The sequence below is a fragment of the Caretta caretta genome, chromosome 21 (assembly GCF_965140235.1).
Source record: "Caretta caretta isolate rCarCar2 chromosome 21, rCarCar1.hap1, whole genome shotgun sequence".
In the NCBI taxonomy this organism is placed as follows: domain Eukaryota; kingdom Metazoa; phylum Chordata; order Testudines; family Cheloniidae; genus Caretta; species Caretta caretta.
In genome coordinates, this window is record NC_134226.1 from 12181130 (window position 1) to 12252650 (window position 71521).

The 71521-nt window shown below is 47.1% G+C and overlaps 1 protein-coding gene across 5 annotated transcripts; it reads left to right on the forward strand.

The window, feature by feature from the left end:
• Positions 1-6450: 6450 nt before the first annotated feature.
• BRPF3 (bromodomain and PHD finger containing 3) lies at positions 6451-55651 on the forward strand. Of its 5 annotated transcripts, none has more exons than XM_075122106.1 (13): positions 6451-6542; positions 17786-19187; positions 22015-22171; positions 24025-24156; positions 27646-27774; positions 28169-28481; positions 30237-30506; positions 32009-32533; positions 36236-36332; positions 44819-44916; positions 48856-48953; positions 51495-51649; positions 53286-55651. In XM_075122106.1, exons 2-13 carry the CDS (start codon positions 17803-17805, stop codon positions 53467-53469), a joined length of 3543 nt encoding a protein of 1180 aa, XP_074978207.1. In that variant the 5' UTR covers positions 6451-6542; positions 17786-17802; the 3' UTR covers positions 53470-55651. The 5 variants fall into 5 exon arrangements, with proteins under 5 accessions (XP_074978207.1, XP_074978208.1, XP_048682448.1 ...); XM_075122107.1 differs by having other exon boundaries at positions 36239-36332; XM_048826491.2 differs by having other exon boundaries at positions 32030-32533.
• The last annotated feature ends 15870 nt before the right edge of the window (positions 55652-71521 follow it).

Consider the following 71521-nt stretch of genomic DNA (forward strand, 5'->3'; position numbering starts at 1 on the left):
TGGATACAATTAACTTAGACTTGAATAGAGACTGGGAGTGGATGGGTTATTACACAAAGTAAAACTATTTCCCCATGTTTATTCCCCCCCCCCTCTAACCCCCACTATTCCTCAGACGTTCTTGTCAACTGCTGGAAATGGCCCACCTTGATTATCACTCCAAAAGGTTCCCCCACTCTCCTGCTGGTAATAGTTCACCTTAAGTGATCACTCTCGTTACAGTATGTATGGTAACACCCATTGTTTCCTGTTCTCTGTGTATATAAATCTCCCCACTGTATTTTCCACTGAACGCATCCGATGAAGTGAGCTGTAGCTCAGGAAAGCTTATGCTCTTTCCTCAAAACTTTCTTCACTCCCTGCAGGTGATTTATGATTCTGCTGTGCAGTTACAAATAAGGAAAACTGTGTCATGCATACAGAAAACTCCCAACCGTGGTTTGTGAGTGCCATTTGCAATAATAAAAAGCTTTCTTGTGAACTGGATAAGGTATTATTGGATTTCCTGGAAGTTTCACAGCTGCAGTTTAAGCTGTGTTATATCATTTGTTTTCTTAAGTTTTCTCTAGCAGCAGTGATGTGATGTACATACATCTAAATGCAAAACTGGATGTTCCAAATTTCTTAATACTTTTTGTTGCTGGCCTATTTTAACAGTAAAGAATCTTTAGAATAAATTAAAAGCCTATTCACAAAAGTTGTACAGATTTTCACACAGACCCCACACCCTACATCTGTACATCAGCCTTGAAGTCCTGAGATACTGAGTGTGGACTTGTTGGGTAGTTGCTCCTGCATTTATTATTAGGGCTAGAAAGCACTTTTTTAAAAAAAATTGAAAAGTGAAGCCTTTATGTTGAAAGAATGAGGCATACTTGTGGCACCTTAGAGACTCCCCAAATAAATTTAAGTCTCTAAGGTGCCACAAGTACTCCTTGTTCTTTTTGCTGAAACAGACTAACACGGCTACCACTCTGAAATCTTTATCTTGATCTACCTTGATCTTTCTGCAGATATTTTCCTTACTGCAAATCAGCAACACAACCTTGTGCTCCAGATGATCCTAAACCTCCAACTTGCCAGAAGCTGCAATTGGATCACTTGAAATTGCCCTGTTCCGTTCATTCCCTCTGAAACATCTGCCACAGGCCACTGTCAGAACACAGGATACCAGGCCAGATGGACCTCTGGTCTGACCCACTATGCCCATTCTTATCTTCTAAATCAGATCTGTGAATAGTTACTTTGTTACTCTGTTAGAAATATCAGTAGGAAAAGAAGAGGATGAAGCCAAATCTTTTCTTCTTCAAAAGGACCTGCTATATTGTGGAATTCTCTAACAGGAACTCAACACTTTGGAAACCAACTAGAAGGCATTCAATTTCCTTTTCATGTGGATCTTTGGAAAGCACCTATAGTTGCCTGGAAAACAGGTGGTTTTATTTTGTCCCATAGGATAAAAAATAAAACCTGATTTCACATTTAAACTGTAAACATTCTAAGGAATAGACTGGGCAGGCAAGTCACTTTCAAGTGTTAGACTGATAATTTGATGTAGAAAAAACTGAAGGGAAATGATAATCTCTGAAGAAGTTTGTTCACATTAATGAGATAATGGAAGAATGATGATTTTGGGTTCTCATATTGTATTGGCTGACTCCTACCTAAACTTGTGATGTGAATGGTCTGTGGAGGTTTGGCTTGTCCCTGGATACGGACTCTTCTTGTTTCTACCCCAGAGAAACAAAACTGGTGGAAGGGGACGATTGAAAAACAAACAAACAAAAGCAAAACAGTGTGCTTTTTTCCTCCTCCCATAAAAGAAACACTTATTGCAGTAGTGATAGGTAAAAATACACAAATACTTTCCTAATATTTTTCCATGTAATCAAGGCTTTCCCTAGGGATGTCATGCAACAGTAAATGGCACATGAGGTGGTGTCTTTGAGACCTCTCTGTTAAGATGCAGTCCACATTTGAGAACCCATTCAATCAAACAAATGAGCTTATCCTAGGACGGGGCACCGTTACTAGAGGTTATGTCTATGCCATATGTGTAACATGTCTAAGCACACTGTATTTAGAAGGATTTGTCCATCAGCATCGTTTCAGGATAGGAGTTTCAGTATATACAGGTGAACATTGTACATGTATTGTAGTATTTTATCAGAATCCTTGCCCAAAGAGACATTTTCTGAGCATGCCAAGTTTGCACGCTTCTAATACTGTGGCATAGCCAGTGCCGCTTCACATTTAATTCCATCAACGTTTCTGTTGATTGATGACTGCTTTTTTTTGAAAGGTCATATTTCTGACCCTTTATATCATATTGCAAGCTTAGCATACTTGTCTTCAGCCCTATTGTAATTTTGATTTCATAAAAGTGACTTAAATCCTTCAAACTCTTTTTCTAAATAAAGAATTTAAAAAATGGAAACCACTCCAATTTCAGTCATTGGCATCGTGGTTTCAGACTTTTTTGCAGATAAGTTCAAGCTCAAAACAAACAAATGGGTTTGTTTTAAAACAAAAGTTTGCCTATTAATGTCAAAAAGATTTATCCACATCACAGATATATAAATGGATCAGTTAGGCCCCAGTCCTGTAAGCTGTTCCATCTGGGTGGATCCTGATGTATATGCAAAGCCCTGCTGAAGCGAGTGGGACTCCAGATGGGCATGGGTTCTCAGGTATCACATGCAAGATCAGTGCCTTAGAATGCCATTTTAAAAGTAAAAACAACAAGGAGTCCTTGTGGCACCTTAGAGACTAACAAATTTATTTGGGCACAAGCTTTTGTGGGCTAGAACCCACTTCATCAGATGCATGAATGCCCAAATAAATTTGTTAGTCTCTAGGTTCCACAAGGACTCCTCGTTTTTGCTGATACAGACTAACACAGCTACCACTCTGAAACCTGTCACCATTTTAAAAATGTAACTGAGCACTTGCAACTCCATCTGGAAATAAATGGGAGCTGAGAATGTTAGTTGCCTCTAAGTATCAAGCTTTAATCTTTAATGTGCCTTTTAGCAATGGTATTTTTAAGAACATTTTTAAAAATGACACAATATATTTAAGTTGAACAAATAGCTAAAATGTATTAATATTTCAGATTTACAAATGCAACTGCACACCTTCAACTCCAAATTGTAAATTTCCTCATGTTTAAATACAAATGTACAAGAATGAAGCTGAAGAAATTTATGATTTGGAACCGAAGGCACACAGGTCTGTTTAAGCTTCATTGCCTGTCATTTTCCTTTGAAGGAGCAGCATTAATTTTGAACTTGCACCCTTTAAAAACGGGTAGAGAGAATAAATTGAATTAAGGTGTCCCTCTGAGACATTAAGATAAGTTTGAATGTTTTTTCAAATAACACATTAGTTCCACAGATACATTGTAAAATTAAATGATGGAGAACCTGTTATAACGCAAGGCCCTCAATCTTGCAAAGGTTTATGTGTGTGCTTACCTTTATGCCTATGAGTAGTCTTATTGAACTCAGTGGAATTATTCACAAACTTGACGTTAAACATGTGTAAATCTTTACAAGACTGGGGTCTAATCTCATAAAGATAGCAATTTCAGTGCAAGCCTAAGGGTAAATCTGCACTGTGAGGTAGGGGTGTGATTCTTATCTCCCATACACCTACTTGCGGTAACTTTCATCTGAGCTAGCACACTAAGAACAGTGTAGCTGTGACAGCATGGGCAGTAGTGAGCAGCACTACATGGTACCCTGAGTACAAACCTGCCTGCACCCCAGGGGTATGTACTTGGAGCAGCTATGGCCCCATGATACCACGCCTACACTTCTATTTTTAGCGTGCTAGCTCACATGAGAGCTAGTGCTTGAGCAAGCTGGGAATCATACCCCTAGCTCATGAGGTAGACGTAGCCTAAAGGGTTAAAGAGACCCCCAGATGAAGCCAAAGTAAAGCAGTTGGTACAAGTTACATCACTCTATGTGCCAAAACTATGTAAACACACAAAAAACCGCCTCTGTTTGAAATGAAAATGAAGTTTAACATATAAACAAGGGAAATGAGTTAATTATTGAAATTATTCTTTTAGGAATAAGGAGAAGGGTCTTCCCCACCAACATTCCTGCTTCAGATATTTGGAATATCTATTTTGTAAAGAATATTATGCTTCATTAATAAGATTGGGCCACAGTAATTGTTAATTTCTGGCCAGTTGCCATCCCACTAAAACTGATGAGAGTTTTGTAATAGTACCAGTTCTTGTCCCTTTGTTTCCAAAACTCCCACTGATGCATTTATCAAGCGCAGCATATAAGCCAGTATGCGTTACTGAAGAGTTCAGAGTTCTGGCATATGGGCGTTACCCGTTTTTTAAAGAAAAGAATGCATTGACGCATGGTTTGGAAAAGAAAGGTGGCTTAAATTTTGCAGCTGATATGGTCCTAAATTATGCATGTCCTTCTCTACAATATTCAGCACAAGTTTCCCAGTGTTATTAAACAGTTAGTTTCCCCAAACTGGGGTCCTTGGACCATGGGTGAGTTGCAAAGCTGAATGTCAGATACTGCTGGCTCACATTCTACTGCTAAATTACATCAAAAGTTAAAACTCAGGTCAGTAAATGAGAGAAAAATCATTAAAGTTTTCATTTCCATTTTTTGTTGAGCTTTAATCAGAATTTTCCACCTAATTCTATACAGGGATTTTATGCCTGATCATGACTGGGAGGTGGGGTGTCCATGAGACCTTTTTATAGGGCGACCACATATAATGTTTGGGAACCCTGGTTCCACCTCACTGATTTCCCAGCTCAAAACCTAGTTTCTTCCTTGCCCAAACCTTAATTACTCTTCCCCTCAGTTGCTGTTCTATTGTGTAACTCCCCAATACTTTAGGTGACTGTTTGCATGAATGCTGCCCTACAAAATAAATGTGGATTGTATTGTTCTGGCCATTTGTTTAATCTTGGTCATTCAGGTGAACAGCAATAGAGACAAGGTTCTGGGCTGCCTTTGAGGTGGGGTTGGAAAGGGGTGCAATATGACGCAGAGCAGTCAGCACACAGAGTGCATTCACAGTGTGAGAGGTGGCACTCAGGCTGACCCTTCAGCATATTTTGGGGGAATGAGAAGGGAGAAAATCCCAAGTTGCTGGGTGTGTGTGGGGGAAGGAAAACTCACCCGTCTTCTCAGAACACTGTAGAGGTGGGCACACCCTAAGCCTGCCCATCAGTATACTGGGATGCAATGACATCCCCAGGGTGGGCCCCCCACTTCAGCACAGTGGGGGTAGGTATGAGGGGATACCCCCAAACTACCCCCAGTCCATCAGATGAGGGTGGGGGTCACCCCCAAGGCTGTACCCCAACTTCAGCACACTGGGGGCAGGAGGACAGCCCCCAGCTTAATATATGAGGGTGGCGGTCACCACCCCAGGCTGCCCTTCACTTCAGTGTACTGGGAGGGGGCACACCCCAGGTTGCCCCTTCAGCACCCTGGAAGCAAGGGGACACCCCCTAGTTCAGCCCAGTGGGGGTCACCTCCCAGGCTGTGTCCCCCCCCTTTAGCAGACTGGAGGCAGTTCAGCCCAGTGGGGGTACCCCCAGGCTGCCCTTCACTTCAGCACACTGGAGGCAGGGGGACACGCCCTAGTTCAGCCCAGTGGGGGTCACCTACCAGGCTGCCCCCCCCCCTTTAGTAGACTGGAGGCAGGGGGGTACCCCCAGGCTGCCCTTCACTTCAGCACACTGGAAGAGGGAGGGCACACCCAAGGCTACCCCCTTCAGCACACTGGAGGCAGGGGGCCACCCCCACAGCTTAACATATGGGGTGGAGGTCACCCCCCCAGTACACTTGAGGCAAGGGGACAGCCCCCCAGCTTAACATATGGGGTGGAGGTCACCCCCCCAGCCTGCCCGCCCCCTTCAGCACACTGGAGGCACGGGGCCACCCCCCAGCTTAACATATGGGGTGGAGGTCACCCCCCCCAGCGCACTGGAGGCAGGGGGACAGCCCCCCCCCAGCGGGGGTGGGGGCGCTCCAGCCGGGCCGTCCCCGCTCCCCTCCCCCCCAGAGGCCGCTGCCCCCGGGCCTCCCGCTCTGTGGTGTCCGGGGAGGGGGGAGCGAGGGGGGGCGGTCCCTGCCTGTGGGGGGGAGCGAAGCTGCTGCAGCCCCCTCCCCCGCCCGCTCTCTCGCTGCCTCCTTCCCTCTCCGCTCGGCCGGGCTGCGCTGCCGCCGCCGCCGCCTCCATCTTGTCCCCCCCCGCCGCCGCCTCCCTGCTTCCCCCCCGCAGCAGCAGCCGCCGGAGCCGGAGCCGCGGCGGCGGAGCGAGGGGGCCCCGGGGGGCGCGGCGCGGGGAGCAGCGGGGCCGGGCTCGGAGCCGCCGCGGCGGTGGCATGCGGGGGCGGCGCTGAGGCGACAGCCGCGGAGGCGGCGGAGCGGACCCGACCCAGCCGACATCTTGTCCCCCCGACCTCCCCCCCCCGCGAGCCCGCCCCGCGCCGGAGCCGCCGCGGCGGCGGAGGAGGGAGGAGCAGGCGGCGGCAGCGCGGCCAGGTAAAGCGGAGCCCGCGGGGCCGGCACCCCCCACCCCGGGGGGTCGCGGGAAGGTGACCCGGGGGGGGGCGGGCGGGGCGGCGGCCGTCCCCGGGCCGGGCGCGGCTGGGGCGGGGGGCGGGGAGCGCGGCCGCCGCTGCGGCGCCTTATAGCGGGGGCAGCTGAAAGGGGTGGCGGCCGGTGAGGTGAGGTTGGGGGGGGGGAAAGCTGGGGTAAGAACCCCCCCCGCCATCTTGTCCCCCCGAACGGGGGTAGCCCCGCCCACCTTCTCCCACCCCATTGGCCGAGGCGGGACCGAGGCCCACCCCCTCCCCGCGCTCGACCACAGACCCTGTGCTAGCGTTGGTCACCGTGGTCGGATGGACGGCGACGGCAGCCAATGGCAGCGGAGATCTGGCTCCCCTCCCCGTGCGCTCCCGCCGCCTGTGTAAGCGGAGGAGGGATTTTCCCCGCTGAAGGTCTCGGGAATGCTGGAGAAGCTACAGGCCCCGCCCATCCCCTGCTGAGACCCGGCACCGCTCACTGCATGCACCACCCCCCTCCCGGGGGCTGACCCACCTCAGCCTTGGGGGGGGGAGCGCCCTGCTGAGACCCGGCACCGCTCACTGCATGCACCACCCCCCTCCCGGGGGCTGACCCACCTCAGCCTTGGGGGGGGGAGCGCCCTGCTGAGACCCGGCACCGCTCACTGCATGCACCACCCCCCTCCCGGGGGCTGACCCACCTCAGCCTTGGGGGGGGGAGCGCCCTGCTGAGACCCGGCACCGCTCACTGCATGCACCACCCCCCTGCCGTGGGCTGACCCACCTCAGCCTTGGGGGGGTGGGGGGGAAGCGCCCTGCTGAGACCCGGCACCGCTCACTGCATGCACCACCCCCCTGCCGTGGGCTGACCCACCTCAGCCTTGAGGGGGGAGCGCCCTGCTGAGACCTGGCACAGCTCACTGCATGCACCACCCCCCTGCCGTGGGCTGACCCACCTCAGCCTTGAGGGGGGAGCGCCCTGCTGAGACCTGGCACCGCTCACTGCATGCACTATCCCCCCTGCCGTGGGCTGACCCACCTCAGCCTTGGGGGGGGGGGGGGAAGCGCCCTGCTGAGACCCGGCACCGCTCCCTGCATGCACCACCCCCCTGCCGTGGGCTGACCCACCTCAGCCTTGGGGGGGGAGCGCCCTGCTGAGACCTGGCACAGCTCACTGCATGCACCACCCCCCTGCCGTGGGCTGACCCACCTCAGCCTTGAGGGGGGAGCGCCCTGCTGAGACCTGGCACCGCTCACTGCATGCACTATCCCCCCTGCCGTGGGCTGACCCACCTCAGCCTTGGGGGGGGGGGGGGGGGAAGCGCCCTGCTGAGACCCGGCACCGCTCCCTGCATGCACCACCCCCCTGCCGTGGGCTGACCCACCTCAGCCTTGGGGGGGGAGCGCCCTGCTGAGACCCGGCACCGCTCACTGCATGCACTATCCCCCCTGCCGTGGGCTGACCCACCTCAGCCTTGGGGGAGGCCCCCTGCTGAGACCTGGTTGAGCTCACTGCATGCACTATCCCCTGGCCATGAGCTGACCCACCTCAGCCTTGGGGGAGGCCCCCTGCTGAGACCTGGCACAGTTCACTGCATGCATCATACCTCTGAAAGGAGCTCTCGCCTAAGTCCTTACACATCTTATTGTGTGCATCATCCCGAGACTGAATCTTGGGAGCTCATTGCATGCATCATCTGTTGCCTGACAAAGTTCACTGCTTGCATCATCCTCCCTGAGAAAGTCGTCTCTGCTGATACCTGGCATAGCTCATTGCATGCAACATTCCCGGCTTAGTGGGGTCATTACTGAGGCCTGACTCAGGTCACTGCCTACACTATCCCCTCCATGAGAGAAGAGATTCTCCTGGTGGGGCCCGACATGACTCACTGTATGCACACTGTCCCTGGTTTGGGAACCTAGAGGACCCCCATACTGAGGCCTGCCACTCTTCTCTACATGCACCAAACCCATCCTGAAACCAAGGCTTTCCTACAGAGACCTGATACTACCCATGGCATGCTCCATTCTCACAATAGGCGGAGATCACTCCTGCTAACACCTGGTGCAGCTCATTGCACGTGCTTTCCAGTGGCTTGGCCTAACATCCCGCTTGCACCATCTCCTCCTGAAAAGTGACAGAGTTCAATGTAATCACTATCCTCACCATGATATTGTACCATCTTCACAATTACCGGCATAGATCTTAATCCCCCTGACTTGAGGCCTGACTCAACTCTCTGCATGCACTGTCACTGGCGTGGTGGTTACCTGTGCTGGGCATTTGATGAGACTTGATAAAACTCACTGTGTGCACTGACACAAATGTAGGGCATGCAGCTGTACTGAGCCTCTGCTGAGCCCAAACACAATTCCTCATATGTTTCAGTACAGGCATGAGGGCAGAAGAGTCCAAGCCATCTGCAAATATCTGTGTTCTGTCCCTGGGAAAGAGTGGGCCTTGGGGGACATGGGTCTGGTAGGCATGTAAAAACCGTGGGTTCATGGGCATTGTGGAAGGAGTGTGATTAGGTGGTCAGGGGCATGACTGGTGTTCAGTCTGGCTGGCATGAGAAACGAATGCAGTCTGGTGGCAAGATGAAGCGTAAGTGAAGTGTGACTTGAAGACATTGAGGATTGTTTCTTTGTGGCATTTATTGGTTTATTTATAGGTGCCCGTCGAGTGCTCTGGAATATTAAATTAAAAATCACAACAGAGACCAACATAAACAAGGTACTTCCCATAACTGTATCTATGTCAGCCCGTGTCTTTCTAAACTGCGTTAGAGAAGAGTGAAAAAAGCTTGGCTTTTCAGTGTGCCCAGAAGGTTAAGAAATCTGGGCCCTCGTGAACCACGGTTGGGACTGAGTTCTAAAACTGAGGACCTTTCACAGAGAATGCCCTGCCAGCTGCTTCTTTTTCTTTATATCAAAGGAACGGCTCTTCGAGCATCTCTGCAGATCTCAGTTGCAACGGCATGTCATGGAGAGAGAGGCAGTCCCTCAGGTAACCAGGTTCCAAACCATTTAGGGCATTGTAGGCAAAACCAACCCCTTGAATTCCACCTGGAAGCTTATTGGAAGTCAGTTCAGATCATGCGGCACTGATTGGATATGTTCCCATCGTGCAACTCCATTTAATAAATGGGCTGCAGGATTCTGTACCAGCTTCAGCTTCTGAATGGTCCTGGCACTCAGCTCCACGGAGAGCACGTTACAGCAATCTTATCTTCATGGCATGGAAAACTGTGGCAAACTCCATTTTGGAGAGAAAACATCGCACTTGTCTTGCCAGTGTAGATGGGGAAAAGTGCCCTCTTGGCCACATCTGTTACCTGGGCAGTCCAGAGCAGCCCAGGATATAACAACAGCTTCAAGTGGTTCACCTGTTTGCAAATGGCAATTGCACTCTGTGAATGAGGGGTGCTAAAATAAGATCCCCCAATAAGATCCAGCTGCTTTCTCCAGCCCACCAACATTTTCTCAGTCTTGTCTGGATTGGGTTGTATCCAGCTAACTCTCATTCAAGTCTCAAGTTCATCTAGGCACTTGATAATTTGTTTTGCTGCTCTCTCTGGGTCATACTGATGAAGATGTAGGACTGGATGTCATCAGTGTACTGAAAAGAGTGCAGCCCATGTCACCTCCCTTACTCTCTTTGAGGAGTGTCTTATACACATTGAACAAAAGAGTTGATTCTGTTGACCCATGTGGCACCCTGCAAACGAGATCCATTGTGACATGGGACAGTTGCCCACAGCTATCTTTTGGGTTCTGTCAGAAAGATGGGAATGGAGCTGCCCAGGAGTAGCTACATCCATCCCTGCTAATGTCCGCAAAAGAAACCAAAAAATTGTATGGTCAGCTGTATCAAAGGTACATCTAAAAGAATCATCATGGACACTTTTTCCACTACTAGGAGGAGATCAGCAGCTAACGTAATCAATGCAGTTTCTACCCCATATCCAGGCCAATAGCAAGACTGGGTAGAATCTAAGGAATCAGACTGCCAGAGTTGCCTTGTCACTCCCATCCTAATTAACCTTCCCTGACAATGGGAGATGGGACAATAGTGGATAGATAGTTAGCCAGATTGTTGACATCAGGAATTGATTTCTTGAGCATGGGCCTCAACACTGGGGAAACATTGACAATCTTGATCAGCAATGGACCCAGTTTCTCTACTGGTGTTCATCTGCCAGGAATGACAAGAGTCCAGATTTCAGGTTGTGACATGAAGATGACCCAGCATCTCTGTAATCTCAGCAAACAATGCCTGCCAAAACTCAGCAGAGAAGACAGTGTGTGTGTCCTCTCAAGATATAGTATAGCCCAGTGCAGACAAAATTTCTCATGTTTGGAACGTAACATGAAAACTTCATGAGAGAAACTTGACTTGGCAACTGAGGGGAGGCAGTAGGATTCACCAAGCTGTCAGCTGTCACTTGGAACAGTTTTGCTGTGCGAGACGTTGCAGATGCTATGGTGGAAGTGAAGAAACCTTTCTTAGCACAGCCATGGCATACGATCTTAAGAGCTGTTCGTGCCACAAGTGGTCAGGCTCTGCTTTAGGCTTCTGCTTTTAATGCTTTAGCAGTCTCCCCTTTTGCTTTGTCTGTCACAGTTCGCCAAGGTAATTTGTGAAGCCAAAGACAGCAGAGAGAGAGGGCCTTTTGGGGTCACTGTCTGTAGTGGAGGAAAAAAAAAACTGTTATAAAGTCTTACTGAGTTATCAACAGAGTGGTCTGTTGGAAGAACAGCCTTCTCCCTCAAGACCTCCTAGAAACTCACTGGTTCCATCAGTCTCTAGGGCATTGGTTCTCAACCTGTTTACCATTGTGGGCCGTATGCAACTCTCTGTGTGTTATGTGGGCCACATCCACACTATATATACTACCTGTATGGCCCTGAGGATGTCACGTGGGCCACAGTTGTGTGCTGATTGGGCCGCAGCTGACCCACGGGTTGAGAACTACTCTAGGGCAAACCATCAAAACACATCACCTTGGTGCGATGGGAGCACCCTGATCTCAGATCAAAGAAGCACGTGGTTGTCCCATAACAGGAAATATTCATCATTCTAACCTCTTCCCCCTGACGCAAACATCAGATCTAGAGTGTTTCCACCCTTACGAATGGAGCTTGCAATTATGTGGGGCAGTTTCATGGTTGTCATGGCATGAAATTCTGGAATGATCCAGAAGAACCATCATCTACGGGGATACTGAAATCACAAAGCATTATCGGTGACTTAGTGCCACTGTGATGAGGAACCTGATCTTCCCACAATGGGCCTCCACACCCACCCCATTGGATCCCGCTCCCAGAACTCACACATGGTGCACACACAGACCTCGCTGTGGTAGGGGAGACAGCCAGCATTTGAGATCAGATGCAAAAAGCACAATAATACCTCCTCCTGGATACCTTTTTGTTTCATGCTGAACCAGACAACTGGAGTCAAATGTGCCAACAATGATCCTGCAGCATCATTCATATTTTGCATGTAAAGTCAGGGGCCTAAGCCATTATTAAATCATCGGTGGTACTAACTTCTTTAGCCACCGACCCTGTATCTGATAGTGTGGCTCCTGCTCTGTTGCTTCTGTTCACCAATGCCTTGTTCTCCTGAGCATGATTATTTAGTGAAACCAAAGGAACCAGAATGTAACATCTTGGCCTTCATTTACACCTTTGCCTCAGTCAGTGCCTGGTGTTTTCTTTTTGCCTTATCTCCCCCTGCTCACCACCACAAGAATTGAGGGATCTAAGCTCTTGGAGTCCATGCCTGCTTGGAGTCCCCCATATCCTCATCTGATGGCAACATTGTTCAACCTTCTTGGCCAGCCTAAGACATTTATCAGAGGGGCCTGGTGTCCAGATTAGAACCTCTCCAAGGCAGGACCCAAATCTGTCATAAAACACAACTCCCAGGGCACCCTGCTGTTTTCGGTGGTACTCTCACCCCCATTCCCTGAGGGACTCTCGCTCCATGGCACCTGTTCTTAAGCCAACTTAATTATCTCCACATCAACCAATCCAATCATACAGACAGAACACACACAATACTGTGTCATACATTTTAACCTCCTCGCCCCCAGTCACCCCACCCGTACAAGTCTCAGTGGCTTCCTTCCAGTCCTGCGGGATGGAGGGGGTGGGGCTGAGCTATACCCTCCTTTGGCAGCTCTGCTGGATGATGGAGGGGAAGAACCAGTCTGCAGGTGGAGAAAGGTGAGCAAGTGGCTGGCGTGTAGGCTGATAGCAAGTATGTTGCTAGAGAAGAAATCTGCCTTGGTGATAATGGGGGAGATTCTGGAAAGCCTAGAGGCAAAATGGAAGGGTTGTGGCCTTGTTACTCTGGAAATGGAGTGGAGGAAGGTGAGACCTGCAGCCAGCTAAGCAAGGATTGAAGCTTGGTGGCACTGGAAGTGGATTAGCAAAGAGATACTGAGCTGCTGGTGCTGGGGAAGGAAGATTTTGTTGTCAGCACAGCAGAATGGCTCCAAAAGGACACTAGCAGAATGTGAAGTGGTGTCACTGGGATGGGATTTAGGAAGAAGTGTGGCATAATGGCAGGGGAGGAGAAATATTTTATGGCATCAAGGAAGCAGAAGGGAAGGACTGGGTGTTACAGGAATGGAGTGGAATGGAATAGGAAGGGTGTACAATGAGCATGGAGGGTTGGTGAAGTAGGGTGTGGTGGCACTGGAAAATAGTGTTGAAATTCTGGAAGGGGTAAATCCAGTATTGCATGGATGTAAATCAGTATAGCACTTGGCCCCTCTGTCAGAGGTTCTGTTTGTGTAATTGAATTGATGCAGGCCACATTTACATTTGAGAATCAGACTGCCCCTGAATGAACTGGTGGGACAGAAACGGGTTAAGCACAAATGGTTCATTGTATGCATAACAGCCATGCTATTTGGTTCAGTTGTAGTGCTTTCTAGGTATCTAGCCCACAGTTCCCAGAAGCAGTGCAATATGGGAGATTTTTGAAAAGCCACCATGGGACAGTACGAGGAGGACTGTTTGAACCTTTATGCTATTACCTTTGTTCATGTTGGGACTAAAACAGCACAGACCACTACAGTACTTAGCCCTGTTGAAAGCAAGTATTTTGGCACCCTTTGGAGCAATTTTTTGTGACCATCAGGTGTATTACAGGGTGCTAGGAGGACTAAAGAATTAGAATGGCAAATTTCTCTAATGTAGACAAAGCTGCAGCGTTTGGCCAGCTCTATTTCAGATTCTTTCATTGTTTTGGAGTCAGGTTTCAGAGATGGTTATGCTGACATCGTGACAACTTTTTGGGTTCAGCTGCCCTCTCTGACCCAGCCAATCAGCTCTCACTGGTGGTAGTTTCAGTAACTTTTTAGATGCTTCTGCATAGTATTAAGTGATTGTATGTTTTATAACCTTGTTTTTTAATGACAGGTTTCAGAGTAGCAGCCGTGTTAGTCTGTATTCGCAAAAAGAAAAAGAGTACTTGTGGCACCTTAGAGACTATCAAATTTATTTGAGCATAAGCTTTTGTGAGCTACAGCTCACTTCATCGGATGCATTCAGTGGTAATAGCTCACCTTAAGTGATCACTCTCGTTACAGTGTGTATGGTAACACCCATTGTTTCATGTTCTCTATGTATATAAATCTCCCCACTGTATTTTCCACTGAATGCATCTGATGAAGTGAGCTGTAGCTCACGAAAGCTTATGCTCAGATAAACTTGTTAGTCTCTAAGGTGCCACAGTACTCCTTTTCTTCTTGTTTTTTAAGACAGCCAATTCTGATGAGAGAAACCCCACTTTTCTCAATAGGCCTAAGTAGGAGGTAAACGTTGTGATTGGCTTGGGTGCATGCATGTATTTGCAACAGAGTCTTGAGGAGGCTGCATGCTCAGTTAGTGGCATGAGTAGTGGAATTTAATTCTGTTTACCAAACTTGGTGCCTGTTTAAATTCTTTAGGCTCCCGTTTCACTTGTGCTTCTGAAATCCTTGTTTTCCATGTTTCAGTCCCTCCCTTGTGTGTTCTCCAGTTCACTCTTTATAAGCCTGGTTGATTTTCAGTGAGAAGGAGGGCAGGAACAATTAAAGGAATGTGCAGTGGGTATTCTGTTCCCATTGATTTACAGGTTGGGAAGGAGGTTGACTAAGGATAACTTGTCTCTGCTGCCTGGACATCCCTTTCTTCTTGGTTGAGTTCATTTATTCCGTAACTCCATTCCCCAAATGGGGATCTTTTGCATAATTTCTTTACTTCCCCATCAGAAAGTCATTTTTCTGCAGGGAAGCAAAGAAATCTGCGGGGGACATAAATTCTGTGCATGCACATGGCACATAATTCCCCCTGGAGTAAAATTGAGACAACCGGAAGCTCAGTCAGGACAAATTAAATTGGATTCTTTACTGCCTGCTGATCAGGTGGCTGATTAGTGTTTTAAGGGCCATGGTTGCATTTTATGATACTCCATTAGTCCTGGCTGCAACCTTGACTCCCCATGGCATATTAATACTCCAAGGCTAGAAGCATCATTCCTAGAACTTGTTTACCCCTCACCAATAGAACTAACTGATTATTGTTGTAGGGCCTGACCCCTGCAAGCCCTTACCCATTCTTGCCTCTTGTGAATATGCATTTGCAGGGTCAGGCCCTTTATAGACCAAAAATCATACAATGAGCTAAACACAAATTACATTTTATAATGTTTTTTCATGGCTGCAAATTCTGTAAGCAGGGCTGAAATTATATATTTAAATAAAATATTGGTGAGGCAGCAGTTCAGACCCTTCGTGCACCTTCAGTGCAGCAAGAGATAAGCCAGGAGCCCACTTATCTTTTCAGGAGGCTTTTATGTTCTGTTTTTCTTTTTCTTCTCTCCCTGTCTTTCTGGGTCTGTTTTTTCATGTGATTTGGCCGTTTTCTTCCCACAGCTCATTTTCCTGTTGCTGGCGCGGCCACTGTTCTCAAGTGATTTATCTGGCTCCCTATTAACATTCCCATCTTGCCTCTTTCCCACCTCTGTCCTCCACAGCATTTCTGTTACTACATTTTCTTTCCTCTCTCTCCAGCCGCCTCAATTCCCACTGAATCTTCTGGCTCCAGCATACAGTCCTGTCTCACCCTGTTAAAAAATCGTCGCCCTAAACATGTTGTGCTTGCTGTTTGAAAAGTGTTTGAGAGAAAAAAAAATCTCCTTTCCCGTGTTGCTCTCTCGTCCCCTGTTCCATGTTGACCAGTCAGCACTTGAGCCTGGAAATGAAACCTAGCCTCTCTGTCACCCACTGTGTTTCCTTGAGAACCCCACCAAATCGCAGAAGGAATGGATGCTTCGTCCTTACATCTGGCCTGCTACATTGCTAAATTCTTCCTCTGGCTTTGCTCGGCCAGTTGTGCCCCGTTCTGCATGTTCATATTGGGTTCCGGCCCATTCTGCACGTTGGGAGGCAGCCACAGGGCTAGTTACATACACGCTCCCTGGAGTGCTCCAGAGGGAACAGCTGCCATTGTGGAGAGAGAGGCTGGATACCAGTTTTCATTGCAGTCTCATCTCAGTTGTGTTGGTCAGTCAGTGCACCCAGGATTTTTAAATTAAAGCTAATCTATATCTCTAATCTATATATAATATTTATATTGCACCAGCCATGATGTGAACTGCATTTACCGTTAAAAACTAGTGATATTCAGTATAAAGGGATCACTGAAGGAGTGGTTATGCACATGGGGTGTAGGATTGAGGTCCCTGGTTCTCGGTAATTCCTTTCATTGTTTTCAAGACACAAGCTGTAATGAATGAACAGGCCACAGTCATCAGCTTCTATATTGTCTTTTAGCAGTAGATGTTACGTTCTTTGGCTGAGAGCTGTGTCTAGGATTATATACCCATTATTTATTAATTTATTTTATTTCTTTGACTGTTTAAAAGAAGCACCTGTTCTGACGTGCTGCACCCTTGTATGCTTATTTGCAATATAAAGAAGTGAGGATAAATTGGATTCCCAGACTGCAGGAAGAATTGTGTTTACTGAAGGCCAGGTTGCCAATCTATTTCAGTGCCAGTCCCTTTCGGTAGATACCCTGGAAGTGCTCCAGAGCCATGAGACAACTTCAAACAGCACTTGGCCAGATTAATCTCTTCCAAACCTTTCCATATCCCATTGCACAACCATTGTCTTGCAGCACTTCCTAATGCAGCCCTCTGAGCCTGTGTCAGAATTTGCAAAATGAATATTTTTGTGGACTACTTTACAGAAGGGTAGAAAATAGGACCCAGATTGAAATGCTGGTTGCAACCTGAGCCAAGGAACTGTGACTGGCTCCACTTAAAAAAGACTGGTTCCTTTATGTAGCCTTATAGCTGGAACTCACATAATGTATTCTGTGAGCAGTGGGATATTACTTGCAGATATAGGCATATAACCCTCTTCTGTAGAATTCTCATCTGTTTTTTCACCAGACTTTGGAAGTACTGTTGCAGCTGTTGAGTGAAAACGGTACCACGGTCTAGGGGGCAGGAATAGTGCCTGCTTTTAAGTTTGGAAAATATCTAGTACATTGTGTGTGCTGTGGGAAGTAAATAATAATAATAACAGGCACAAGAACATAGAGAAAAATTCCATGTGCAGCATGAACTTATTAATATATGGACAATGCCATCAGATATAAAAAGTGTTGTTCGATTTGGTGGGAGTTCCAACTGCGAGCTGAGCAAAGCACTCTCTCTACAACATTTAGCTCAATACCAAATACCATCAAACTCAGTTCAGCTTTTCTCAGCTGGTTGTACAGTGGTATGCCAGTCCTCTGAAAAGATAACAGAGCAGGGGCCTGGAGGGGATTTGCAATGCAATGCTACAACATAATGGGAGAAATAGTAGACCCTATCCACTGGTGGATGTGTGCCCCCTTGGGTCTAAAGAAGGAGGAAATGCTTTCAGTGCTTTAGTGAATCTGAAATTAGTTGAGCTGGAACACCAGCTGTGGACGTGCAGAGCTGCTGCCGAAGAAAAAAAACAGCAAAGTGCCGTCTGGTGGTGCTCCTGGTGCCGCGCACTCGCTGGGATCATCTCGCGCACCCCCTGGGATGCGTGCACCCCAGTTTGGAGACCACTGCTCTAGTGGACATGTTTCACTCCTATCATGCTGAGTAATTTTTTGAATCTGTGCTGCTCACGTTTTCCTGTGCTGCTGGCTTAAATTGTGCTCTGTGTTGTGTTACAGGGTTTCCAGGTGCAGCTATGAGGAAACCTCGGAGGAGGTCCCGGCAGAACCCCGAGGGGAGACGTTCTTCCTCGCCCTACAGCCTGAAATGCTCGCCCACCCGGGAGACTCTGACGTATGCCCAGGCCCAGCGGATAGTGGAGGTTGATATTGATGGACGCCTCCATCGCATCAGCATCTATGACCCCCTAAAGATCATCACGGAGGATGAGCTGACTGCCCAGGATATCACAGAGTGCAACAGCAACAAGGAAAACAGTGAACAGCCCCTGTTCCCTTCCAAGTCCAAGAAAACTCCCTCGAAAGGCAAAAAGAAAGAGTCGTGCTCCAAACATGCACCAGGGACATCTTTCCATTTACCCCAGCCCAGCTTCCGGGTGATGGACTCCTTCAGCCAGCCAGATGCCCCTCCTCTGCCTGCAGCATACTACCGGTACATGGAGAAGCCTCCTGAGGACCTCGATGCAGAGGTGGAGTATGACATGGACGAGGAGGATCTGGCTTGGCTGGACATGGTTAATGAGAAGCGGAAGGATGATGGCTATGGGACAGTTTCTGCTGACGCTTTTGAGCTGCTGGTGGATCGGCTGGAGAAGGAGTCGTACTTGGAGAGCCGCAACAACGGAGCCCAGCAGTCACTGATTGATGAGGACGCAGTCTGCTGCGTCTGCATGGATGATGAGTGTCACAACAGCAACGTCATCCTGTTCTGTGACATCTGTAACTTGGCCGTGCACCAGGAGTGCTACGGTGTGCCCTACATCCCCGAGGGCCAGTGGCTTTGCCGCTGCTGCCTGCAGTCCCCTTCTCGCCCGGTTGATTGTGTTCTGTGCCCAAACAAAGGCGGAGCCTTCAAGCAGACCAGTGATGGCCGCTGGGCCCATGTTGTTTGTGCCATCTGGATCCCCGAGGTTTGCTTTGCAAACACTGTGTTCCTGGAGCCCATCGAAGGGATAAACAACATCCCACCAGCTCGCTGGAAGCTGACTTGCTACATCTGCAAGCAGAAGGGCATGGGAGCTGCTATCCAGTGCCATAAGGTGAACTGCTATACTGCCTTCCACGTCACCTGTGCCCAACGGGCTGGTCTCTTCATGAAGATAGAACCCATGAGGGAGACCAGCATCAACGGCACAACTTTCACGGTGCGCAAGACGGCTTACTGTGGGGCACATTCCCCACCCGGTACCACGAAAAAAGGGTCTACGACTGCTACCAGTGAAGGGGAGGAGGACATCGCGAAGGAAGAAGGAGAGGAGGAAGACAGCGTCAGCATCCCCAAGGGATCCCTGAAGAAGAGCAAAGTGAAGTTGAAGCAGAAGATCAAAAAGGAAGTCTGTGACCTGGCAGATGGACGTTCGTCTATGCCACTGGTGACAGTCACACAGATCCCCTCTTACAGGTGGGTGTTGGTACCAATGCTCTCTGGTGGATACCTGGGATTGGCCAGGTCTTTTGTATTAAGGACTGGGTTCATCCAGCATCTGTCTTCCCTTTAATCTTTAAACTGCACCCCCTGAAGACACTTGTCCATACTTCAGCTAGCAACAACCATGTTCAAAACACCTTCTGCAGAAGCAGGAACAAGCACCATTTTTGCACACGGTTGTTGTCGGCACAGTTGAAGCGTCAGAGAGAGACAAGGCGGGTGCGGTAACATCTTTCATTGGACTAGCTTCTGTTGTTATTTTTTCAGCAGTTATGCCCAAACTGTAGCTCATTCCCAGGGGATCTTTAACAAACACCAAGCCTGGCAATTAAGAAAAAAAAATCATTATGGGTTGAACAAAATGTTTTCGTTTGATTTTTGGGCCTTTTTAGCCGTTTAAAAAAAATAAAAGCAAAGGGGGCTGGATTCCCAAGGGGACTTCGGGACTGCTGGCAAATCCTTCTTCCTGGTATGGAGCATGGACTTGAACCCAGGTCTTCCCCTCCCAGTTTTGTACCCTGACCACTGGGCTGTTGGCTATTCTAGGGTGGGTCTCTCAATCTCTCCAATTAACTAAATATTCACTGGGCCAGGGAGTGAAAGAGTGACTTGGTAGCTACATGGTTAGGGCTTCCTCCCGGTGGCGGGGAGGGGATACCTGAATTTCAGTCCCTGCTCCACTGAATATTTAATTATTTGTACAAAGTAGAACAGTTTCAACAGGAGAGACTGAGAGAGACCTACCCTCAAATGCCTCAGAGTCCAGTGATGAGGGCACTCACCTGAGAGGGGGGACATCCAGGTTCCCGTCCCTGCGCCCCATCAGGCAGAAGAGGGATTTGAACCAGGGTCATCCTGGGTGAGTGCTGTAACCACTGGGTTATAGGTATAAGGGGAAGCAGCATCTCCACCTTGGGCCTTATGAAAGCCAATGGCGCCTCAGTCAGGAATCTAGTGTAAAACATTGAAATGGTCTGTTTCGGTAATCTCAACACCAAGCATTTTGACATTTCCAAATTATTTTTCCTTTTTTTTCTTCCTGACCGAAATAATTTGCCAAAACCGATACAAATTCGCAAAATATTTTGATCGACCTGAATCTGTATTTATTTGCAAGAAAAAATTTAGTCCGAAAAATGTCACCCAGCTCTAATTATACCAAATTATAACACGCAACGTGTAAACATAAACCATGTTGGACTGTGACCAGGCTTTAAAATAGTTTCAGACTTGGTTGCAAGCCATTGGGTGAAGAGGGCCTCAATGGAAAGCAGCTTCCTATTGATCTAAAGCCACTGTGTTTTGAGTCCTCACTTCATGGCTCCTAAGCATCCTGCTTAGTGAGCTGAATGCAACATTGTCATTGCAGCTGCGAATTTGGTCTAGTGTATTTCGGCCAGGACGCCCTCATGGAGCAGGGGATGGTGCTCTATTTTCTTTTAGCATCTTGGAAAGTGCAGCCAGATGCCCCATGTATTTAAATAGAGGTTCTGTTGGAACCTGCTCAGATACCATGTGTTGTTTATTATTTGTATTATCATAGCAGCTTGGAGCCCTGGTCATGGGCCAGGACCCCATTATGCTGGGTGCTGTACAAACACAGGAATGGCCTAAAAATTGTTAAATGGTTAAAAATATCATCCTGGGACTCCATTTGAGTTTGTTCCCTAGTGTGCCTTGCTTAATAATGCGAAACTTAAATGCCTCTAGGAGCTTGTCTACACTACCAAGTTTTGTTGACAAAACTTATGTTGACACCCAGAAGTCGACAAAACAAAAATCACCCAAGGGAGTTCACACTTGCTCCCTCTGTCGACAGATCCTGTCCACATCGGGGACGCCATCATCGACAGGGTGAGCAAGGCACCGTGGGTATGTATCCCACTGTGCAGTGTTGTGGGAAGGAAGAGCTGATCACTGCAGATCTTGGGATTCTCTCCGAGTTCTTCCTCAGCTGCCGAGAGCAGCATCATGAGTAGCTCTGGGAGCTCTCCATGTTGAGGGATGGCAGCCTAGCAGTCTGTCTGTCCCCTTCCCCCTGCAGCAGCAGTCTGCCTGCAGCTGTGTGCCTAGTGCCAGGCAGACCAGGTGCATGCCAATGATTTGCTCTTTGTTTGTTCCCCAAACGGAGCAGCACACAGATACTTCCTGGAGCTTTGAAAGGGGAGGGGTGCATGCTTGCAGGGCAGCAGAGATCAAAACACTGAGCAGAGCAATCAGAGCAGGCATTGTGGTATACTGCCAGTTCTGTCGACAAAACAATCAGCAGTGTCTTCACTGGCTCTTTGTCGACAATAAAGGGAGGGGAAAAGACAAAAGTCTCTCCTAGGGGTGGAAGTTTTTTGTCGCCAAAACGGGGCGTTTTTCGCAACAAAAGTCCCATTGTAGTGTGTACACTCTTGCTGTTTTGTCGCCAAAAGGCAGTTTTTGGTGACAAAATTTGCCAGTGTAGACAAGCCCTAGTAAAGTTAACTGCTCCCTTGGAGCTGAATTGGTGATTGGATACTTCTCACCCTGCTATGACTATTGTTTGGTAAGAGCCTCCGGCCGAGCTGCTGTTAAAATAACAATACATTCCTGAAGGCAGAGATGGCTATCTTCACACCTGAAAGACCCCAGATTGGCACAGACTGGCGTGAATTATGTGTACAGTTCTTACGCATATTGACACAACATTGCAAAATTGTGCACCACTGTTACTGCAGCAGCAGATCTTAACGTGCTATCGTGGTCCACAGAATTTGATGATTGTTTTGATGTGCGGGGTAGTCTGCTTGCTGATCTGGTTTGTTTCCTGTAGGTTGAATAAAATCTGCAGTGGACTCTCTCTCCAGAGGAAGAACCAGTTTATGCAGCGGCTACACAACTACTGGCTGCTGAAGCGCCAGGCGAGGAATGGTGTCCCTCTGATCCGGCGCCTCCACTCTCACTTGCAGTCCCAAAGAAATGCAGAGCAGGTACCACCCCTCATTCCAGTACCCCATGCTCTAGCAGCCTGGGTGAGAAAAGGAATATGAATTCATCTTTTCAAGGCTCTTCAAAAATACGCAATTTACAGTATAGCCGTGGCACAGGGATTCCACAGCAAATAGTGAGCCTGTGGTCTTGTGGTCTGGGACTAAAGGGAACTGGGTTCAATACCCGGCTCTACCACAAACTTCCTATGTGACCTTGGGTAAATCACTTAATCTTTCCATGCCTCAGCCTCCCATCTGTAAAATGAGCATTAAAAACATTTCGCTGACTCACAGGGAGTGTTGTGAGGATAAATTTGTGATTGTTAGATGCATACAGCCGGATAAAAGAGATCAAGGCCACATTTCCAAGTGCCTGGCCCTGCCCAAATCAGGGCCAGCTTTTCCAAAGTGCTCAACAACCAGCAGCTCCCGTTGCAGCATTGCAGACTTTCAAAAGAGCTATGGGGAAATAAGTTTGGGGTAAACTGGAAAGGGGAGCAGGATGGAGAGACTGGAAGGATGTAATTCAACTTTGAGCACTGGCAGAGATGCAGTCAGGTGATGAGTTCTGGGTATTGAATTGGGGATTTGGAATGGGTAATAGCAGTAGAACTAGAGAAACACCCTGTTCTTTAAGGGAATTACAATGGAGAAGGAGTGCTCTTTCTTAATCTATGCTGTTTTCTGTTGGTACACTCAAGGAGTCAGGCCAGGTTAGTACTTGAATGGGAGATCCATTGTGCTGCAGCAAATGGTGTTGGTGATTCAGTGGGTGGCACTCTTCCTCGTGAGTCAGAATGGAATCAGTGCCCTGGGATTGTGCTGGTGTGTGATGTGCTGCTTGTGAGACCATCTTTCAGATGAATCATAAAACCAAGCCCTGTCTTATTGTGGCTGTTAAAGATCCCATTCACAAGACAAGAGGTGTTAGCTCCAGAATCCTAGCCAAATCGCAATTTGGGTAATTCCTCCTGCGGCTTCAATTTCAAATCCTCCAATGCACATTTATGGCCCTATTTAAATAATAATCTGATATAATCTTTTTTGCTTCCTCTTCTGAACTGATGTGCAGTGTTAAACAGTGGCTGCGTTCCAGATCAGTGGTAGCTGGTGAGGTGGTGAAGTCAAGTGATTCCTGAATGCTGTAAAACTTCTTTGTGGAGCACTGTGTATATTGTGCACATATATTTTTACCATATTTAGTGGAAATCACAGATTTGATTTGTGTGGTGACTTCTGACTGACTAGTGCAAAATTTAATTGACACTAATGAATCTAGGGTAGGGGAATGCAAAATTTACTTAATATGTTGATTCAGCAGTTTTCAGTAAGTAGTCATTGTAAATGAATGCTTCTGGGTGAAAGACACTATACAAATGTAAATCATCCGTACTTCCTTTGTGTTTGTCTTTTATTGGTTGTCTCAGGTGAGCATTTATACATCCTTGTCATTACTTGTATATCCTTGTCATTACTTGAAAAGGACCTTAAGAGAGTATGTACAGCACCTAGCACAATGGGTCATCAAGTTTAGTTGTAGTGTAAATAATAATGACTTTTATATGAAAGGAGTGAGAGTACGACTGAACATGGACTAGATCATATTTCTGGAATGTGGTTATAACCTGGTTTAGACCTGTCCACACAGACAAGACCAAACGCCTGTTTTACCATGATCAGGCTGCTACTTAAGTATAGTGCTTAAACGCAGTCGATTTTGTAGTATGGATGGGGTCTAGTAAAAATGGAAGTAGACAGGAGAAAGAGTATGGGAGCCGAGACACTTGGGAAAAGTAGACAACACAAGAAGTCTGTATGTGCATTTCATCTCATCCCACTGTTACCCCTTACAGAAGGAGCAGGATGAGAAGACCAGTGCAGTGAAGGAGGAACTGAAGTACTGGCAGAAACTGCGGCACGATTTGGAGAGAGCACGGTTGCTCATTGAGCTGATCCGTAAGAGGGAGAAACTCAAACGGGAACAGGTAGGTAGATCCTGGGCCTTTCCTGCAGCCTCATGCGCCGCTCCACTTGCAGCTGGAGGAGGAATGGAAACACAGCGGCTTTTCTTAAATCTTTTTCTCTTTGCACAGGTACTGACCTTGAGAGGTGCTGAGCACCCACAACTCCCATTGAGGTCTGAGGGAGATACAGATGCTCAATACCTCTGCAAATCAGACCCTTGCTGACTTGCAGTGCTAGGGAGAGGCTGACTGACAGCACTGGGCAGAGTCAGGCACTGTGCTGTTAAGTGCTGGGCAAGCTTCTTTATGTAACTACCTATGCATTTGAATCATGGCATGCAACACCCCTGCTATTTCTGTCCTGAGCATGGATCATATGCTTGTGCAACAGAAAATAGATCTTTTTTAATGTTTATTCCAGTATTTTGGTAACCGTCACACCAAGAATGATCCTAAATCCTCCTCCTCTCCATTTGGTAAGGGAAAGATTGCTAAGTCTTACCTTGAGGTGGGGTTTTTTTTGTGAGAGAGGCAGTTTTGAACTTAGACCACTTACTAAACTGGAAAGTTTTCTTTTGCCCTTGCAGTTTTTCAAGCTTATACCAGCCTGCGTGGTCAGATTTCTTTCACACTCTCCATCCTGGTCTCTGTATTATTTACTTTGCTTACAAGCTGGTCCAGTTGGGAATCCTTTCTCGTGACAGCTGACTGGACTCCATCCGTTTTTTGACTGAGATCTCCTGATGGTGCCAGCACTGGTTCATCCTATTTATGTTGTTCCTGACTTACAGGATTGGGGTTATTCTGCTGTGAATGCTGACATCCTTTGGGTGGGAGGGTAAAAAATCATTCCTTTGTTTGTTTCCTTTTGCTTTTGCTATCTTGATGTGTCTGTATCACAGGTAACTACATCCTTAACAGCTTAGTGAAATTCCAATATAGTTTGGAAAGGAAAAGTTACCACGGAGAAACATATGTAGCTGGAACTGCTTCTCAGCCCAACTTTTAGATGTATATAATATACATGCTTGGCAGCCCTAGCTAAGTTTGCCTCACATAAGTAGAAGTCCTTTCCCTAGACATTGAGTTGGTGATTTTAATACCATACAGGTGGATTGTAATATCATAGACCTTAAGAAATTAAAGGAGGAATACATTTTTTCATTCAGTTCCATCGTCCTTGAAGTAGAAACACAGCCAGATCAGATCAGATCAATTGTCCATCTAGTCCATTATCCTGTCTCTGAAATCAACCAGTAGTAGATGCTTCTGTGGAGATAGAGGTGGTTAGGGACTATTTAGAAAAGCTGGATGTGCACAAGTCCATGGGGCCAGACGAGTTGCATCCGAGAGTGCTGAAGGAATTGGCGGCTGTGATTGCAGAGCCATTGGCCATTATCTTTGAAAACTCGTGGCGAACGGGGGAAGTCCCGGATGACTGGAAAAAGGCTAATGTAGTGCCAATCTTTAAAAAAGGGAAGAAGGAGGATCCTGGGAACTACAGGCCAGTCAGCCTCACCTCAGTCCCTGGAAAAATCATGGAGCAGGTCCTCAAAGAATCAATCCTGAAGCACTTGCATGAGAGGAAAGTGATCAGGAACAGCCAGCATGGATTCACCAAGGGAAGGTCATGCCTGACTAATCTAATCGCCTTTTATGATGAGATTACTGGTTCTGTGGATGAAGGGAAAGCAGTGGATGTATTGTTTCTTGACTTTAGCAAAGCTTTTGACACGGTCTCCCACAGTATTCTTGTCAGCAAGTTAAGGAAGTATGGGCTGGATGAATGCACTATAAGGTGGGTAGAAAGCTGGCTAGATTGTCGGGCTCAACGGGTAGTTATCAATGGCTCCATGTCTAGTTGGCAGCCGGTATCAAGTGGAGTGCCCCAAGGGTCGGTCCTGGGGCCGGTTTTGTTCAATATCTTCATAAATGATCTGGAGGATGGTGTGGATTGCACTCTCAGCAAATTTGCGGATGATACTAAACTGGGAGGAGTGGTAGATACGCTGGAGGGGAGGGATAGGATACAGAAGGACCTAGACAAATTGGAGGATTGGGCCAAAAGAAATCTGATGAGGTTCAATAAGGATAAGTGCAGGGTCCTGCACTTAGGACGGAAGAACCCAATGCACAGCTACAGACTAGGGACCGAATGGCTAGGCAGCAGTTCTGCGGAAAAGGACCTAGGGGTGACAGTGGATGAGAAGCTGAATGTGAGTCAGCAGTGTGCCCTTGTTGCCAAGAAGGCCAATGGCATTTTGGGATGTATACGTAGGGGCATAGCGAGCAGATCGAGGGACGTGATCGTTCCCCTCTATTCGACATTGATGAGGCCTCATCTGTAGTACTGTGTCCAGTTTTGGGCCCCACACTTCAAGAAGGATGTGGAAAAATTGGAGAGAGTCCAGCGAAGGGCAACAAAAATGATTAGGGGTCTGGAACACATGAGTTATGAGGAGAGGCTGAGGGAGCTGGGATTGTTTAGCCTGCAGAAGAGAAGAATGAGGGGGGATTTGATAGCTGCTTTCAACTACCTGAAAGGGGGTTCCAAAGAGGATGGCTCTAGACTGTTCTCAATGGTAGCAGATGACAGAACGAGGAGTAATGGTCTCAAGTTGCAGTGGGGGAGGTTTAGATTGGATATTAGGAAAAACTTTTTCACTAAGAGGGTGGTGAAACACTGGAATGCGTTACCTAGGGAGGTGGTAGAATCTCCTTCCAAAGCCCTGGCTGGGATGATTTAACTGGGAATTGGTCCTGCTTCGAGCAGGGGGTCGGACTAGATGACCTTCTGGGGTCCCTTCCAACCCTGAGATTCTATGATTCTATGATTCTATGATTCAGAGGAAGGAGCAGGAAACCTTCTGATGGACAACTATTGAATAGCCTACCTCTAGAATCCTTCTAGTTAGTGATTGGCTTATGGCCGGAAACATGAGAGTTTATATCCCTTATAACTTATTTATTTTGTCTAATGTAACTCTGGATGTTGCTGTTCATAAAAAAATGCCTAAATCTTTTATCCTTTTTAAAAAAACTAATCCTGTTAATTGATCTTATATTTTGAGGCTGGGAATTCCATGGTTACTTTGTGGGGCATTAAAAGGTGTTCCCTGTTATCACTTTTACATGTGTTGCCTTTTAATTTAGTTGAGTTTCACCTTGTTCTAGTGTTATGAGATAGACTAACTAGGAGTGCCCCAGTTTACAAGGTTTAGTTCCCTGGTAGAGGATGTATCAGATATTAAACTTGGCCTGTAATTATTTTTGTTAAGACAGTAAGAAGGCAACTTCTTTCACTATATGACTCAGTATACTGCACGGTATTTTTGTTAATTTCTACATTACAAACGGAAGAAACAAGCACTTGATCAAACATGCTTCAGAAACGAGTTTAAAAAGGTCTGAGTTTGCCGTCAGTGAATGGAACTGGTTTAATTTAATTTAACGGAAGTAAGGGAAATACATGTTTGATAACTGCATGTGATTCCTTTCCACCATTCCCAGGTCAAAGTTCAACAAGCTGCTATGGAGTTACAGCTGACTCCTTTCAATGTGCTGCTTCGCACAACTTTGGACCTGCTGCAGGAGAAGGATCCGGCCCAGATTTTTGCAGAGCCTGTTAACCTGAATGAGGCAAGTATCTTTCCTATAAGCTGAGGGCACTGCTTTGAAGATGGGAGGAAGCTCACATGGTGTCATATGAATGACCATGAATGGCAGGGGCAGGGCATTGTTTTGAGAGAGCTCAGACCGTCTTTGTCCTCAGTTTGCATGAGCTAAGGAATTTCCAAAGGAGGCTCACATGTGGTATCCTAGGCATTGTTTTCAGGAAGCTTACTTCAGCATCTCAGTCAAGTAATTTCATTCTGCAGAGCCGGGGCAGGTCTGGCTCAACTGGGTGGAGTATATGTGCATTGGTGACACTATCCCTTCTGCAGGTGGAAAGGACATTAAGAGTGCTTATGATGGATGCGCTCTGGTTGGCTAGTAAATGGTTTTTGTAATTGTACAGGTTTTATATGTTTAGGTTCCAGATTACCTGGAATTCATTTCCAATCCAATGGATTTTTCCACCATGAGGCGGAAGCTGGAGTCCCACCTGTACCGAACCTTGGATGAGTTTGAGGAAGACTTTAACCTTATAGTTACCAACTGCATGAGGTATAATGCTAAAGACACGATTTTCCACCGAGCAGCTGTCCGGCTGAGAGACCTTGGAGGAGCGATATTACGCCATGCGCGACGGCAGGCTGAAAACATTGGCTTTGACACTGATGTGGGGATTCACCTGCCCGAGTCACCCAAAACGGAAGACTTTTATCGCTTTTCTTGGGAGGATGGTGAGTTTCCCTAAGCTGTTTAGTTTTAGGATTGGCAAACAGTCCAGTAAAAGCCAGACTCCTAGATTCTGTGTGTAGGACCAGCCATCATTCTGACCATGTTACTTTGCTGGGGCTATAACTGCATCCACCATTTGAGGTGTAAGATTTGGGCACATCCGTCTACCTCTATAGGCACTTATATGGCTCCCATTATTGTAGGCTCTAAGGGCCAGATTTCAGATGAGCTTAACACCCACTTCCAGAGACAGGTTTTCAAACAATCTTAGCTCCTCTCTAGGGACTTAAATAAGTGTCCAGCTTCTCAAAAGAGCCCCATAGTGGGCTGAGCTCTTTTGAAAGTCTGCAATGCTGCAACGGGAGCTGCTGGTTGTTGAGCACTTTGGAAAAGCTGGCCCTGATTTGCGGGGGGGCTGGGCACTTGGAAATGTGGCCTTGATCTCTTTCGCAAATCCGGCTGTATGCATCTAACAATCACAAATTTATCCTCACAACACTCCCTGTGAGTCAGGGAAATGTTTTTAATCCCCATTTTACAGATGGGAAGCTGAGGCATGGAAAGATTAAGTGATTTGCCCAAGGTCGCACAGGAAGTTTGTGGTAGAGCCGGGTACTGAACCCAGCTCCCTTTAGTCCCAGACCACAAGACCACAGTCTCACTATTTGCTGTGGAATCCCTGTGCCATGGCTATACTGTAAATTGGGTATTTTTAAAGAGCCTTGAAAAGATGAATTCACACAGGTTTAGGCTGCCTTGTACTTTATATAATTGGCCCACCATTCCCCTCTCTCTACCGAGGTTGGGAGGCTGGTTTACTGGAATTTAAAATGTATGGGAAAGGTATTCCAGTGCATCTCACAGAGACATCAGTTGTAGGGCAGTTTATTGTAGGGACAATCCTGCACTGGCCAGCAGCTGGAATGTGAGGGTGTCTTCCATTTCTAATTTCTATGATTATTTTCAGTACCAACTGCAGACAGCCCAGTCTAACCTCATTTCACCCTTCTCCTTGCACTGGACATAATGACCACATGCCTTCTCTCAACAAAGTCAATCTGGGTAGCCAAAGAATTGGCATGTTCTGAAGTAGGCATGTTGAGGTAGGGGGATGGGAGGAATTCTTTGTCAAGGGGACAGCATAGGTATGGAGATATTGTGACCCAGAATACAGAAAACACCATAGAAAGAGTCTTGTCACAGAGACCTTTATTCCTGGCACGCCCTGAACTTCTGATTGCTTCAGTTGTAGAAACCACCATGGGACGAATCTGCATCTCTGTAGCATTTGTTCCCAACCCCATGCAATACGAAATAGCTTTGCTGAACTTAGTTCAGATTACTGCTTCCCATCCCTCCCGTGGAGCTCTCTCTCTGTCTGTAATCTGCTTCCTAAAGGATGCATCCCTCTTGGAATCTGACCCTGAGAATTCTTCAGTCCTCTACCAGTGGCATAGCGTTTGCAAATAGCATTGATAAGAAGAATCATAGAAATGTAGGGCCTAGACCAGCCCTGACAGGTGTTTGTCTAACCAGTGCTTAAAAACCTCTAATGACAGGTATTCCACAACCTGCCTTGGAAGCCTGTTCCAGTGTTTAATTATCCTTATAGCTAGATGCATGGCTGTGGACTTGCAATGGTTGGTTTGGGTACAGTGGAATTTCCTCCTCCAAGGAACAGAGCGCCTTTCTTTCACTCTTCGAGTACACGAGATGTCAGCAATCACTTCTTAATATTGCTTCTCTTCTTGGTGCAGTGGACAATATTCTCCTCCCCGAGAATCGGGCTCACCTTTCCCTGGAGGCGCAATTGAAGGAATTGTTGGAGAAGCTGGACATGGTGAGCACCATGCGATCCAGCGGCGCCCGGACCCGACGCATCCGGCTCTTGAGACGTGAGATCAACTCCATCCGGCAAAAGCTGGCCCAGCAACAGAACAAGACCATGCCAAATGGAGAGCCTGTCTCGCGGGAGGAGGGTCTGGACAAAACGCTAAGGGGAGACCAGGACGATGACGGGGAGAAAGGTGAGAGGTTTCAGCCGGTCTCCAAGGGAAATGGAGAGCACTGCAGCCTGGGCAGGAAGGGAGACCTGTTGGGGATTGCAGAGGACTGACTAGATGATTGTATCATTCATCTGTGTGCTGGGAAAGTGCGTTTATTGTATTAGAAAGAGGTATGGGCCACATGTAATGAATTTTGAAAACTGGAGCAGGCTGTCCAAGGGATGTAGGGCATCAGAAACCTTCCTGATATTTCATGGCACTTTATCAATTGGCAAAGGCCATGGATTTCTGCTGCCGGGATTGTATCTTTTGAGGGATTGGAATTGGGAATGGGGTTATGAGCCTTTCAGGAAAGGTTGGAAGAGTATGAAAGGAGAGGTTGGAGGAGTATGTCACAGGTTGGGTTTCACTGCACCTCTGCCCCCTCCCATGGTCTGCTCAAGGGATGTTCCTTTAGGTCTCAGATCTCCAGCCATCATTGCTGTATGGGGGGGGACCCCGGTCCGTCTCTCTCCGGGCTGGGGATTTAGGCTTGCAGTCCCCCTGTTACTCTCTATGGCTATCCCAGCAGGTCTGACCGTAGTTCAACACCTGTGGTTTGTGCTCTCCCAGGGACTCTGACAGCGTTACCATTGACTAGCTCGCTTTCACAAAGCATAGTACCTTTATTTTAAGACAAAAGCAATTGAGAGAAAACAGATCATAAAACAATACAGTCTACACTCATGTTATGCTTACCAGGTGTAGCCTGTCTTCCAGATGGAGCCCTGGTAGGTTCCCAAAGTCCTTCATACCTTTCCAGCGGAGTTTTACCCTCTTGGTTACAGTTTCATGTCAGTTCGAGGTTCAAAATGAGGCACTCTGGCTCAGTTCAGTCTCCTCCTTTATACCAAAAGCCCTTTTTTTGGTCTGCTGCCCTCTCGAACCTGGCCTGAACCAGTCTATGCAATTCCTCCCTGGGGTGGTACTTCTCTGGAGTTACTTGTTACTGGATTTGCAGTAATTACCTCCCTCTGTTCCTAGTCCCTGGAGGAAGCTTGATAACCCTCCCCCCCATGGAGCTTAAATACAATCCCTCGCTCACAAAAATACATATAACATTTATAGAGGCACAAGTTTATGAATAATCCCTGTGCCTACAGTGTCTGGCATATCTCTAAATAATAGTCTTTAGAAGTTTCTACACTTCCAATGTCTCACATCTGTCACTCCTCTGCTTTGCTGTGTCTTACTGTCTGAGGTTATTCTTTCATACGTTGGAAATAAAATACCCAGACAGTGGCCGTAGAGATATGAGGCATGCAACTGACATGGCAGCTGGATCTAGTGTGGAAGAAGATGGACTTGCTCTCCATCTGGGGACACTCTACTTCTGACCTGTATCTTTATCGGGGTGCCTTCCGTAAAGGAGAATGACAGGCGTCTGTTATCACTTGAGCCCACGGCTTTCCTGCCGCCATAGGAAAGGGGTAGAGTTGCTATCAGTATGTTTGGGAATAACACTTTCTAAAATGTTCAAGCAGGTTCTTTCTTTCTTTCTTTAGCAGATGACGCCAAGCCCCCACATCCCCCCACCCTGGAGCCCACGGGACCCGCACCATCCCTGTCTGAGCTGGACTCTCTGCAGGACCCTCCAACGCTCAAACCCATCAGTGAAAGCAAGTCCTTGAACAGACTGCAGAAGCGGATGAAATCGGAGGGCGAGCTCTTCGATAAGAAGGCACTACAGAGGGAGAGCCATGCTTTCCAGCGCTTGCTCAGTGACAATGGGCTGAACGGACTGGCCCTTCAGGCCATGGACGCTCCTGCCAGCCCCCCGTTCAGTGGTGTGGGCAGGCGTACGTCTGTCCTTTTTAAAAAAGCTAAGAATGGGGTGAAGCTGCAGAGGGGCCTGGACTGCCCCCTGGAGAACGGAGAGGATCACAGCCAGAGCGGACAGCTTTCCCCCTCCAGCGCGGAGGGCGAACGACAAGCCCGGAAACGGCTGCGGAGTGGGAGCTGCAGTGCGAGTGATGGCGAGAAATCCCCCAGGCAGTCAGGAGAGACAGGTGACTCCTCTGGGCTTTTCTTCCTCTGGTGTCTGGAGCTAGACTGGGCAGGGCTGCCTGGTCACCACTCTCTTGGCCAGCTGGCACAGCTACCTTTGTAAAGATGGTCTCCAAACTTCCATCGGGTCAACTGCTTCCTTTAGTCACTTGCAAAGGGGTTGTTGAACTGGTTGGTGGGCATCGTAGGACTCCAGTGCTAAATAAATAAGGGAAAACTCTGATTAGGTAGGACTCTACCCAGAGGAATTGCACTCCGGCAGGCAGCCGAGAAGTGGTGGTGGGGTAATAACATGACAGAGTGGCTTGCAAGTGTGCAAGCGTCCCCTTTACTCAACAAAGGCTGCATCTCTTCTTGCACTTCCCAATGAGCCTGGCACTAATATCACAGCAGGTGATTTGTTTACTTTTGAACGCAGTGCTTCTTAGAAGTGTCGGGTTGACACTCCTGGAGAGTGAAGTCCCCAGTAGTGGCTTAGGATTGCATGTTTTCCTGCACTGCCCTCTGCCTTAAAAGCCGAACATGGACGGACCCCCTAGGGTAGAGAGTTCCCTACCACAGCGATGACTTGTTTAGGCCCTGGCATCCCTGCAAGGTGCCTACTGGGAGAACATGATGGGCTAGGGGGCCCTATAGGTTTAGGGGCCTCTGCTCTCCACGGCATGGTATCTGGCATTGGATGAGACATTATTACGTTACTCTTCATTTTAATTAAATTTACAGATGGTCCCAACTGACAAAAACTGGCAAGAAGAGAAAAATAAGAAGGGCCCTTTTAGAGGTTCAAAATGTGGGTAGGAAATACTAAATTAGATCAAATTTAGGATGCTGCCAAGTGTGCGGGAACACCTGAGTGAAAACAATTCAAAGCAGAAATAATGACTGACAGGAGGAAACCTGGAAAGAGATCAGACGGCAAATAAAGTCAATGTGATTTTGGGCTGCATATTCAGAAGCATCACAGGGCAGAGAGATAAGAGTAACCTCTGTTTGTAAGACTTTAGTGAGCTCACACCTGGAATATTGCAATCATTCAAGGACATCTCACAGCCAGAAAGACGTTAACAAATTGGAGCGAGTTTAGAGAAAAGTAATCAGAATGGTGGAATTGACTTATCAGGAAAGATTAAAAGAAATGAGTTGAGTACAGTTTGTCTAAGCAGTGACTCCTTGTTGGGGCACACATGAGAACCATCTACAGATACTTAAAGGACAGAGAAAAAGATTTAAAACTGTCCAAGGTGGGTTAAGGTTTAGCTAAGAGTAAGAGGATGAAATTAAGAAAGAAGAGAAAGTGAGGTAGGATATCAGGACGTTCACTGCTGAACGGGCATTTACTTCTTTTTCCTAGGAGCTGAAATGTTGCTTTTTAGATCCAGTCCCTTCCCCAACTTCAAAACTGGCTGATTTATCTTAATGTTGGGAGTGTGAGTAGCGTACAGAGTTTGCATTACTGCTGAAGCGTATAGGTCAGCATGACCTGTGTTACTAGAACCAGATGTCTCCCGGAAATGTGTTTCTTGTGGCTCAGAGATTGTAGTGACACTGACACAGGCATACGGGTGATCAACTCTGAAGTGTCCCGTTTGTTCCTGTTAGAATTCTGACAGCCTGGTTGGAAACTTGTGTGACCTGGTACCTAGAGCCAGATGCAGTCCAGGTGAAGTCTATGGAGTTGCACCTGCTAACACCAGTACTGAATTTTGCTTCTGGTATCCATGGAATGCATCTCTTATGATGGTGCTCAGCCTCGGAGGGGAACTGTAAGCCCTCACTGGCCATTCACTTTAGGTGTGTCCCTGTCTGTTCTTTGGAGTTTGTGTCTCCTTGTGTCACCATTAAATTAGGCTTGAATAAAGACTGGGAAGGGATCGGTCATTACACAAAGTAAAACTATTTCCCCATGCTTATTTTTCCCCCTACTGTTACTCACACCTTCTTGTCAACTGTTGGAAATGGGCCATCCTGATTATCACTACAAAAGGTTTTTTTTCTCCTGCTGATAATAGCTCACCTTACCTGATTACTCTCGTTATAGTTGGTATGGCAACACCCATTTTTTCATGTTCTATATGTGTATATATATCTTCCTACTGTATTTTCCGCTGCGTGCATCCGATGAAGTGGGTTTTAGCCCACGAAAGCTTATGCTCAAATAAATTTGTTAGTCTCTAAGGTGCCACAAGGACTCCTCGTTCTTTTTGCTGATACAGACTAACACAGCTACCACTCTGAAACCTATGGTTTCATCTGTAAGCTGAAAGATGATCCTACATTTGTGTTTATTTATCAGAGAACACCACGTCCCTGCAATGCGGGTTGTGTTTTGTAGAGTTGATAAATTCTGTAATTGTATAGAATGAAAAACCGGGCAGCTTAGGGAGTGTTTCCAACTTCGGATATTAGAGTTCAGAGGAATAAGTTTAAATATTCCATTTCATTGTTAAAGTGACATTTGAAATGGCCTGAGAGAAAGATGGTAGAGGGAGATTTCGTCTACCTGTGGAGAATTTGCTTCCTTACTCTCTAGCTTATTCAAGTGAACTATGCACTGGAAATCCAGAAATCCAAGGTAGCAGGTTTTATCGAAGGTGACATTTTCTAGATCTCAGATTTGGTTTTCTAGCAAAAAAAACCCCACAATTATCCTTGTGGTTGTTAGTTGTAGCCAGAATGAGTTACCATCAGTGTTCCAGCAGATATGACACCAGACTGGGAGTCAGGATTCTGGGGTTCAGTTCCCAGCTCTGCCACTGACTTTCTGTGTGAAAGTGAGCAAACTACTTTGCCTCTCTCTGCCTCCGTTTCCCCATCCTTAAAGTGGGGTAATATTGCTCAATCACCTTTGTAAAGCACCATAAGACTGATGGGCAAGCTGTTAATCTGAGCTTGAAAATCCTGGGTGCATTGACTAATTGGCACATGTGACAGCCTGATGCTAAAACTGGACTCTTGCTCATTTTCTTTTCAGACAGCCCCAGAAGAAGCAGATGATTTGTTTGCCTCAGCTCTCCTCTGATTCTGCTTTGCTAGTTGTACCCCACGCTGGTCTTCCGTAGGGGCCTCCTTTGTATGAAATGTGGGGGTACTGCTGCTTTACAAGGGAACAGAGGCGAGAGGCCCTGTTTTCACTTTTAGCCTTGGGTCAGACTCAGCAGTCAATCAGTGCTCCCAGGATTTGCGTGTGTCATTCTTCAACCTGTCTAGTGGTCAGTAAATAAAGCACTTCATTTATCCAGAACAGGTGTTTGGTTGTCCAGACAAGAGGCCTTGCCTCCAGTAATCCCAGTGAGTTACAGACGAGCAGGTGCTGGGGAGAGGGAAGGTGGGCAAGAAGTGCTCTCTCATCAACAGTTAGAAACTGATCGGAGAAATGTACCAGTGAGTACGGTGACCACGACCCCTTGTTTGAAGCTAAACCATTGTTCCAAATAGTTAAGGAAAAATGCCGTTTTAGTAGATACCTGTTGGCTGTTGCTGGGTCTGGGGAACTGAGTTTAGCATTCACTTTGCTGTTAAATAAGATATTTTTAAAAAAAAGAGTGGTGGGAATATCTGGCTATCGGTATGATTCGCAGGGTCTAGAGCATTAGGGTGACAGCTCCTGAGCAGGTTGTGGTGTCTCTGGGGCTCCCCCTTCAAGCATCCTTGGGTCCTGGAGAGGCAAACCAGGCCTTTAGGCTGATTCTTTTGTGTCTTCTCAGCAGGAGTGACCAACGGCTTTGGGAAACATACGGAAAGCGGGTCTGACTCGGAGTGCAGCTCTGGCCTTGGCAGTGGGCTGGCATTTGAAGCCTGTAGGTAAGTCCCCTTCGCTGAGTCCTTCCTCAGAATACGTACTGTCTACACACGAACACGAAGCTGGGGTGTAAATCTACCCCATACTAGCTTGCCGTGCACCAAATGTCTGCATGGACCCCACTGCTGCACGCTAAAAGTTCCGTAGGGTGGTTTGATCTATCCCGCTTAGAAATTGAAATGGATCAAAGTGCTCTAGGGACTGACTGCACTGTCAGTGTGAAGCAGTAGGGTCCACACAGACACTTAGTGCATGGTAGATTGGCACCCCAGCTTTTTGCGAACTAAACATTAGTGTAAGTCAGTCCTATATGTTCTTACTGAGTTTCCTTGCCCTTCTCTCTAAGGCAACTTCACCATGTGAAATCCTGTTCAAATTGTTTCTTAACTTCTGTATTAATGTTGGGGCTGAGAGCCAAAAGCCTCCTGCGTCTCCACCCTTTACACTCCAGATATACTTCTCAAGCCAGTTCATAGATCCCAAGACAGCGTTTGATGTTTTAGATGTACTGATGTATAGTAGACTCATGTCACCTGATATGCATGTACATGCTCTAGCCGCTTTTACACAGGTATATCCATTACCAGAGAGCCAAAGTTGGGGAAACATAGATCCCACCTGGTCAGCCCAACCCTCATGAGGTGAAGATGCGCTCCTATCTCTTACCAGCACTGCTGCTCTCTTTCTTCAGAAGTGCTTAGAAGATGTTCTCTTTTCCATTCTGGGCACCTCAGGCAGGACTGACTCGTCTGTAAACTAACCACCCAACCTCCCTTTTTGGCTGAAAAAGTTGACATAGACACAAGTATATATGATATGATTGATATTACTGTTCTGTTTTGGGAGTCTGACCATAGATTCTGTCTGTCACACCGCCCTGCTCACAATTTGAGCACCTCATAGTCATTGATAGATTTTTCCCTCACAACACCCTTGTGAGGTAGGAAGGTAGTGTTCCCATTTTACAGATGGGGAACTGAGAGAGGCTAGATAAGTGTCTTGCCCCAGGTCATACAATTGGTCTGTGTCAGAGCAAAGAACTGAACCCAGGTCTTGTGAGTCCCAGCCCAGAGCCCTAATCACTTTTTCAGGTTGGTGACTTCCTCATTTGAAGTGTAATGTTTTCAGGTAGCAATGATAATGGTGATTATCCAGATCATGCTTGACCTTGAAGGAGGAGATGTGTGAGTGGCGAAGCGAGATTTCCTTTGTTTTAGATTTAATAAAATTTTTTATATCCTCAACATCTCACAACCCCCGATTGTCTTATGTGACACCTTTGGGATCATAACCCACCAGCTGAGAAACACTGCACTAGGCCATCCTTCCTTCCTAAGAAAATACTCATTTAGCCATGCAAGGCTCCGATCCTGCAATTTTATTTGGTCTCTAAGGGCATAAGACTCTCCCCACAAACATGCCTTTTCAGAACTGGGGCTACAACTTAAAACTGATCATGATGGTTTTCCCTTAATAAACTATTCCACTGAGGCACAGAGTCACAGGAACATTTTTAGGATGCAAACTTTGCGCTAGGAGCTACATCGTGTTCCAAAATGTTACCTGTCAACAGATACCTATAATTTTGCTGTTGTAGCTAAGATTTGATTTGTGTTTCAACTATGAACCTGTGTTTAGAGGCGTACAGCTTGTCAACAGAAATTAATTCTGGTCTGAAATTAACATAACCCATTTGAACCCAAGAGCAAACTCGGTCTGGATTTATACATTTCTTTTTTAATAAAAAAGATTCTGAAAAGCAAATTCACACAAATTTCTTAGATGCTCTTGTAACTCACAAATAGGATTGTTTTTAAAGCCCAATTTTGCAGAAAGATAGTCCACAGTACTCACTGATCTTTTGAATTTCTTTGGCAAATATTTCGGAAGGTCTGAGGGAGCAAGCTGTAAAAACAGTCTATAGCCTATGAGCAGAATGTTAGCCATCCCTCTCCCCGCCCCGTCACCACTGCTTATAGGCTGGATTGTGCCCTATCCTCACATGACTGCATTGGAAGGAACACAAAGACACTTTCCTGCACACACACCATGTGTGGCAGGTAAGGGCTGGCCACAATTTCAGGGAGCTTGCGGATTGCTTCTGACTTCCATCCCTGCAGGAGCAAAAGGACAAGGAGGATAGAGGCTTAGCAAAGTAATGGGTCCATCCATGAGGATGGTATTAAGGGGGTGTCATAAATATAAAGGGAAGGGTAAACCCCTTTAAAATCCCTCCAGGCCAGAGAAAAAATCCTCTCACCTGTAAAGGGTTAAGAAGCTAAAGGTAACTTTGCTGGCACCTGACCAAAATGACCAATGAGGAGACAAGATACTGTCAAAAGCTGGGAGGAGGGAGAGAAACAAAGGGTCTGTGTCTGTCTGTATGCTGCTTTTGCCGGGGATAGACCAGGAATGGAGTCTTAGAACTTTAGTAAGTAATCTAGCTAGGTATGTGTTAGATTATGATTTCTTTAAATGGCTGAGAAAAGAACTGTGCTGAATAGAATGACTATTCCTGTCTGTGTGTCTTTTTTGTAACTTAAGGTTTTGCCTAGAGGGATTCTCTATGTTTTGAATCTAATTACCCTGTAAGGTATCTACCATCCTGATTTTACAGAGGGGATTTCTTTACTTCTATTAAAAGTCTTGTAAGAAAACTGAATGCTTTTTCATTGTTCTCAGATCCAAGGGTTTGGGTCTGTGGTCACCCATGCAAATTGGTGAGGATTTTTACCAAACCTTTCCCAGGAAGTGGGGTGCCAGGGTTGGGAGGATTTTGGGGGGAAAGACGTGTCCAAACTACGTTTCCCAGTAAACCCAGTTAGAGTTTGGTGGTGGCAGTGGAGATCCAGGGACAAGGGATAAAATTAATTTGTACCTTGGGGAAGTTTTAACCTAAGCTGGTGAAAGTAAGCTTAGGAGGTTTTCATGCAGGTCCCCACATCTGTACCCTAGAGTTCAGAGTTGGGGAGGAACCTTGACAGGGGGTGTAGTGAGTTACTTCCCACAGCAGATCATAGAATTTTATTGTAGGACTGAAAGGTACCTCGAGAGGTCTTCTAGTCCAGTCCCCTGCACTCATGGCAGGACTAAGTATTATCTAGACCATCCCTGACAGGTGTTTGTCTAACCTGCTCTTAAAAAGCTCCAGTGACAGAGATTCCACAACCTCCTTGGGCAATTTATTCCAGTGCTTAACTACCCTGACAGTTAGGAAGTTTTTCCCAACGTCCAGCCTAAACTGCCCTTGCTGCTATTTAAGCCCATTGCTTCTTGTCCTATCCTCGGACGTTAACAAGAAAAATTTATCTTCCTCCTCCTTGTAAAAACCTTTTATGTATTCGAAAACTGTTATCATGTCCTCTCTCAGTCTTCTTTTCTCCTGACTAAACAAACCCAATTTTTCGATCTTCCCTCATAGGTCATGTTTTCTAGACCTTTAATCATTTTGTTTTCTGTTCTCTAGACTTTCTCTACTTTGTCCACATCTTTCCTGAAATGTGGTGCCCGGAACTGGACACAATACTCCAGTTGAGGCCTAAGCAGAAGAAGAATTACTTCTTGCGTCTTGCTTTCAAAACTCCTGCTAATGCATCCCAGAATGACGTTTGCTTTTTTTGCAAGTGTTGACTGCTGACTCGTATTTAGCTTGTGATCCACTATGACCCCAGCTCCCTTTCCTCAGTACTCCATCGTAGGAAGTCATTTCCCATTTTGTATGTGTGCAACTGATAGTTCTTTCCTAAGTGGACTACTTTGCATTTGTCCTTAATGAATTTCATCCTATTTAATTCAGATCATTTCTATAGTTTGTCCAGATCATTTTGAATTTTAATCCTATCCTCCAAAGCACTTGCAACAACTCGTCTGCAAACTTTAGAAGTGTATTCTCTATACCAGTGGTTCTCAAAGCCAGTCCGCCGCTTGTTCAGAGAAAGGCCCTGGCGGGCCGGACCGGTTTGTTTACCTGCCGCTTCCGCAGGTTCGGCCCCTCGCGGCTCCCACTGGCCACGGTTCGCCGCTCCAGGCCAATGGGGGCTGCAGGAAGTGATGCGGGCCAAGAGACGTGCTGACCGCCCTTCCCGCAGCGGTAAACAAACCGGTCCTGCCCACCAGGGGCTTTCCCTGAACAAGCGGCGGACCAGCTTTGAGAACCACTGCTCTATACCATTATCTAAATCATTGATGAAGTTATTGAACAGAACCAGATCCAGAACTGATCGCTGCGGGACCCCACTTCATATGCCCTTCCAGCTTGACTGAACCACTGATAACTACTGTCTGGGAACGGTTTTCCAACCAGTTTTGCACCCACCTTATAGTAGCTCCATCTAGGTTGTATTTCCCTAGTTTGTTTATGAGAAGATCATGCGAGATAGTATCAAAAGCCTTACTAAAGTCAAGATAGACCACATCTACTGCTTCCCCCCATCTACAAGGCTTGGTACCCTGTCAAAGAAAGCTATCAGATTGGTTTGACGCGATTCATTCTCGACAAAGCCATGCTGTTACTTATCACCTTATTATCTTCCAGGTGTTTGCAAATTCATTGCTTAATTATTTGCTCCATTATCTTTCTGGGTACTGAAGTTAAGCTGACGGGTCTATTCCCCGGGTTGTTCTTATTCTCCTTTTTATAGATGGGCGCTATAGTTGCCCTTTTCCATTCCTCTGGAATCTCTCCTGTCTTCCATGACTTTTTGAAGATAATTGCTAATGGCTCAGATATCTCCTCAGTCAGCTCCTTGAATATTCTAGGACATATTTCATCAGGCCCTGGTGACTTGAAGACATCTAACTTGTCTAAGTAATTTTTAACTTGTTCTTTCCCTATTTTATCCTCTGATCCTACCTCACTTTCACTGTGTTAGACGTTCAATCGCTATTAAACTCTTTTGGAGAAAACTGAAACAAAAAAGTCATTCAACACTTCTGCCATTTCCGCATTTTCTGTTATTGCTTCCCCCCCCACCTCCCCTTTCTGAGTAACCGGCCTACCCTGTCTTTGGTCTTCCTCTTGCTTCTAGTGTATTTGTAGAATGTGTTCTTGTTACCCTTTTTATCTCTAGCTAGTTAAATCTTGGTTTGTGCCTTGGCTTTTCTATTTTTGATCCTGCATACATGTGTTATTTGTTTATATTTATCCTTTGTAATTTGACCTAGGTTCCACTTTTTATAGGACTCTTTTTTGAGTTTCAGATCATTAAAGGATAAGCCAGCGTGGTCTCTTGCCAGACTTCCTATCTTTCCTACGCAGTGGGATAGTTTGCTCTTCTGCCATTGCTAATATCTCTTTGAAAAACTGCCAACTCTCTTGAACTGTTTTTCCCCTTAGACTAGCTTCCCATGCGATCTCATCTACCAACTCCCTGAGTTTACTAAAGTCTGCCTTCTTGAAATCCATTATCTTTACAGGACTGTTTTCCCTCCTACCATTCCTTAGAATTATGAACTCTATCATTTCATGATCACTTTCATCCAAGCTGCCTTCCACTTTCAGATTTTCAGCCATGTCCTCCCCATGTGTCAAATTCAAATCTAGAACAGCCTCTCCCCTAGTAGCTTTCTCCACCTTCAGAAACAAAAAATTGTCTCTCATACATTCCAAGAACTTGTTGGTTAATTGGTGCCCTGCTGTGTTATTTTCTCAACAGATGTCTGGGTAGTTGAAGTCCCCCATCACCACCAGGTCCTGTGCTTTGGATGATTCTGTTAGTTGTTTCAAAAAGCCTCATCCACCTCTTCTTCCTGTAGTAGACCCCTACCATGACATCACCCTTGTTTTATACACCTTTTATCCTTACCCAGAGACCTTCCACAAGTCTATCTCCTATTGCCATCTCAACCTCAGTCCAAGTGTATAAGGCAACATCTCCTGCCTTATTTCCCTGCCTGTCCTTCCTGAGCAAGCTGTACCCTTCTATCCGAATAGTCCAGTCATTTGTATTATCCCACCAAGTCTCTGTGATGCCAGTTATGTCATGGTTGTGTTTATTCACTAGCATTTCTAATTCTTCCTGTTATTTCCCCATACTTCTAGTTCTTCCTGCTTATTCCCCATACTTCTCAGATGTTGAGGGTTGCTGGGTGTCTGGTTTTTGACCAGAATGCCCGGTCGAAAAGGGACCCCGGTGACTCCAGTCAGCACCACTGCCTGGGTTGTTAAAAGTCTAGTTGGCAGTGCAGCAGGGCTAAGGCAGGCTCCCTGCCTGTCATGGCTCTGCACGGCTCCCAGAAGCAGCAGCACGGCCCCCTTCCGACTCCTCGGCGTAGGGGCAGCCAGGGGGTTCGCGCAGTGCCCCCGCCCCAAGTGCCAGCTCTACGGCTCCCATTGGCCAGGAACCACAGCCAATGGAAGCTGTGGGGGCGGTGCCTGAGGATGGGGCAGTGCGCAGAGCCGCCTGGCCACCTCTCCATGTAGGAGCCAGAGGGGGGACATGCTGCTGCTTCTGGGAGCTGCCTGAGGTAAGCGCCGCCTGGAGTCTGCACCCCTGACACACACACACACACTCCCCAACCCCCTGCTCCAGCTCTGATCCCTCTCCTGCCCTCCAAACCCCTCGGTCCCAGCCAGGATCACCTTCCAAACCCCTCATCCCCTGGCCCACCCCAGAGCCTGCATCCGAAGCTGGAGCCCTCACACCCCCTGCACTCCTGCCCCAGCCTGGATCCCCCTCCTGCACCCTGAACCCCTCATTTCTGGTCCTACCCCAGAACCTGCACCCCCAGCCCAGAGCCCATACCTCCTCCCTCAACACCCTGCCTCAACCCAGAGCCCCTTCCCATACTCTGAACCCCTTGGCTCCACCCCCCCAGCCCGGACCCCCCTCCTGCACCCCAAGCCCCTCATCCCTGGCCCCAGCCTAGAGCCCGCCCCCCCCCCCCCCCGGTCAAAGCCTTCACCCCCTCCCACACCCCAACCCCCTGAGCCAGCCCAGTGAAAATGAGCGAGTGAGGGAGGGTGAGGAGAGTGAGCGGCAGAGGGAGGGGGAATGAAGTGAGCAGGGGGCAGGGCCTCAGAGGAGAGGCGGGGTAGGGGGTAGGGCCAGGGTGTTTAGTTTTGTGCAAGTAGAAAGTTGGCAACCCTAGATGTTGTGCCTCTCTGAGGCATAGTGCCTCCAAGTACTCTCCCTGTGAGGTGCACCTTTTCATCAGCCCTTGTAGGGGGCGTCCTGCTAATAATATGATCTAAGTCAGTTTTGCCACTTCTAGTTAGGTTGAGTAGACTCTTGTTCCATATGTCGTCCTGATGAAGCTAATGGGACATCAAAACCAATGGAACTACTCACAGAGTAATTTGCTACTTAGTATCAGAGGGGTAGCCATGTTAGTCTGTATCCACAAAAACAATGAGGAGTCCGGTGGCACCTTAAAAACTAACAGATTTATTTGGGCATAAGCTTTCGTGGGTAAAAAACCCCACTCCTTCAGATGCATGGAGTGAAAATTACAGATACAGGCATAAATATATTGGCACATGAAGAGAAGGGAGTTACCTTACTACTTAGTGTGAGCAAGAGTGGGAGAATTGGGCTCATAATTAGTTCTAATACTGATTAGGTAGATATTTCTGTATCCACTGGAAGTTTCTTAAAGAAGTAAGAATGGTCCAGTGGTCTAAGAACAGGACCAGTGGCCCGGAATTCAGTGTCACTTCACCTTTTTTGCCCGTTTCCGTACCTATAAAATGGAAAAAATGTTACTTGGCTCACAACGGAATTGTAAAGATTAGTTAATGTTTTATAATACACTCTGAAGATGAAAAGTGCTATGTAAATGCTTATTATAATTACAAGTAATTCACATCTCAAAAATGATGTTAGAGTTGTGGGATGCACACAAAACAAGGAGTTGAAAATTAGCCTGATACGTCATGGAAAACATATACAATTATTCTATGTAGGGTCAGTTCTCTTTACTGTTTTAAAATAATTGGTTACTAGGAAATTACTATAATGTTACAAATGAACATTTTCAGCTAGGGAACAAAAATCAAGAGTTACTAAATTCTTCAGCTGTAGGGATACTGTTTTCATAAATGTTCTCGGTAATAAAGAACAAGGAAAAAGAGATCCTGAAAATCTGATACTGGAGCCCTATTGTTTATCCATTAGAATCGGTTTCAAAGAGGTTGGCTACTGTTTTATCCTCCAGTGTCTAAACACAAACCAGGTAAACTTGTTGAGTTTAAGTGTTGTAGATTTGACTCTTAGTGTACACTTCTTTGATGGGTTTCTCCCTCAAGTTCAGCGAGTCTCCTTAACTGCACCCACAAAAATATATCAAAGCAGATATATTGGCAAATTTTACTGGAGCATTTAATGAGACCTGCTGAAAGTAGATCTTTAGTGTTCTTTTCATATCGAGATTGCATCAGTCCAATAATTTCCCTGCATTTTCCAAACAGCTGGAGAATCCGTAACTCTGCTGTGCTTTGTAGTGAAATCTTGCTTTCCCTAACACTCTACTTTTTGTTTCTTTTTAACAGCGGTTTGACTCCTCCCAAACGTAGTCGAGGGAAGCCAGCCCTTTCTCGGGTCCCCTTCTTGGATGGTGTGAATGGAGACTCTGATTACAGCAGCTCAGGTGAGAATAATGTCTACAGAAGAAGCTCTTTGGGGCAGGCACAGTCTGGCACTACGGGTCCTGGTTTGTGATTGGGACTCTGAGGCGTACATATAATAAATAATACTAATAATAAATAATACTAATAAAAGGAGTGCCGTCTCTGAAAATGACTTTATAGCTGTTCACTGTCACTACTTTCCTTGTCAGTGGGTGCCATACATCAGTGTCATGGAGCCACACTCTTCTAATACTACCCAAGGCAATTCTCTGGTTTTCTAGCACACCAGTGATCAGATTCCAATTTCAGGTACGGAGGTCAGTCAGTGGAGTTAGTGCAGATTTACACTACTGGAGCTGAGATCAGAATCTTAACTCTCTACTATACATCTATCCCCTTCTTTATAGCCACTGGACTCTGTCTCCTAGCTCAATGGAAACGATTATTGTCAAGGATATTGTACACTCGGCAAACTGCTGCTGAGATAAGTTTTACAGAGCGAGCCCACTTCTGGGGAAGTTTGAATCTCTGGGAGAGCTCTGTGTGTTTTAACCTCACTTTGGGATAGCAAAAGAAAATATACGTCATATATTTCCCAATCTCACCCTCATTTAGGTCATCCTATGTATGCATTTCTCTGATTCATTCTGACTTCCAATGCAGTCTATAGTCTGCATTCTACAGTATAGTGACTGTTCACCTCGGGCAGAGACTCTCTCACCCTGTGAAATTCACATTAATTAAAACTCCTTCTCAAAAGCCAGGAGCTAGCAGATTAGTCATGTGTCCCCCATGTGGAACTTTTGCAGCCTTGGCTATGATAAAAATGGTAGCTAATCTTATTCCATCAACCTGAGCTAGACATTCCCTGCAGGGATTAAGCAGCCAGATACGTGACAGCAGAATAGCCTGCGTGTTTGTACTCCATTGAAAAAAATCCTGCTGTCTGAACAGTGGTGCAGATTCATCCATAGTGTAACTTCAGTGATTTCAGTAGAGATTCACTAGGGGTGGATTTAACCCGTTATAATTTTATTCTGGGGTTTACAGGGTCAAATTAATCTCTGATGATTTGGTTTTAGGGGAGCTACACCAATTTACTCTAGAACTGAATCTGATCAGTGTTTCTATGTGAAAGGTGTCTCTTGATTCAGGCATGTGGTTGGGGTTGCAATTTAGGCTATGAGAAGGGAGTTGTGGTGACCCTATGAATTAAGAGGCTCTGATCTTGCAAGCCTGACTATATATATTACCATAGCATTAATAAGGCTGGGCTTTTGCCATGGGACCCATCGATTACGAGATCTTCCGTGAGTGTTTTGTGGGGGTTGTTTTGTTTTAATGTTCACAACTTTTGATATTGTAGAGGTTTTCGTGGCTTAGGTGGTAAAATAGATGAATAAACCTCACTGTGAGGTGCACAGTAAAACCATGGGCTGTGTGATTGGCTGGAAGCCCAGCCACACCACCGTGGCAACACAAAGAAGTAGCGTATAAAACAACATCTTAAATGGAGGAGACTGTGTCTAGTTGGTAGAGCTGGTAACTGGTAGGTAGAACCCCTGGATTCTCCTCCTAGCTCTGCCACTGAGTTGCTGTGCCATCTAGGGCAAGTCACTTCAACTCTCTGTGCCAGAGTTTCTGCAGTTTTATAATGCGGGTTAATATTTCTGTAATGAAATCATCAGTGCAGGATTATCATTCCTGTGTCTTTTGCCTCCGGTATGAGTGCCGTGAGAAACTCCCCAGCTCTTAAGACTTTTGACCCTCTGAAGCACCTCTGCCGTTGTTTGACGGCTCTGGACCATTGAGTATCCAACCTCAAGTATCTCAAGTCATTTTGGCTGGTTCCTTTCAACAGCAGGAAGCAAGAACTCCCCTAAATCCTGCATTGCATATAAAAACACAACTAAGGACGTAACATGATGATTACCTGTTCTGTTCATTCCCTCTGGGGCACCTGGCATTGGCCACTCTCGGAAGACAGGATACTGGGCCAGATGGATCTTTGGTCTGACCCGGTATGGCTATTCTTATGGTCTCATCTATACAACCATTAATTTTACGGCAAGCTGGGATGTGAATCTACCCCGCACTAGACTGCTGTGGACTAATTGTCCGCGTGGACCCTGCTGATGTGCATTAACAGTTATTTAGTGTGCTTTGATCTAGTCCCGTTTCAAAGATGACTAGATCAAAGAGCATTAATTAAACATTAATGTGCGTCAGCAGGGTGCGCACAGATGGCTGGTCTGTGGTAGGCTAGTGCGGCATAGATTCGTGTCCCAGCTTGCTGCAAACCAGTTGATCATGAAGACAAGCCTAATATTCCTCTTTTCTCTCCTTTCAAAAAATTAAAAAGGGGTCAAACCTCATCTTTCCCCAAAGCACTTCTTGTTATGAATGGAATTCACCCCTGCACTAAAGTGACACTTAAACCCGATTTTGAAGGTTGAAGTGGTGTGAAATGCTTTGAGCCTGCTCTTTGCACAAGAGTGAACGTCACCCGTTATTTGTACTGGTGTTTACAAAAGTATCCCCTGCTTTGGTGACTCTTCTGTTCAGAACTATTCCAGCTGTCGTCACGCTACATGCACTACTGTTATCACCCAGTGACTCTTCTGAAAAAATTCAGTGACAAAGTCCTGCTTAGAAGTCACATAGGGCTTGATTTTCTGAGGTGTTGAGCCCCCACAACTGCCGTTGAAGTCAGCTACAGGTCTTAGCATTCCCTTTTTCTCAACCGTTATGTTTTTTAGATGTGTGTGTTTCTAAATCACCAAACTGAGCTTTTAATAAAACCTTAACTGAAGCACTGCTGTTAAATATGTTGTATTGGGAAATGAGATCAGGAGGAAAAGCACTTATCGCCTTCTCAGCTGTTCTTTGCTCGCCTTTCCCCGATGTTGCGAGAGCTGTACTGGGGACCCTGCTGAGCCACGCCCGAGTGTTTCAGGATTTGGAGGAGCTGGAGCAGTTTTACTATTAGGGAAGTAACGATTTATAAAATATTGTTGGTCTGGGGCCAAGCAGGGCTGCAGTGGCATCCCGGAGGCACAGCCATGTGCATTTTGCATCAGAAGAGAGCAAGGTTGGCATGGGACCAGTGAGACCCACCTCGTGTCTGGCTGGGGAAATTCCAGGACCATCTTTTTGTTCCGTGCTTGTACAGCCTCTAGCAGAGTGGGGTCCTGGACCAGGACTCAGGCTCCTAGCACTACGGTAATACAAATAATAATAATAATTAATAAATAATAATCATCTCCAAACAACTGACCTTATAGTCGCAGGTGGACAGATCCCAGTCTCCAACTTCCAAGCCCTGAGTCATGAAGCCAGATTGTCCAGCACAGTAATTAAAATAGATTAGCCCAGGAGGGGGAGCTCTCATTGCACCACCCCAAGAGGAAGGGGTACTGTGTGGGACTGCTCCTTACTCAAGGCATGGAGAGGAGGTGGAGACCCTTCCTGCTTACTTTACGCCCTGCTCTGCATGAGGGTGTGAATCAACTCTGTTTCTGGTGTTGCACAACAACATAGAGCCTTGGAGCAGGGACATGGGGTGGCAGCAGAAGGCAAAAACAAGTGACTTTTCATTTTGCGTCATCCCTCCATCAGGAAAATGGGGTTGATTATAAAATGGATGTAGCCGCACACGTACTAGTGGTGACGTGGATCTGTTTGAGGGGTAAAAGGTGGGGCGGATGTAGGTTTATTTTGAACACAGTGAAATTTCAGCTGTGCACTTACCACATAGCAAGGAGGTTTAAAAAAGCAAGCCAGGAATTCTGCTCATGTATTTTAGCCACCACAGCAGTCTCATCTGCATTAGCCGGTTGCTTTGGAGAACGTGTGAGCTGGTGTGTCTGAGTTCGTAGACAGAGATGTTTCTTCTGTTCCCTACTTCTCTATATTAATGCTCAGGCACTTCTAAGTCGTGTTTCTTTGTGACCCCTTAGGCAGAAACCTCCTGATGCCGTTTGAGAGCCATGCTGAACTGGAACCTTTGGAGCTCGTGTGGGCAAAGTGTCGAGGCTATCCGTCCTACCCTGCCTTGGTAAGTACACCTGTCGCACAGGGTCCTCCCTTGCTGTAGCAGCAAGGTTAGCAACGCAGAGTCCAGTGCTGGGGGTGCAGCGTAGCCAGTTAGAAAAGAGAAACTTCCTCCTGTTCACGTAATGCTTGGTTCTTTCCTTCGCACTGTCAACTGCCATTTTGCTCATTGTTTCAGACCATTGGGAAAATGTTGCAAAACATAAATCTGTTGGTGCCAAAAAATGAGCACTTTCTTCTCCTATCTTGCTCACTGTTCTGGCGCATTGCGAGAGCTATCTGTGCTGTTGGCCACATGAAACATGCAGGTGCAGTTACACACTTTGCTTGCATAATTTCTGCATTCACACATGTAGATTCCTAACGGGCCATTTGCATGTGCAGATACCCAATGAATGGGTACAATTACAATAATTGCATGTGCAAATTAGCTATGCTGTTGCATGCACATTTTTGCGCCAAGCCTTAGGCACCTGGCCTTTTGAACAACACTCCCTTAGTACCTTTCGAGATGGGTGCACAGGCTGTTGCTAAGAAATCCATAAACTGGCATCAGGGATTTAAAGGAAAAGTGCTAGAGTTCATGGTCTAAGACAATGAACACCGCTATTGCTAAAAAGTGTAGTTAGCACTGTGTTTTACAAGCATTATTTAAATAACCAATAAAGAGAGAATTCTGACATAAGTTTGAACAGGAGCCAGATAAGCAGTAAGTGTGATTCTACTCTTCACAGTTTCTGCTGACTAGAACAAAGACGTCTCTCAAGAAGCTGATCTTTTTGTTCCCCTTGTCTGTGTAATTTCCCAGTATGGCTACCACTTGTGCATCTGCATTGTTGGGAGTGCTAGGATAGACACAAAGCTGATGGTAGCTGGTTACCCTTTGACCCCTTTGATGGAAAATTGTAGGAAATAAAAGCTATTGTAGACAAAGGCATGGAAAGTACAAAGGCGCCATCAACTCTGGTGAAACAGCAGAGTTTTAACACCATGCTTGAGCGTAACCAGGGTTTATACTTGTTTGTGGCCAAACAGAATTCCATCACTGTTTGGCCAGTTACTGTAGACAGGACCAAACTATGCTAGAATGGTATTCATAAACCATGTTCCTAGCCCAGGTAGGAGCCCAAGGTAGAGAACAATTGTTCTGTGCCATCCCAGTTTGGCCACAAGCAGAGTTTAGACTGTGTTGAAGCTTGGTTTTTAAATGGTTATATCAGTATAGACAGAGTCTTATGTCATGTTTGAAACAGGGCACAATCTGCTGTGCTGATAAAGAGTGTTTTCAAATTCGTCCAGCTGGCCAGTGTCAGAGCCCAACTGGTCAACCAAGCCAGTAGGATGCATCTCTGCGCCCAGGTCGGAAAGCACAGAAGACTGGACCTGGTTTCATATCTGGTTTCTGCAGTTTCATCTACCCCATCTGACTTCAAGTAAATGTTGGCACACTGGCATATCTGCTTTATGCAGAAAGAATTGATACATCTACTTTTAGATCTGCCCTAAATGACTGCATTTTTGTCCAGAGTACCCCCGGGTCTGGCACTGCCTGTCAACACTTCTGAAATACTGGACCGGATTCTCATTTAGTACCAGTGTAAATTCAGAAGTAACTCCACTGAAGTCCATGGAGTTGCAGCTGGGTAACACTGGCATGAGTGAGATCAACTTATGCCTATTGGATGTAATAATCTTGTCACATTTACTGTGTGAACTTAGGGGGAAAGCCCTCTTTAAATAATAAAATACTGGATTTATACTGAGTTATTGGCTACCAAAAAAGTATATATTAAAATACAGTATTGTGACAGTGCCTAACTCAATGCTGTATGTTCATGTCCTTTCCCTTTCAACATTAGCCTCTTGGCTGGAGACCTTTATGGGTCTCCCACAATACTGCATACGCCCTAGAGACAAAGCCGCTTCTACGAAGGCTCTATGCAGAGCGTTACTCAAATGGAGCAGGAGGGTGCCTCTTGCTTATATGCCATAGGTTACTTTAACTATCTAGCTTGGACATACTGCAAGAGAGAGAGTATAGATAAGCTATGCTTTCTCTGCTTTTCTTCAGGGCTTCATGTTTAGCATAATAGGACCTTGATCCTGACCAGAGCCTCTGATTTCTACTGTAATATAAATATGAAATTATAATCATAATGACTATCTAACTATCTTAGGTACTTGTATGGCTCCCATTGACCATTTCAGTCCTGACTGATATCCCATGTAAACTCACTGGCTTCAGACTGCATTTAGCTTGGCTATAAAGTTGTTTCATCTCTGGTGCTGAGCAAGTCGGGAGCCCGTCTATTAGCACAAATGTCTTTTGCATTGGGAAATCCCATGTCTGCCATCAAAAGTCTGAACTCTTCTGCACGCACTCGCATCCTCTTCCTCCCTCCTGTTCCCTGCAGGTTCCCTCCCCCCGGTGCCTTTTTGCTCAGGCAGTGCAGAGCAGGGCTGTGCTCTTAGGCTGAACTTGCAGGAGTCTTCCTGTGGTGGGGCTTTCGAAATACTGATCCGTGCGCCTCAACTGTCTCTCCAGATAATTGATCCCAAGATGCCGCGCGAGGGCCTCCTTCACAACGGAGTCCCCATCCCTGTCCCTCCCCTGGATGTTTTGAAGTTGGGGGAGCAGAAACAGACAGAGGCAGGAGAAAAGCTCTTCCTTGTCCTATTCTTTGACAACAAGAGAACCTGGTGAGTGAACAGACATCGTGGGATGGGCTGCCCAGAAGGAAGATTTAACATTATTAAGGCAGATTTAAGGTGGAGCATTTTTAAAGACAAAGCAGTCGCAAAAATCTCCTTGAAGGGGTTTGCACACCTCTCCCTTGCCCGAATGCATGACAGTGGGGTCTCCTGCTTACATGATCAGCAGCTGGAAGAGGCATTTATTTGCACAATGGCCTTCCTCCAGGGTCACAGGATGCTTTTACAGGAAAAATACTGAATTGTATCGAGAACTAATTTTACAGTCAAAATCAGCAGCCAATAAAAAGTGCCTTTTGTTCTGAAAGCTGAGGCAGACCGTGCATCCAGTTCTACCGTTGTAGAGAAAGTTTGCTGAAATCTCTAGGTCAGCATTTTCAAAACGTTAGACTTATTCCATATTTAGACACCTAAACAAGCAGCCACATTTTTCAGAGATGCTGAGTGCCTACAGTTTCCAGGTCAGGCTATTTGTTGAAGTTCCATATTACAGATTTTAGGAACCTATCATAAGGCATCCAAGTGCAATTTTTGTGCCTAGCTCTCAAGGACTTTATCGTTTGATCTCAGACAGACTAAATACCCTCCTGATCGTGGCCTCAGTGGAGGACCAGGTTTATATGGTAGCAAAAGACCGATCAGATATAATAAGCCCCAAGCCAATGAAGTGCTTTGAAAATAAGCAAGAAAGCCTTGAAATCCATATGTGAAGCAATGTAAAGATTGTAAAACTGGAGCGACACCTGGGAGAGACAAGGCGGGTGAGCTAATATCTTTTAGTGGACCAGGTTCTGTGAGTGAAAGAGACAAGCTATCGAGGTACACAGAGCTCTTCTTCAGGTTTCTGGAGAAGTTGGTCCACTAAAAGATATTACATAACCCACCTTGTCTCTCTCATGTCTTGGGACCAATACACTACAACAACACTGCAGACGTCCTGGGAGAGAGGTGAGTACCTATAATGATGCTGATCGCCGTACCCTCAAGGAGCTGAATTAGTGAATCAGGAGGTCCCACAAGGAAAGAGGAACTGACTGTGCAGGTAAAAGTCACATGGTAGGTAATATCCATGTGCACTTCAGATCACTGTTTCAAAGAGCTTACACTCTGAACAAAGTAGACACAGAGTAGACAAATACACTAGGGAACCCAGAAGAGATAATGAATAGGATTTTTCTTTCTTCTTTTATTATTAACTCTCCTCTGGCATTGCAAAATGGAATGAGGCTAGGCTTTTCAAAGGAGCCTAAGGGAATTAGACATCCACATTCCATTTCAGTGAGCTCCGAACTCCCTTAGGCATGGTCTGCAATACACAGGTCGACGTAAGGCAGCTCATGTTGGCCTGCTTACGTCAATGTCTACACTACAGCCTTGTCCTGTCGATGTAAGTGGTATACTACACCGACATAGTGACTCCATCCACAAGAGGCATAGCACAGGGATTCTCAAGCTTCATTGCACTGTATGAATGTAGCTTTCTGCAAAGCTAGAGAGATTTTAGCCCTTAGCCTTGAAAGGGCTGGAAGTCTCGGTGGCCCTGGGCCATTGGCCATTCTTTCCCATCTGCCCTCTCTCCATTTCTCTCGGTGACAGGGTTTTTGGTATTCTGCTTGGATTGCAGGCAATGGCTTCCGCGGGACAAAGTTCTTCCCCTTGGGGTGGACGACACAGTGGACAAGCTAAAGATGATGGAGGGCCGAAAAACCAGCATCCGCAAGTCCGTCCAGGTGGCGTACGACCGAGCAATGATCCACATGAGCCGCGTCCGGGGAGACCACCCCTTTGTCACGTCAAATTATCTGTAGAGAGTCGGAAATGCCCACTCTGCCCCATTTTTTCAGACCCAGTGCTTGCACCTGTTGGCACGGTGGACCTTGCCATGCACAGAACGGTAGGGGATTCCTCCCTGCCTGGGGGAGCGTGATGGGGCGTCTGATGTGCTCTTTTGTGTTCCTGTGAGAGATGCACTATGCCTAGCAGTGTAAGAAGCTCCTATAAAGTACCTTGATTCGTGCCAAAAAGCCTGTCCGGATTCTTTCTGAATGTGTCTCATTGAAGAGCCGGCAGGAGAGGAAGTGATCTATTAGGCTGGACCACAAGAAAGAAGCTGGTGAAGTGTGGGGGGGGGAGTCTGATGGTTGGACATCACGCCCCACACCTCTTGGGTTTTTAGTCTGCAGCCAGCTCTGAGTAATTCTCTGGAATCCATCACCATTGTAAATAAACCAGTACCCTTTAGTGGAACTCCTGCTGGACTGTCTTGTGCCAAATTTACAATAACCATCACTGGACTTTTTTAATTTCATTTTTTAAATGACATTGGTTGCCCCATAGCGTTAACAAATTTGCAGCCTACTGTTATTGTTATGACTCTCATGCCTATGTATATATAATATGTTTTCATGGTAGGTTTTCACCACAACTAGAAAAGACTGAGATCATATTTTGATAACTCTCCCTTTCTCCTTACGCACACATGCACAAATGCACAGAGCTTTAAATATAAAAAACAAGTCCCCTAATTTTATTTTTTATTTTTATGTGTGTGTGACCTAGACATTTATAGTCAATAGTTTCATGCGTAAATTTCAATTTCAGTGACTATGTGACAATTCCAAGAACATGTTCTTCATATTGCATCTTAACAGAGTATTGAGTCTGGGCAAGAAAACGTCTTTTATGTTTTTTTAACCTAATTTTGGAAGTGTCTAATCAGCTGGAGCAGCTTGACAGACACTAACGTTGATCAGGGCGGGAGGAAGACACGCCCTGTGGTGTCGTTTTATGCGTGTTCAGTTTAAAATAACTAGTTGGAATGTCAGACCCCCCAATTCTTCTCTGCCCTTATTTTTTCACGGACTGTCTTTTTAAAGTTTTCCTCCAGCTTGGTTTGGACTGAATTAAAGCTGTGACTGGATTTCTGCTAGCTGGAGCACATAACCATTTCACCCGTTCACATCTCTTCCCTGCTCTGTGGGTCTCTAGCATTTGCGATCCGTTCCAAACAAAAAACAAAAAACAAAAACCCAGCTCTGCAGAGAACCCTGTTTTACTGCTTTTCTATTGCAAAACCAGGGACAGCTAATGTTTGAAAGCTGATGACAAAACTTTTCTTTTCTATTAGCCAAGGATTCATCATTTCTCTTATCTGTTCTATTGTGGGGGGTTTTTTTTCCTTTTAAATTTTAAGAACCAAAGGTGCAGATTCAAGATTGCAGACAGAATATCACCCTTTCGCTTTTTAACTCAATCCTTTTTTATTATTTTAACTTTTTCATACTAAAGAGAATGTGGGGAGAAAATAATAATAAATGGGGGGGGGATCACTGCCATTTCTACTTGGTCTACTTTTTTAAAGTACCACTTCTTATACATTGGGACATGGAACCACACCTTAAGGAAAATACCTGTATAAAGACGGGGTATAAGATTTTGTAAAAATAATAATAATCCCTAAAGAGTGTGGAAGGGAAGGAAGTTGTGTACATAGTTGTAAAATATCGTTCTAAATTATTCAGGCCTATTGTCACCATTCTTGAAAGTCCTCAGTTGTGTTGCTGGGTCTTTTTGTATGCACACAGTATAATTTATTTAAAGGAACATACACTTTTTCCAGATAGTATCTCAGCTGTGGACTTGTGACCTGTGTATAACTGTTTTAAGATCTTGGGGGCAGGGTGGGGGATTTGTTTTGTTTTGTTTCCTTTTTTTTTTTTTTTTATGACATTTTAGAATTTTAATTGGCTAATATCCTGCTGTTGCTACGGGACCTAAACGTTACTGTCAGTCTGCTGTAAAGCACAGATTGCTCTATTTATTGTAGAAAGTGAGTTTATTTGCTTTCTAGAATTGTTTATATCAGATGGTATAAGAGAGGTAATAAGAAAATCTATGCTTGTAAAGAAAAAAAATGCTAATTTTACCTACTATAATCTGACTGTCTGAAACTCTATTTTCTCTCTGAGAAATAAATGTTCTAATGTAAAATCTGTGGTTGGGTTGTCCTGGCGTGTTCAGACTTTTGAAGACTTCTTTCCCACCCGCCGCCAGCCCGCTGGGATGAGAAACAAGCAAGACACCTAACGAGAGCTTTTTGATCTCCTGCATTACCAGATGACAGTGGAGGTGAGGACTCTCCTTTTGCATCTACTTCTTCCTCCTGTTAGTGTCAGGACCACATCTTGAAGAGCAGTCCTCTTCTGCAGAGTGCTTACTGACAAGCAGAGTAAGGTCTCTCTGATATCTGAGGAGCAGCTCCTTGGTTCCTCCAGGTCCCTTGCTAATTACCCGCTGCTATGGTTTGTTTTCCTTTATCCTCTGTATTGCCATAGAATGAATGGCTCCATGTGGGATGTATTGCTGTAAACAATGAAAATAGTCCTACAGAGGAAGTGAAATTCACCCCCGGGCAGAGGACCAATGCAAGGCCTATGTACCACTGAAGTCTCACTTAAACCCTGAGCCCCGATCCTGCGGTCCTTCATTGATTTTAGAGGGACTGAGCATGAGTGCAGACAGTCTTCCTGTTTGTATCTCATTGCAGGATCGGGGCCTAACAGCTTAAGTGGGACTTAAACGGTCCACATGATGTTGGCACTCCGCCCATTGGTGAATTTAACCCCTTGGTCTGAGGTGTCTGCTTCCTGGGCTGGCTTGAAGGTGTCTCTGTTCATCTGCTTTTCTTATTCCTAAGGCTCACTGTAGCGCTGGTCTGGCCTTGCAGCCTCCTTGCTCTTGAGAAAGAATAACTGCTCCGAGGCTTGTGACAAACACCTGCTTTTCATCTGCTCACATTATAGACGAAATCTCACCCGTTGCTAGTTTTTAAAGCCTCATCTCACTTCCACCAGTGCACGTCAGGAGTGATTCTACTGTAGTCGATGGATTGATATTTGGCATAGAGCTGTTGCAAATGAGAGGAGAATTGAACCCTTATTTTCCTGTCTCCTGAAACGCCAGGCAGCGAGGAATACGACCTCCCACTCCTACCAGCAGATGGAGACAAGAACAAATAAAACATGCCATTGGTTCACTCTAACGGGAAACCGTAAGTACCAGCTGCGCAGACCTGCCGGATCTGTTCTTTCCTGGCTTCCAGCAGGTGAAGGTTTTCTGACCAGCTCAGCTAGGGTATTAAAGTTCTTTTTTCAGTTGGTTCTTCAGCACATTCTTTCCTAATCCTTTTAAGCCATGTGGCTTCTTTGCTTTTAAACCTGCTTGGGCTTTCACCTCAAATTCCTTTTTATATAGGAATATAAAAAACATGGGTTTAAGATCTGAGCCTGCAGACATGGCAGGGCTTCACAGCCACCAGGCACCATAGCAGTGTGGGGTAGACCTCAGAGCCTCGTCCTCCAGAAACACCTCGGGTGCTCACAGTGGTCCATTCAAACACTGCTGCTGAGATCACCTTGGCTTGTCACTCTTGTGGGAAGGCCCTGGAGTGACTTATCAGTATTCTCATGGCAGCAGGTGGGTCACAGTGAAAGTGAAAGCTAACACTCCACCACCACCAGGCCAGCTAGCCTGGGTTGAAAGCACCACTGAACTTGGGTGAGAGGGAAGGGTTTGCATTTGGATGGGAGTGGGGCCGGGGCAACCCCTGAGTAAGAACCTAGGCTAACTCTGCAGTGAAGACACACATCCTCCCTGTAGGGGCTATATGGGTATCAGGTAAAGTGATGCTTAGCTCCGCGATAGAGCTGTCCAGAGTTGGGTCCCCGTCGTGCTAAACCACACAGGGTGGGGCCCGTCCCTAGAGAGGCACAGTCTGGTCCTAACGCAGAATGTCTCGCCGCCTTCATCCTTTGGGGAACTCTGGTGCAGTCAGCAGGGCGCTGATTTACCACACGCCCAGATGTTGCTTCCCTAGCTGCAGCATCCGCTTCCTCGTGGGGCTGGATTCTGCCCTGGCGCTCATCGTAACACCGATCCGAGTCCGGCCTTCGTTGTGAGAGTCACCCCCGAGGAACACCAGGTGGGCGCGAGTTACACTGCTTTGCCATTCCAGCCGTCAGGCCGTTCACAGCCTCACTGAACTTGGCACTTGACCGCCATGGAAAGCGAAGGACCGGCATGACCTTGTCTTGGAGCCTTCGCAAACACACCTTAGGGAAAGGTGTTGCATTGGCCAAGTGGATGGGCTGGCTACAAAACTGACTCTCATCCATGTGAGGTCTCTGTCCTTGGTGGGATTTCTATCCTGGCCGTCTCTCCTGGGTGCCCAGGCATCCCTGTGCGTGAGCGGTACTGCAGTAGCTGCCTGGCACAGGGCACATCCTCGCTGGATTTTTCTCTCATTTCCCTCTACTTCCCTCTAGATGGCAACCATGCCCTTTGAAGAGAATCTTCTCCTCCCACTCTTCCCTGCGCGGAATCCTTTGGTGGGAGAAGACCTCACTTTCTCGTTCCTGCTCCGGGATCCATCACCTTCCTCGCTGGGGCAGGGAGGGAACGCTGCCCTATCCCAAATGCTGCTTTGGCTGCGATGCATTTTTCTAAGCTGCCTTTTCCGTCCAGCCACGACTTAACCGGTTCGTTTTACTCTCCGGGTTGCAGCCGATGCGAGTGGCAGTCAGGTTATGCGGAACCCTACGCACATGCTGCAGTCCCATGTGCTCCAGTGCATCAGCTTATCACTGTGGGACCAGGCCAACGGCCCCCTCCAGGGTGTCGTCCTGCACAGGGTGGGATTGTTTTCTCTCCCTCCGAAGCACTGCTGGGCTCGGGCTAGCAGAGCGCTCAGAACCTGGTCCAGAGAGGGAAGCAGCTGCTGAGAAACTGGACAGGAGTCAGCTGTCCACTGCAGCCCCTACCAAGGGTCAGGGGAAAGGTGAATGAAAAGGAAACGCCTGCAGTGTGCAGACCCTGAGGGGACCAGCTCGCTCAGCAGCCTGGGAGGGGAAGGCAGAGCTTCCCCCAGGTTGCCAGCTCAGACTGGTAGGGCCCAAGACGTGTTATCATCTGGTGGCTGTGTGGGGGCCTGTGGGAAACGAGCTGATGCTCCCTATAACAGGGTGGTTTGCCGTTTATGGGCCAGCCCTGTTCAATCAGCCCCAGCTGTGCCATGATTAGCTGCCCCCCAGCTGAGGGACTGGACTAACTGGGGTCAGGTGACAGCCTGATAAACACCTGAGCCTCAGCAAAGCAGAGAGCTCACTTGGAAGGAGGAACTGCTGGGCTCGGGGGAAGGCCCCCAAGGAGGGACTGGAAGGACTCCAGGGAAGCGGCCTGGGAGCTGGGGCTCCAACGCAGAGTGGACGAACTTAAAGGTATCCTGGAAGGGCTGGGAACTGAGGGGAGGGCTGGCTGAAGAGGGGCCCAAGCAGGGAGGAATTGCTCCCTGGTGTTAGCCTGGAAGGGGATGGAGCTCTGAGCGTGACCCGGGCGGAGGGCTGAGCCCTGTGAATCGCAGAAAATGGAGGTGAAGGGAAACTGAGGCAAGGAGCACCTGCAGTGACCTTCTGTGGACGCATTCAGGGCTTGCTCCAAAACCACCCCCAGAGTCAAGAGGAGTCTTTCCATTGATCACAACGGGCTTGGGGTCAGCCCCTTATGCTCCAGCTCTGTTAAGCCAGCACTAAATCGACTTAAAATGCATTTGCCTTCAGCTAACGTAAAGGACGTAGACAACGAATGCAGAAAGGCATGGGGGGAATCTAGCACCAGCCCCCTGGCTCCTCAGCTTGTGCTCAGGAGAGACCTAGAATTTGCATCTCTTGCTTTGAAGCATCGTCCTCGGTCCCTGCTTTCTCCCCAGCTCTCTGGACCGGCCTTGCTGCAATATTCATGGCTTCTTCGGCTCAGGTGACTTGGCAGCCTGAAAAGCCCTGGTTTCTAGTAATCTCCCATCCCCGGTGGCCCAGCCGCTGTCACAGTCGGCTTCTAAACTCCCCAGTAATTAAATTACTGGTTTTTCCCCTAATAGATTTGGCCTTTCGGCCGCCGCTGCCTGTTTCTTGTGGCTGAGCTGTAGGTTTCTAGAGGCAGCTACAGGGATCAATTCCACTCTCCTTTGTGCAAACTCGGTAAGAATTAAAAAAAAAAAAAAAAAAAAAAACGTTTGGATGCCCTAGCTCCTTGGTATCACCCTTAACAAAGGAGAGAGGCGAGGAGGCTGTGTCGCCAGGACTTAGTATAGAGGCTGATTAATGCCCAGGCCAGAATACCTGTTCAGCGTCCGGCATGGGAAATCGTCTCTCTCTGAGCATGGTCCTCTCCCAGCTTGGAGCTACTGTATCACCAGAATAATTCACTTTCCCTCCCACGGCCGGGGTGTGGCTGGTCCCTGAACGTGACTGGGCATCACAGGCAAAGAGAGTGGGGAGAGGATGCTGCTTTGAGCCTTGTTTCTGTTAAGTGCTCTGCTCCTGGGAGGGCTCCTCATTTCGGATGGCATCTCTCGCTTGGCAAGATGCCTGCCTGCTTCTCCGGGGGTAGCATGGTGCCGTTTGGAGAGGGCGTGTGTAGGCAATTCTGTCTGGAGAGTCATCCTCCGAACACAGGGCCTACAGTGGGCCCCACAGCACAGCGGCAGCCCCAAAAAGGCACTGCAAGCTTGCTGGGCTTGGGAACTGTTTCCTTCAGTTCCCAGCTGGACGTGAGCCCCCCATGAGGATGGGCTGGGGCTGGAAGATGGCACTGGGCCATTGGTGGGCTCACCACACCCAGGCACCGAAGGGGAATGCTGCGTGCTGGAGGGATTGCCAGGCGCCTGGGTGAACGGATGGGTGACTGTTAGGTAGGGCTGGGCAAGATCCCTAGTCTCACAGGCGACGGGGCTGTTAGGGTGTGTGTGGGGTGGGGGTTAGACCCTGCAGGAGGGATTTCCTCTTTTGTGGGGAGGGGGCAGCTGTTAAGGTAATGGATTTTCTGGTGGGGGTTATGTGTCTGCTGGAGGGGGGTGTGATTGCTGGCAGGGTGGGGTGGTCCATGCTGGAGGGGACACCTGTCTCAGGGAATCAGATGAGAACTGCTCCCTATTCACAGGGAGTGGGAAGCGCAGTCACAGCTAGACACACTGAAAACCTAGGAGAAGCTTTGAATCCGGGTTTTGTTTGAAGACTGAGGACTGGGAATGGGTGTTATGTTAATATTACCGTAGCACCGTAAGGCTGCCGCTGACTCATCATCAGACCTTGGGAAAATCACTTAACTTCTTTACACCTCTGCTATCCAACCCTAATATCTACATATCTACCTTTTGTAAGGCATGCTGACATATTCCACCAGTAGATGCTATGGAAACATAATTGCTATTAAGGAATCACTCCCTTCCCCCTCTCCCACCATCTCCTATGGCTGAATTTTCGGCTGCAAGAGCCAACGAATTGTGTCACAGCTTGGATGAGCAGACGTTCAGGCAGACGAGTGGTTAAGTGTCTTGCGTCACTTCGCTGCCAAGGTACTGGCAATGAAGTTAGACGGCACCTGGTTAAGCCAATTGTCAATTGTTCGACATCCATGTTCTCTGTCGCCGTGTTAGAAGGCGATCCATTTCCCTCTGCTGATTATTAGACTCTCCTCTTAGATGCCTACAAGATGCGATGGCCTTTTGGGGCACACGCACCTTCTCCTGGCCTTGGGTAAAAATCTCTTCGTAATGGGAAACAAACTCTTTGGAGCCTCACGGCTAACTGCCATCCAGGAGGGCTTTTCTTCGCAGGGATGAAGTCCAGGCTTTAACCAGGACTTGTTTCAACTGCGCTCAGAAAGGGGTCGTGAAAGTCTCACCACCACCTAAGCTGCCTTCCTTAGACACCAAATGGTTGATTGCAGATGTTGAAAATGGCACCTATATATTCAGTCCATAACTCTGCCCCAACCCTAGGAGCAGGAGGTTGACCCTCAACTTTGGGCATCATCTGCAATCACTGTTAAGTAGATCATGCTGAGACTCTGATAGTCATAGATACTAAGGGACCATTGGGATCACCTAGTCTGCCTTCCTGTATAACCCAGGCCATTGAGAACCTCACCCAGAACAGATGTGGATGCCTGTTGCTTTAGGTGTCCACTGAAAAGGCATGCTTACTCTTCCACATTGAACATGTCTTTGAAAAGTCATCCCACCACATGCACAACACAGCAAGAACAAAATTCACCCCTCTGCAGAAGGCCACCACATGGACTATACTTAAGGCATCTGGTTTTTTGGGGGGTATTAATTTCATTTTGTGGGGGTTATTTTTAGTCATTTTTGAATTCTACATGGATGTCCAAAATCAGGGTTTTGCAGGGCTTTTTCTTTGTATAGACAAAGAGTATTGTTTCAAAAAGCACTACATTAAAGCACACTAGGGACCATATAATACACACAAGCAAGGGCTACCCAGACCAATTAATGTGCAATACAGTGTGCTTTAGATATCACACTCCCAGAGCGCGCTTAACTGCCCCAGGTAGACAAACCCTTAGATACAAGCCAGGGAGCAGGAACATGCCTATATAACCAAACTGCACTGGGAATGGGGTGAAGTCCACATGAATCTAGTAACCACGTCCAATGTCTTTTCCAGTGTTTGCTGAATAAACACTGGTTTCTTTTGGGGGGTGGGGATAGAGAGTATCAGGCATGTTTTATTGGGGTGGATCTGTTAAAATCTAAAATCAGAAGCTCTATACTCCACATCATCCCTGCTTAAGTGGGACCGTGTTCGCTGTTCCACTAAAGCCATCCAAGTATCAGGGGGCTCCCTAGCGCAGGAGACAGAGTGTCTCAGGAGCTGGACCTAAGCTATGGAACTCGCTCCTGAAAGAGAGAAAAGACCCTGAGGTTTCCCATGCTCCAAACGAACTGCAAAGCTCAGCTCCTTGACTTAGTTTTCCCTCCATCAGCTCGTCACCCATTCAGTCGCCAACCAGCTCTGTAACAATCAGGGTGAGAGATGGCTCCTCCTGCTAAGCGTGCTGGAGAACGCTGACAACTTGGTGCTATGGTCAAGGAAGCTACATCTTGCTAGAATTAAGTTGTAGATCCCAGCAAGCAGGTTGGTTTGGTTTTGTCTGTAACCCATTCATCTCGCTTTCGCTCTTGCTTGAAATCACTTAAAATTATGTTCTTTGTTAATGAAGTTACTCTTCATTTTCCTATGAATTGTCCCAGTGGTGTGTATGAAGGTGGAATGTATAATCCCAGCTGAGTTAACAAGCTGTGGTGTGCCCTGGCTCTTCGGAGGTAGTGAACGTGGGAGTGTCCAGTACCAAGGACTGGATGCTGCAGGGAGACAGTTTTGGGGAGACTTGGGACGGGAAGGGTTGTTGGGGTCACCCAGCCAGGAGGAACTGTGAGCAGGCTGCTGATGTCGGGGCTCTGAGCCAAAGCTGCACAGCACAGACACCCAGGGTTGCAAAGCAGGTGGTGACAGAACCCCTTACTGGTCTAGGTGAACCCCCAAAGCATAGAATCATAGAGCCACCGGGTTAGAAGAGACTACAAGGGTCTAGTCTAACCTCCTGCCGAGATGCAGGATTTAAACCAGTGTCTAAACCAATGGTTCTCAATCAGGGGTATATGTACCCCTGGGGGTACTCAGAGGTCTTCCAGGGGGTACATCAACTCATCTAGATATTTGCTGAGTTCAGTGGTTCCAAAACTTTAACAGCCTGCGAACCCCTTTCACTAAATTGTGAAATCTCGTGAACCCCCTCCTAAAAATGAATATTTTCAAGGATTTAAGTTTAAATTTCCTCCACACCCTGCGGGGCTCTTGCTGCTGGACCCCGATGAGCACCCCGGTCAGCTGAGCTCCACTGAGCTCGGGCTGGAGGTCCCGCTGACTGCCAGGGCTCGGGCTGCCAGCCCCAACTGCCCGGCCCCACTCTCCCTGGGGCTCAGGCTGTCTGCCCTGCAACCGAATCCCGCCTGTCTCCAATGCCCGGGGTCCTCTGGCCGCCATGAGTGAAATTTTTCTGGCGAACCCCCTGTAACGTTCTGCAAACCCCCCAGGGGTTCGCGAACCCCAGTTTGGGAACCACTGGCCTAGTTTTACAACAGGCTCCATAAAAACCACTAACAAAGGCAGTACAAACTAACATTTCATACAGACAATGACTTGTGTATACTGCTCTATATACCAAACACTGAAATGTAAGTACAATATTATATTCCAGTTGATTTATTTTATAATTATATGCTAACATGAGAAAGGAAGCAATTTTTCAGGACTAGTGGCTGTGACACTTTTGTATTTTTAAGTCTGATTTTGTAAGCAAGCCGTTTTTAAGTAAGGCGAAACTTGAGGGTACGCAAGACAAATCAAGAGTCCTGCAAGGGGTACGGTAGTCTGGAAAGGATGAGAGCCGCTGGTTTAAACTATCCAAGACAGATGGCTCCAGCCTCCTTTTGAAAACCTGCAGTGAAGGAGCTTCCATGACCTCCCTAGTCAAGCTATTTCTCCTCTAGGCTGGAAAGGAAGAGAAAGAGAGGGACACTATTAAGACTTTGGGAGATGCTCAGAGGTGTGTGTAGAAGGGGACGCATGGCCTTGATCCATCAGAGCACTTCAGCATGTGCTCCTGTCTCACTGCACTGACTCTAATAGGATCACATATGTGCCTTAAGTTAAGTAGGTGCTTAAGGGCTTTGCTGGATCATGACTAAATTGCTCAGCCGCTTGCAGGTTTGAGTGTCCTGGCAATACCTGGAGAGCTGGAGAGCTAGCCTCCCCCATTGCCTGTCAGTGAGTGCATCTTTGACTGAGAGCAATCATTAATTTGCAGCCTCATAAGCAAAACTTTCCAAAGGTGAAGTTTGATTTCCCTTTAATTACTTGTTACATCTTGCTCTGTGTTGGCAAGTGTTTCAGATACAGTCACCCGGCTTTCCACACCCCTTTCTCCCCACTTTCTTTCCTATTTAGAAAAAAAGAACAGGAAATCAGGCTGGCAAAGTGACAGGCGGAGGAGGTGGCTCTTTCGTTACTGCCGGCAAATGCTGAAGTGCTGGCAGGGTTTAATGAGGTGTGTGGGGGGGGGTGACTGGATTTCTGCTACAACTCCGTATTTTCTGGATTCTTTTCTTTGCAGCCGTCTCACCCAGGGCTCATCCGGTTTCACCAGCTAAGCAGGGTTGGGCTTCATCAGTACTCAGACGGGAGACCACCACAGAAATCCTAGAAGATCAGGGTTGGAAGAGACCTCGGGAGGCCATCTAGTCCAACCCCCTGCTCAAAGCAGGGCCAATCCCCAACTAAATCATCCCAGGCAGGGCTTTGTCGAGCTGGGCCTTAAAAACCTCTAAGGATGGAGATTCCACCACCTCCCTAGGGAACCTGTTCCAGTGCTTCACCACCCTCCTCATGAACTAGTGTTTCCTCATATCCAACCTAGAATCCAACATGCTGTGAATAATAATACCTGGCTCTTACATAGCTCTTCTCATCAGTAGATCTCAGTGATTTAGAAAAGAGGTCAACAGCATTATCCCTGTTTTACAGATGGGGAAACTGAAGTACCAGAAGGGAAAGTGACTTACCCAAGATCACTCAGTAGGCCAGTGTCAGAGCCAGGCCTAAACCCCAGAGCTCCTGAGTCCCAGACCAGTGTTCTGTCCACTAGGCAGCACAGCCTCTGGTGGGTCACTGATGTTGTTCTTCTGGGTGAATCCAGGACTTTTTGGTTTCACTGCGGTGCTATGATGCTGTAGGTACCAGGTCTGATTTTCCACAGGCCTGCACCTTGTGTGGCCATTTACATCAGGGCCATGCGGGGACAGAACAGCACCGTTTGGAACGGATAGCCGTTTACATGCTCTTTGCGCTGGTGCCAGTGACTGAACAAAGAGCAAGGCAGGAGAGTGGAGAATCAGGCCCAAGGGGACTGGAGGGAGATCAGCACCTTTTATCAGGTGCTCAGCACATTGCAGGATTTATCCCAGAGTGAGTCATTGATGGGTGGGGGGGCTAGAACCCAGGTCATCTGCTGCAACCACTAGACTCCACTGCTTCTCACATGTATACACAGAAGCAAAAAAGCCTTTTTCTTTTTAACGCTGAATAAGAGGATTTAGGGGTTTGGGTTTTTTTCTTGTCCCCCTCCCATAACTCAGTCCAGCTGGATGGGTTTCCTTCCAACTTCCCCAAGTGATAAATAATTACTAGCAATGATTCCTAACAATTCACATCTCAACTCAGACCAATCTCCCAAAGGAGAAGCTTTGAGTGAATTACAGTTGTGGGGTTAGAGCAGGTGCTGCACGTAACTCTAGCTCTGGTGTTTGTTACTGTATCTGCTAATTACAGGCATGCCCATGCATACACACAGAGCCAGGTACCTATACTGAGTCGGATCATGCTACAGTGAATGCTAATCTCTCTCTCCCTCACAAACGCACAGCGCTGGATCTTGCTACTGTGAATGCTATTTCCACACACACACGCACACGTATATGGTGCCAGATCTTGCTATAGTGAATGCTTATTATACATACACCTAGGTATGTGTCTGTATATGTGTCAATATAACTAGTAATTTATATATATTATATTTATATAATGCAAATATGCTACTATATGAAATGCTGTCGGGGGGGGGGGATGCTGGTGTTAGCCCAGTGGGGGCCCTAAGCAGGAATATTCCCCTCCCCCAATACAGTAGAACCTCAGAGTTCCACTCCTCAAGGTGTTTGTAAGTTGTTTGTAACTCTGAACAAAACGTTATGGTGGTTCTTTCAAAAGTGTTTACAACTGAACATTGCCTTACCGCAGCTTTGAAACTTTACTATGCAGAAGAAAACTGCTGCTTTCCCTTCGTTTTCCCCTGTGGTTTACGTTTAACACAGCACTGTTCTGCATTTGCCTTTTTGTGTGTGTCTCTGCCGCCGCCTGATTGCGTACTTCTGGTTCCAAATGAGCTGTGTGGCTGACTGGTCAGTTCGTAACTGGTGTTCGTGTCTCTGAGGTTCACTGTACTGAAACGGGCAAATTCTTATAAGAAAGGGAGACTATAGTGCCCCGTTTTGCTTCTCAGAGCCCTGAGCAATTGCTTAGTCTGGCGTCTTATTCCTGGCGTCTGCCTCACATGGTGTAAATTAACTTCAAAGGGAATATGCCAGTTTACACAAGCCGAGAATGCGTCCCATGTTTTCTACCAGCTAAACCAACAGATGAACGATGCCCTGGCCCAGGGCTTTACAACAGCCGTGTAAACAGGCAATCCGTGAAGAGGGGAATCTAGGTGATTGCATCGGATGCTCTAGTCACTGCCGCATCTGCAAGTCAGTCCTAGGCATTTCTGTGGTGCCCGGGTGGCATGAGTGCCTCTTATCCCTTGAAGCGTGGCATTCGGTTAATGGACAGAAAGTCCATCAGAGCTTTCTCACTCCTAGGCATTTTCTGCACATCGGTGTTGGTGGGAAATCCGAAGAAGGGACCCCAACCACAGTCTATGGGGAGGATTGATCTCAGCCTCGTCTGCATGACCACCCCAAAAAAAGAGAGGGGCCTTAAAGGCACACTGACAGTGGGTGACACAACCTAATGGTGCTCCTGGGATAAGGACTGATTCTCTCCTCCTCAAGACTCCCAAAATAGCCCCATTCCTAGGACATGCACCAAATGCTGCCTTTTGACGTTCCATCACCAAACAACCTGTTTGCCTGCAGTTCCAGGACAGGATGCTGGAGCTGTTGACTGCTCATGTATGCCAGGGTCCTACCACGTAGCTGGAGAAAAAGGCAGATAAGTGAGAACTCTACAATTACCAGGCATGGCAGGGGCCAGGAGCTAGCTTGAGGTGTTTTTTGTGGAGCAGTGTGTATGAGAGAGGGAGATCAGAGCTACGCCTATTTCATTCCCCTTTGTGTCTGATGGTTGATTCCAAAGCCCCCAGCACCCCTGTGTGTAAGGCCCTGATCCAGCAAAGCAGGTAATGTGCGTAACTTTAACCACGTGGGCTGTCCCTTTGACAGCAGCAAGATGACACATGCAAAAAAATTAAGCATGTGCTTAGGTGCCTTACTGGGCTAGGACCAAAGCATTGAACAATCATAGAATGGTAGGACTGGAAGGGACCTTGAGAGGTCATCTAGTCTAGTTCCCTGCACTCATGGCAGGACTAAGTATTATCTAGACCAGGGGTCCCGAACACGGAGCCCGCGGGTGCCATGGTGCCCGCCGGGGCATTTTTGTGCACCCGCAGGACACCCTACAGCCTAAGTGCCGCCGAGAAGCATTGCCGTTTCTCGGTGGCATTTCGGCAGCGGCACTTCTTCCTGCTGCCGGTTTTCGGCGGTGGCATTTTGGCGGCGGGGTGTCAGGCGCCCGCCACAGTCTTCTGGGAATAGCAATATGCTATTCCCACAAGAAAGGTTGGGGACCACTGATCTAGACCATCCCTGACAGGTGTTTGTCCAACCTGCCCTTAAAAGTCTCCAATGATGGAGATTCCACAACCTCCCTAGGCAATTTATTCCAGTGCTTAACCACCCTGACAGTTAGGAAGTTTTTCCTAATGTCCAACCTAAACCGCCCTGGCTGCAATTTAAGCCTGTTGCTTCTTGTCCTATCCTCAGCAGTTAAGAAGAACAATTTTTCTCCCTCCTCCTTGTAACAACCTTTCATGTACTTGAAAACGGTTATCATGTCCACGCTCAGTCTTCTCTTCTCCAGACTAAACAAACCCAATTTTTTCAATCTTCCCTCATAGGTCATGTTTTCTAAACCTTTAATAATTTTTGTTGCTGTTCTCTGGACTTTCTCCAATTTGTCCACATCTTTCCTGAAATATGGTGCCCAGAACTGGACACAATACTCCAGTTGAGGTCTAATCAGCAAAGAGTAGAGAGGAAGAATTACTTCTCATGTCTTGCTTACAACACTCCTACTAATACATCCCAGAATTATGTTCACTTTTTTTGCAACAGGGTTACATTGTTGACACATATTTAGCTTGTGGTCCACTATGACCCCCAGATCCCTTTCCACAGTACTCCTTCCTAGGCAATCATTTCCCATTTTGTGTGTGTGCAACTGATTGTTCCTTCCTAAGTGGGGTACTTTGCATTTGTCCTTATTGAATTAAACAATAAACAAAAATATCAGAGGTGGTTCCATGCTCTTTCTCTCTCTCCACATTCTCAGCTTTCTTCTTTTTCTCTCTCATGGCTGTGAGGTTTTTTTTAATCCATGTTGTTGTCGTTTTTTTCCTTTTCTTTGCCACTTCTGGGAAGAGATACTGCCAATATGGGAAGACTTAGTGTAGTGTGTCAGAGCTGGGTAGTACCTAGTTTGTCAGCCCTCCATGTGGTGTGTTGCAGAAGCGTGTCTATGTAGTTAGGCTTTGTATGTTTGTCTATGGCTATTTGAAACCTAGCAGTGAGTGTGTGGTTTCCTCATATTCCTAATGTATGTCTGTCCATTGTTGCCGAGGCTGATGTCACAGCCTCTTGTGCGTCCTCTTGTGGCTGTACAGTCCGATCTGTGAGGAGCAAGGTCACAAACAGATGTCACATAGGAATGCGCAGACTCCCGCTGAAGACTTGGCATGATGGTTGGTCCGTTCTTTCAATTAGTTTGTTGCATCTGTCTTTCTCAATGTGTTTACAACCATTATTGATAGATGATCTCCATTCAGCTCTGTCCTTGGCTGTGTCTTCGAAGTTCTCAATATTTATGCCGCATGAGCTGAGACTCTGCTTAAGGGTGTCTTTGAAGGATTTATGTTGACCGCTCTTCCTATGTTTTCCGAGTTTCAGCTCACTCTAAAGGACTTTTGTAGGGACTCTGTTGTTCTCTTAATGTAGAGAGTAAAGAGACAACGTTTAGTACAGGAATGAGCCTTTTATTATAAGTGCACCGGGGAGGCCCTCAGTGGCACAAGATGGGAGAGGTCACACCGCTGGCCAGCTGCAGAGCTGGGGATAGACCCCCCAGTCTTCTGGCTCATAGGCCAGTATCCTACCCACTAGACCACACTACCTCACATAGTTTACCTGTGCTAGGTCTTTCATTTAGATGAGACTTGGGATCAGTTTGTCTCTTTCTGGTGAGGAATCCCACACCTGGGATGGCTGGTGTCCTTGACATCCGAGACCCTTTGTTTTCGGTTTTGACCAGAAGATTCCCGGGTTTTACAAAAACAATTAGTTATTTTTTTTACTAATTTTTTTTCTTTCCCTCCCTGAAGTGCCAGAACTCCCCAGACCAGGCTCCCTTTTCCAGAAGGAGATGTAGTGGGCTGGTAACCTGGTTCGACCCCAGTATATTAACCCTGATATTTACCCAGAAAACTATGACGTTAACTTTTTTGATTTTTTTCACCTGTTTTTTTGTTTTTGTAATAAACACGATGAATTCCTGGGAAATTCTTAACAAAATAAAAACTGAAACCAACGGGCCTTGCTGATGTCTAAAGAGTGACACCGGCGCAAGGGAATTCCTTGTGTGAGAAGCAACCTAAAGCCCCCTGCTTCCATGCTGGAGAGAGGTGCCCCTCCCCGCAGCCGGGCCTTTTCAGTGGTGTTGGCGGGCTCAGAATAAATAGTTATTTTATAATCTTATGTTTCTATCAGTCAGCTAATGGGCTTGCTCAAATCTCCGGGCTTCAGGAGTTCCGCGCCATTAAGCTGGATAATGCCATATTTCTCAGCTGACGGTCCCACGCTTTCATCAGCGTGGCTTACAGTGGTGGTGGCCCCATCAAAGCAGGTGGGCCACGCGAGCGGGAGAGCGACGCTTCCGGAGCTGAGCAGTGGAACGTGAAGGACAGGCCGAGAGGGTTTTAAAGGCGCTCGGGGCCATGGGAGAGTTGAAGCCACGCCGGATGCAGTGAGGGAGGAAGGGCAACTCCATGCAACCTGAGGTGTGCGGGAACCAGGAAACAGCAGCTCTACTCAGCCTGTTCCCAGATCCAAGCTGGGCTGCACAGTGGGATTCATTAATGCGGCTTTTCCGCCCTCGGTGTGGTCTGTGGCCCGCCCCAGTTAGCTGCCAGTGGCAACAGGACAGCCAAGCGGGCCTTGCCGCCATTACAGATGGAAGAGCCATGCTTAGATGCTCTGGTGATGGGCATATCACCCTGCGCACATCCGATCCACCCCAGGATCCACAGTGTTTAAGTCACAGGTGGCTGTGCTGAAGCGGGGCTGGGGAGGAGCAGACGTGCATCCCCAAGCGTCCCATAATGTTCCCCCTCCTGAGAGGTGGGAAAGATCCATGGGGGACGGGCTGCATGGGCCCAAGGAGCCAGGCTTGTTCCCTGCAGTATATTTGGTTGTGTTTAGCCCACATCAGATTGAAATATGGCCACGACAGGGCTCCGACCCGGCCCTCACAAGCCCACAGCCCAGTAACTCACTCTGCCGACAAGTTTCTCCCACTGCTACCCTGTGCTCCGTTTGACCCCCTTGCTCCCTCCCTGGATCTCCTGAAACTAGCCCTGTCTCCTTGCTCTTCAAGGACTTGCCCCAGAGAGCACAGGTCGGAGCCACGTCGCCTGCACTGTGCCAAGCCAAGAGTTCACCAAATGCCTTGTGTACAGGAGGCAGGGATGTGAATTCCATTAGTGCTCTGTGTTGTACATGCTGTTAGCAACTTCCAGCTGAATGGCGCTGTGTGTGAGCAGGCGTGGGGCCTGGCCATGGGGTCCCGGGGCAGAGGGAGGGCTGGGCTGGCCTGGGAAGAGCTGTCTCAAGCGGTATGCCTGCTTTCCACCATGCTCAGACCCAGAAACAGTCTAAGGGGATCACACATGAGTTCAGTGGGGGGGCTGCAGTGATCTGGCCATCGATCACCCATGTCTAGGTATCAACATCTGCAAATTAGAGATAAGCCGGAAATGGGCTATTTTACCGACCTTTCCCCCACCCTCTTCCCAGGGCGCAGCAGCTCTGCTGGGAGAGTGGGGCAGGTGTGGCAGGAG

What these genes read in the sequence shown, in the direction of transcription:
- BRPF3 (XM_075122106.1), top strand. Translation starts at nt 17,803, where the DNA reads ATGAGGAAACCTCGGAGGAGGTCCCGGCAGAACCCCGAGGGGAGACGT. An exon ending in TCGCTTTTCTTGGGAGGATG is followed by an intron (nt 28,482 to 30,236) that starts GTGAGTTTCCCT and finishes TTCTTGGTGCAG; the next exon opens with TGGACAATATTCTCCTCCCC. An exon ending in CAGGCAGTCAGGAGAGACAG is followed by an intron (nt 32,534 to 36,235) that starts GTGACTCCTCTG and finishes GTGTCTTCTCAG; the next exon opens with CAGGAGTGACCAACGGCTTT.